The 72,089-nt window shown below is 39.5% G+C and overlaps 1 protein-coding gene across 1 annotated transcript; it reads right to left on the reverse strand.

The window, feature by feature from the left end:
- Positions 1-13,832: 13,832 nt before the first annotated feature.
- On the reverse strand, positions 13,833-50,694 carry slc25a36a (solute carrier family 25 member 36a). Its single transcript, XM_079818801.1, has 7 exons — positions 50,261-50,694; positions 46,635-46,799; positions 43,279-43,356; positions 33,720-33,820; positions 26,125-26,191; positions 23,194-23,483; positions 13,833-16,791 (listed from the first exon to the last, which is right to left on the reverse strand). The coding sequence occupies exons 1-7, from the start codon at positions 50,299-50,301 to the stop codon at positions 16,598-16,600; spliced, it is 936 nt and encodes a 311-aa protein (XP_079674927.1). The 5' UTR covers positions 50,302-50,694; the 3' UTR covers positions 13,833-16,597.
- Positions 50,695-72,089: the final 21,395 nt, after the last annotated feature.

Genomic DNA, 72,089 nt, shown 5'->3' on the forward strand with positions numbered 1-72,089 from the left:
AGCCATCTGTTATAATCGCGTTGCGCATTATAACCACTTACATGTGTTTCTATTGAGTTTATGAAAGCGATGTCGTCTCATAATCAGAGGCGTTCAGATTAGCCCGAGTTTTGTTCGGAGCGCGCGCCACTCTCACTCGCTGAAATCTCTCAAAGCGGAGATAAAAGTGCGATGTATGCAGGAGATTCACTCATCATACAGTGATCGACTGTTTTTGTTCCATTTCAGCAGCGAACATGGTTTCAAACAAACACAGCAGACCCACAGCGCATCTGATATGACAGGCATAACGCTGGCGAATTTAGGGACCGTCTCTAAAGTTACATACAACATTGGTAACGTTATACACGTTTCTGACTTCAATAGCATTTGAAGGGAATGACAGTCATAAAACTGACTGTAAAGTGTTCATCTAGGTGTACAGGTATGATGCACACCTTTTGATATTTAATAAAATAAACTGTCAAATCATATGGAAATATGGATATGCATTATTTCACTAGGATACTGTTTGGGCTCTTACACAAAATATGCTAGATTAAAATGCATCATTGCTGAACACTGATGAGAATTTTGCTTGAATATATTTACAGAGATAATATTAGAGATTATATTTACGACAAATTGTTATTATTTATGCGTTATGCGTTGCTATTGACGACGGCCATTATAAGGAAGGAAATCCCACAGAATAGAATCTATCTTAAAAAAGTGCATAGAGCTGCTTGATTTATTTGTTGTTTGTTGATTTTCAAATATAAAACTTGTTTAAATGTTTTAAGTGTGTGCATCTGTTCTTTTTGAAAACTTTCATCTCATTTGAACAAAACCGTGATAATATTGATAACCGTGATAATGTGGGTTACTATAATCGTGATGTTCAATTTCCATACCGTTTCATCCCTAGATCAGGCCAATCACAGCGTGTGTAGAGTCAGTGGGCGGGCTTAACATAATGACGGCACGTCACGGCAGAGTTGCGGAGGTTCCGCGTGCTACTCGTAAACAAAGAAGCTGACAAACAGTGGTCTTTTGAATGGGCTTTGGCCGTGACTCTGGAAGACTTGGGGTTAAGCTTTTCTTTGAGAAATGTGTGTGTGTGTGTGTTACATGTGTGTGTGTGTTACAATGCAGCACACATTTAGAACGGTGATTAACTGACCTGTACAATAAGCATGCATTCTCCCGATCAATTTTGAGCTTCCAGATGGTATAATCAAATATGTCTTGTGGAGAGCTCTCTGAGTATGTATTTATTTGTCATTTTTAACTGCTGGAAATGGAGCCTAGCAGCCTGCATGTCAGGAAATGGCTTATCCTGTCGTGCCCTCTATAGGCCAGCGACTAGTCGACGTCAAGCTTAAAGCGTCATGGGGTGCAACCCCTACACTGAAGTCATTCTTAAGAAAAGAAGATATGTTCGAAGTTTTGCCGACCGGATATGGCGAAAGTCTATCAACTAACGTTAGCTCGGCTTCATCTTCTTCTTTGCTTTGGTTGGTTGTGGCTCTCATGGCGCTATCAAATTGCCTGCAGAGGGAATTTGAAAGACAACCGTTTATCCCGCCCCTCGGATTGAGCCCTGTCAATGGTGAGTTTCAGACCCAACATCTTGATGTGGGTCTGGCTTGTCAGGCTAGGGTTTCTACTGATACAAAGCTTAATGCTAAATCACTGAAGTTACCCTTCAAGTACACAGAATAGTATAAGTGGATTTTTTTTTTAAATTGTGATTACATTTTAATGAACGATTACATAATTGTGGCATCCGTAATTGTAATCATGATTACAAATTCGATTAATTGTGCAGCCCTAGTTGTCCCTATTATCTTAATGAGCCATGGATGTGTTTTGGGCGTAACATACAATAAACCAGTCTCATCTCCCATTGCCTTTAAAAGCCAGTTGCGCTTGCACCATTAGCTGTTTACATGGAGGAATTTGCGAGCAGAAAAACTGAACGCTTCTCCTTAGAGGAATCCTTTTATTTTTAATATTTAAAATGTTTGTGTGCTGCTGCGCGTCCCTGTGTGTGTAATAAGCAGAGTGTGCACCCGCCTAAAGGCGCATATTACTAACGCGCCCTTTAAATTACAATGTGGCGCAGGACGTGAAAATGATAACTGCGTTGGGCTGAAATCGGGCTGAAATTAGCAAAAAACAATTGGGTCGCACCTGGCGCTGCATTGCGCCGGGTGTGTTATAGGGCCCCTCAAATTCAGAGAGAAAAATGTATATTTATTTTGAGATTTATTAAAGATTACATTTAACAGTGCTATTAAAATTATGAGTGTTAACTTTAAAGGACTTGTCGAGACTGTTTTCCAAGATGGCTCCTGTCTGTATACGTGTAATGTACTGTCTTTATCAAGTATCTTCTTATTAATAATAATATTATTAATGATAATATTAAAGGCAAACTGTTTGTACACTTACAAAGTTCTCAATGCTTCGGTTTGCATGTAGGGACCCTCATTATGCTACCGTGTTAGTATGAGGCTATTTTGAGCCTTGTTAGTGGTATTAACTAGCGATTTAATTTTACTTATTCTATGCCCCATATACTAGCCATACCCAAGAACGATCTACTCGGTAACCATGTGTTAATTACCCCAGGTTCATTTTTCACCGGAGTTGTCCTTTAAGTGAGAAAATGGGGGAAATTAACATGCACAATTAAATATCCGAAAAGCTAAAACATACTGTATCCAATACTGACCGATACCAATAAATGAAAAAACTAACAAAAAACAGCTGATAACCCATATGGTACCAATATATTGTGCATCTCCAAAAGATACAGTAGCAAAAATGGCACATTACATAGAGGATGGAAATAATGGCAGACATCCAGACAATCCTGAGTCTAATATGGCTCGTGCATGGTGGAAGTACTATAAAACTAAACCAAACATTTTTTTGGTACGAGAAACCTTGACTAACTTTAAAGTGGACTTCGGGGATTTAAAAAAAAGTAACATGATCATTTAAAGCTCAGAAAGGTATTACACAATGATTAGGCACATTGACTATGTAGTTTACAGCATGTAAATCAAATGTTATTACGAAGATAAATAACCTCACCAACATGAAATAACAACAGAACAAATCAGATCTATTCCTGAGGCGACTTTCTCCCTTTGGGGCATGACGCAGTGATTTAAATATAGTTCAGGTGAGTCTGTGCCATGTCGCGGTGGATGTGGACAGGTTTTGTCAGGCGTGGTGTGTTATGTGCTTGGTACTTTTCAAGTGTCAGAGCCACAATGTATGTCAGCATTCGGCTCCCAGGGGGTGAGCCAGCAGAATGCTGAATGGCGTTGTTTGTGAGACTGGATGGGTGGGATTGGAGGGCGAATGTGTGTGTGCTGAAGGCTGTGTGGTGCCGTGGACTCTTGCTGAGTCTGCATCCCCCACTGTGCCTGACAGCGGTAGCTCAAACTATACGTGCTTGATGAGTGAAAACAGAGAGCTAGAAATAAACCAGAGGGAGAAAGACTGAAGCAAATCTAGCCCTTTTGGCTGGCATGGTTGAATGTTTCATAAAGAGAGCCTGCTGCATTGTTATGTACGACATAAGCACCTATGTAAAACACACGTGCAACAATGCTGTAACACACAATCTGAGAAGCGCAGAACAGGCAAGCGATCGTTTTGTTTTCATCACAAAGACCAGCCATCCTCTCACCCATCCTGTTCTGCCGTTACGCCTCAAACATATTTAGCGCTGCCGGAAGGAAAGAAGAGCCAGCAGTATCATTTTCCAACCAGTGTGTAATTCAGAGACCCTTTTATGCATTCTGCTTTGCTTTACTCTACTATAGAGAGAGAGAGAGAGAGAGAGAGAGAGAGAGAGAGAGAGAGAGAGAGAGAGAGAGAGAGAGAGAGAGAGAGAGACAGAAAGGGAGAGACTTTATATTGAGAGCCCATCTGTCAGTCTCTTTTCTGAATATGTCCATATAATTCTATTTTATTACTCCCAAAGGGAAAAAAGGATGAAAGAGAAAAAAGAGAGTGCAAGCATGAAGGAAAAAGGACTGAAAGGAAATCAGCGCAAGTGTGAAACCTTAATGAAAGAATGAGATGAAAAGAGGAATGTTCGCTAATAAGTACATGGATAACTGACAACCTACACTTCAGGGACTGGAAGAAAAAAAGAGAATAAAAGGAACAGTGTATAGACGTAGATTAAAAGGAACAGGTAAGTTGTCTAGCACAATTGGAAATGATCTTTGAAGTCATGGGCCACAGTTGTTCGCGCACATCATTGTTAAAGAAAACTAAAACTAGACGCAAATGTTTTTGATACCTGAAATCATGGGCGTCGGAACCATTTTATGTGGGTGGGACAAGAAACACCCACTTTTTACGATCAATGACATTGGACACACTAGGGCTGTACGATTAATCGAAAAATAACCGAAACCGACATTCAGAACCTCTAACCGACATATTTTTCCCATGTCGGTTATTTCGGTTTTCACGTGACTCCGCCCTGTCAGTCACATCATCAAGTGCAGTTTGCAGGCACACAGACAGATGCAGGAGCAGTTATCTGTGTTTATTAGGGGTGTAACGATTCATCTACTACATCGATGTATCGATTTATTTTCCTATGATCTAACTACATCGATCTGTGCTCGGCAAGATGGCCTTCCGGACGACATATATCGATCTAACATCGTTTTAAAAGGTAATCAATCGATTGTATCGATCATGGGAAATAACGCATTGGATTTAAGCACGTCAGACTTTATATGGATATATGATAATGATAAAGCCGTTAAACGTTACTCGATTAAGTCTGCCTATCTGTGACATCATCGCAACGCACGCACCAGCAGCAGCGCAAAGAAAACAAAACAGCATGGCGGATGACAGAGAAGCCAACGTGCGAGAAATTATCAAGCCACCAGGAGAAAGAGCTAAGTTAGTAACGTTTTACCTGTACTTTCAAACCTGTGAATTCCTGACACCAGTGTGCCTGCAGAGCGAGTTTTAGTACTGCTGGTGACATAGTGAACGCACAGAGAAGTGTTCTGCGGTCAGATCATGGTGATATTTTTGAAAAAGAAATCTGTAGAGTCATTGAAGAGTAGTTGGTTACATTTTATCTTTGTTAAATATTGTTTGTTTATTAAACTGAGAGTAGTAGCAGGTTCAGCCAGTTTATTCAACCTGAAGAAATGTTGGTTGCACTTTATTTTTGATATTAATATTGTATTTGTATTATTTTAATGTTGTAAAACAACAGCAAAAGTAGCAGGTAAACCTACTATTAATTAAACCTGAAGAGTAGTTAGTTGCACTTTATTTTTTATACTAATATTGTAATATTTTTATGTTGGAAAACAAAAGCAGAAGTAGCAGGTTAACCTACTGTTGAAATGTTGGTTGCACTTACTGTGCTTTTATTGAAAATGTATTGAAAATTGAAAATGAGAGCAGAAAAGGTTAACTTCCTGTTAATTCAACCTAAACTGTTGGTTGCACTTTATTCAAATAAAATTTGAATGCATTTGCCATTAATTGTTGTTTACTTGTTTGTTTATATCCATAATTAATTGATACCTGATTCCCTTACAAGAAACAACAGGAATCTAGGAAACTTCACCTGCACTGACCAGTATCCAGATATTTATTTCAGTCACACAATTTTTGGCTAAAAAGTTACTGAATCGATTTCAAGTCACTGAATCGTTTCGGATCGTATCGTTCTAAATTAACCAATATCGTCCTTGAATCGTATCGACAACCTCAAATCGTGATACGAATCGAATCGTTGTTAAAACGAATCGTTACACCCCTAGTGTTTATAGATGCCCAGAATCACTATAGTAGCTGCATGTTTTACACAGTTTATACAGGTCAGTTAATTGCTGTTCTTATAGCCTATACGCGCTGCCACCGACACACACACACACACACACACACAGACGGCGCGCGCAAGCCCCGAAGCCGCTTTCACTTTCGTGCTCATAAAGTTTGTCAAGTATGCGTTTAAGGCTTGCCAGTTTCAACATTTAAAGCGATTGTGTACTATTCAAAAACAACAATACGTATCCGTTCAGTGTTCAGCTTCTTTCTGTGACACAGAGAGCCGAGCCGCGTCTCTGACAACACGCGCGCACGCCCTGACGGTAGATCTTTCACCTGCGTCACGTGAAGATCGCGCGCAGAGGAGCAGCAGAAACGCAGTGTAAACGCTGTCCAGTGACTAAAGTAAAGTCACTAAAGTAGCTTAGAAACTCAACCGTTATAGGCATACATTTGAATACCTTTGCAGTAAGTACACACCACAGCTTAATAATGAATAGAGACGGTATGAGTAATTCACACACACACCATCACTCTCTCATTGATGCATTCAGATAAATGTAATGTAGGCCTACAGTGTTAATTTATCTGCCTATCTGATGTACAACAAACAGAAATCTGCCCAATAGTCAATAACTGCTGAAAGTGAACCGTTTCCTTCAAGTTTTTTAAAATCACAAAGAAATGCACTTTTTCATTAGGAAAAAAAATTTCCACCTTTAATAGTAGAAAATATTTACAGTACAAACCTTATCAGGAACTTACTCAAAAACCTTATGAGGGCAAAAAAAAAAAGAGCAAAATAATCGTTCATTAATCGTAATCGAGGTCAGATGTTCAATTAATCAAGGTTTTTATTTTTGGTCAAATCGTTACAGCCCTAGGACCCACTCACTTTTATCGTCTCTAATTCAGCACGTCTGTTTACCTACCTTTAACCGATAAACACTTGTTAGATGCTTTATTTCCACTTTTCTAATATTTTCTTCATTTTTATTGAAAATAAATGCCTTTCCGATCTGATATGTGATGGGAAGGGAGTAGAGTGAGTTCGGCAAAAGGCGGATTCGAACCGAGGTTCGATTTGCGTCAAAACTTGATGTCATGCGTCTTACCCCTACACTATTGTCACTCTCAAAGATATGGGGATTTCCGTGATTTTGTCTTGCCCAACCAGACGTTTAGCAAACAAGGCATCTACTGCAGTAAAAAAAAAATTCTGAGAGAGGACCCACCCACATTTTTTTTGCCTATGCCTGAAATAAAAATGAAACTAACGGAAACTAAAAGACATTTCCATTAAAGTAAAATTCCAACAAAATAAATCATATATATTTATATAGTCAAACAAAAAAGCATTCAGACACCAGATTTTTTTTTTTTTACTAGTGGGCGCAGCACACTATAGTTAATTTATGTAAGTGAGGATAGCAAAATAAAGTAAACTGTGACATATTATAGCCCAAAATTCTTCATAAAGTGGACTACCAGTAAAATTGATTAAAAACAAATATGGGACCAAAATTATCCAGACACTTTGACCTGACCGTGTTTTCCTTAAAGGTTTAGTTCACCCAAAAATGAAAATAATGTAATTTATTACTCACCCTCATGCCGTTCCACACCCGTAAGACCTCCGTTCATCTTCGGAACTCAAATTAAGATATTTTTGTTGAAATCTGATGGCACAGTGAGGCCTGCAAAGAGATCAATGACATTTCCTCTCTCAAGATCCATTAATGTACTAAAAACATATTTAAATCAGTTCATGTGAGTACAGTGGTTCAATATAAATATTATAAAGCGGCGAGAATATTTTTGGTGCGCCAAAAAAACCCGAAATAACGACTTATAGTGATGGCCGATTTCAAAACACATTATTTCGTTTTTTTGCCACACCAAAAATATTCTCATTGCTTTATAATATTAATATTGAACCACTGTACTCACATGAACGGATTTAAAGGAACACTCCACTTTTTTTGAAAATAGGCTCATTTTACAAGTCCCCTAGAGTTAAATAGTTGAGTTTTACCGTTTTTGAATCCATTCAGCCGATCTTTGTATCTGGCGGTAGCACTTTTAGCATAGCTTAGCATACATCATTGATTCTGATCAGTCCATTAGCATCTCATTCAAGAAATGACCAAAGACACTTTCAATATTTTTCCTACTTAAAACGTGACTCTTCTACAGTTACATCGTGTGCTAAGACCAACTGAAAATTAAAAGTTGCGATTTTCTACGCCTATAGGGCTAGGTACTACTTTCTCATTCCTGCGTATTAGTCGCGGATCTTCATGGCAGTACCATGGCTGCAGCAGCGCAATGATATTACAGCGCATGAAAGTAGCCCCCAGCTAGGTAACTTTCAATGTGACCTGCACTAAGTTCGTGTAGTTGCAGAGAAAGTTTCAGGCTTGCAGCCGACAAATTGTGTTCTGGATTTACCTGTGTGATTACCCATGGTTCTGTGTGTTGTAAAGGGCTGTGATAGTAAGTTGAAGGTGTGTACTACCACCATGTTTCACAGAATACCAACGAATCATTGCGCCACTGCAGCCATGGATCGGCTGCAAAGATCCGCGATTTTACGCAGGACTGAGAAAGTAGTTCCTAGCCATATAGATGTAGAAAATCGCAACTTTTCATTTTCAGTTTGTCTTAGCACACGATGTAACTGTAGAAGAGTCAAGTTTTAAATAGGAAAAATATTGAAAGTGTCTTTGGTCATTTTTTGAATGAGATGCTAATGGACTGATCAGAATCAATGATGTATGCTAAGCTATGCTAAAAGTGCTACCGCCAGATACAAAGATCGGCTGAATGGATTCAAAAACGGTAAAACTCAACTATTTAACTCCAGGGGACTAGTAAAATGAGCCTATTTTCAAAAAAAGTGGAGTGTTCCTTTAAATATGTTTTTAGTACATTAATGGATCTTGAGAGAGGAAATGTCATTGCTGGCTATGCAGGTCTCACTGAGCCATCAGATTTCAACAAAAATATCTTAATATGTGTTCTGAAGATGAATGGAGGTCTTACGGGTGTGGAACGGCATGAGGGTGAGTAATAAATTACATTATTTTTATTTTTGGGTGAACTAACCATTTAAGTGTTGTTTTCTTTAATTGCTAATGTGACCTTTTACACCACAGACTGAACTAAATGAAGCATTGCTTGATCATTAGTTCACCTAAATTGGTATTATCTAATTGTGTACTTAAATTTTACAGCTGACAGCTGATTGGTTGATTGTAATCCATGACATACCTTTCTATCAAAGCATTATCAAGATGAATTCGTTCTGACACAGTTGAACTGAGTTCTTGTCATATTCTATTACCATTTTCTAAACTATAGTGAATAAACTGTGATAATGTGCTCTACCTTAATAAACACTCCAAAAGGCCAAGATGAGAAATGTAAAAAAACAAATGAAAGATAAGAGAAACACTGCATTGTCACCAGATGCCCTAATATAACCGGACTCTAGTAGTGACTACTCTGTCTGTTCAGGCAGACAGATAAATGGGCACTGTCACAAATGGTGCAGCTTGCCTCCACCCCGTATGACAGTGCATCCGTCAGTCTCACAGAGGCCGACATCAAATTATCCAAATTAAAACAGGCTTAGCGTGGCATCTGGCCTCATCCCTAAGGACCCCAGAACAGCTGAGCTCAAAGCAGACCTTCAAAAAGACGCCATGTCCCCCTCCTAAAGCTATGGCCACATCACATTAAACTCTGATGCCCAGATCAATCAGGGTTACAGGTCAAAAGTCAAATTAGTTCACAAGGCTCATTCAGATCAGTTTGTATATCTTATGATGGTCTATATCAGGGATTTGCAAGGTGTATTTGATCCAAGATACAACATATGTGCAGGAAAAGGTTTTTTTTGTTACATAATAAGCCATTGCCTATTTGTGCTCACTTTCATCCCCGGTATGTGGTAAGTATTTGTACAAAAGTGACAACAGTTATCATGACAATGGGCTGTATTTGGGAAGCCATTTCACAGAACATCAGCTGACCCCTTTTCAAAGAAAGTCCACATAGAGATACACAGACAGACAGACAGACAAATAGACAGACAGACAGACAGACAGATATATAGACAGACAGACAGACAGACAGACAGACAGACAGACAGACAGATAGACAGATAGATAGACAGATAGATAGATAGATAGATAGATAGATAGATAGATAGATAGATAGATAGATAGATAGATAGATAGATAGATAGATAGATGCTCTTACCTCTCACTGAAGCAGCTGGCTCCAAACATAATCGAGTCCTGAATGACAAAAGACGTTTAACAAAGTAAAAAATGAACGCGAGGAATCCCCCTTAATCTCAGTGAAATCCGCCGCGTCACATTCTCCTTGAGGGAAATAGCTACATTTGCATTTTCATAAGAACTCGATAGTCATCCAACTGACACAATTATCTGTAGCCTAAATGGAGAGGGAATGGGAAGCGAAATAGATAACATGACGGGAGGAATGGATATGTTTAAACTCTCCATAAACTTACACAGAGGGACTGCATGCGTGGTAAAGAAGAATTGGGATATGGGAATACGTGGGAGAACAGGAGTAAATTCCAGCAATTTCCGAAAATAACTACAGTGGTTCAAAATAATAAGTAAAATAAGATTTCACAACGACGATGGGAATCGATGCTTAACGCAAACACGATGCAAGGAAGAAAATATTCCATTTCTCTTTGCATGCATCTTGTTCATGAGAAATCACGTGCTCAAACACTGCATCCATCCAACAGTACACTCACAAACCACGTGCACGTGTGAACGAACGCAGGGTCGAAAGATAACTGGCACGCGCTAGAGTGACATACAGACCTTAGCAACTAATATATATATATATATATATATATATATATATATATATATATATATATATATATATATATATATATATATATATATATATATATATATATATATATATATATATATATATATATAATATAACACTAATACTATTTATAAGTTATATGAAGATAAGTTCTTTGAAATTAGCATAAACTGGACAATTGAAACAGTTCTGCTGCATACCACAAACATTGTATAGGCCTATACACACACACACATACACACACACACACACACACACACACACACACACACACACACACACACACACACACACACACACACACACACACACACACACACACACACAGTAGCCTATGGCCTCAAGTAGCTTATGTGATAATCATATCGTAAGTTATGTAATCGGAGATGATACTACTGTATCCTTAAATGAGCAGGGCCATAAAAGACCTGAGACAGTTTCTCACAATATGACTCAAACCAATTGTTTTGCTTCAAACCTTTGCTTTAGTTTTCAATTTTACAGTTTTTTTTTTTACAGTTTTTTTTTTTTAATCTTGTGGGGGAAAAAACAAAAACATGTAAATTATGTACATTTACCCAGAGGTCAGCGGAACTTCTCACAGCATGCCACTTTTAGATAGTGAATTCAGTCACCTTGTCCTTTAGTGACTGTTCTGGTGTATGACCTTGCAAATTAACTTAAAATCGACCTTTCTGTGGAGAAAAGAAAGTGGAAATCAATGAGATTATAATGTTATGAACTAAACTGATGATTTTCAGTGTATTGGCGAATTGAAGAGCTGTCATACTGAATGTTCTCATAAGTGGATTGCGATCATAAACGACATATTCCATTCGACTTTTTGCATATATTATTTTATAGTGACATTTTCTAATAGAAATAATAATTTGTTACATTTATATAGCGCTTTTCTGGGTACTCAAAGCACTTAACATATAGAAGGGGGGAATCTCCTCAACCACCACCAATGTGCAGCATCCACCTGGATGATGCGACGGCAGCCATATTGCGCCAGAACACCCACCACACACCAGCTTATAGGTGGAGAGGAGACAGAGGCCACAGCACAAATTTGGCCAGGATTTTAGGGGTTACACACCTACTCTTTTCTGATGGACATCATGGGATTTTTAATGACCTCGGATCAGGACCTGAGTCAGGACCTCGGTTTAACGTCTCATCCGAAGGATGGTGCTTGTTAGTGTCCCCATCACTAAACTGGGGCGTTAGGACCACACAGACCACAGGGTGAGCTCCCCCTGCTGGCCTCACTAACACCTCTTCCAGCAGCTACCTAGTTTCCCCAGGAGGTCTTTAATCCATGTACTGACCAGGCTCAGTCCTGCTTAGCTTCAGTGGGAAACCAGTCTTGGGCTACAGGGGGGTTTTTCTGGATACATTTTTCTGTGTATTTTAATGATGAATTGTACAGTACACTAATTAGCAACATTCCCCCTGAAGAAACCTGACTTTGAGTGCTTTACACAAATGGCTATAATATTCACTTCCACATGGATTAAAGCCTACACACACACACACACACACACACACACACACACACACACACACACACACACACACACACACACACACACACACACACACACACACACACACACACACACACACACATATATATATATAATGCACACACATATTTTCATGTTTTATGGGGAATTTCCATAATGATTTTTGTACTGTGGACTGTATATTCTATAACCTAACCCTAAACCTACCCATCACAGAAAACGTTCTGCATGTTTAAATATTCAAAAAAACATGCTTTTTAATAAGCTGTTTTCTTCATAGGGACCAATACACATCCCCACAAGGACAAGGATTTCATATATTGCCGTATTGGTGGGTACATTTTGGTCCCCATAACGGAGGGTATACCTGAAACACACACACACACACACACACGCGCGCGAGCCTTTATGTTAAGGTATTCTGCAATCATGTTTGCACAGCTGTTTGCCAGTCTGTTGTGGCAACTCAAGGTTTTTTTTTTGTAGGATATTGCAGTGTTCTCTCATGTAAATCTAATTTCAGTTGACTGAGAAGTTCAACAAGGGCTTTTTTAACTGTGCTGTGAACTGATTTGTAGCAGCTTTGACCAGGGTCATGTGGTTATGGATGGAGGTTGAGTCAACTTCTTTTATATTTAGGCTTTGCTGCCATCCCCTGGTAGCACACAGAAGCACTACAGGCAACATGTTTCTATTTTTACACGTACACTATCATTCTAAAGTTTGGGTCATTTTTTTAAGAACATTATAGGATTTCATTCAGTAAGGATGCAATAAACTGATCAAAAGTTACAGAAAATACATTTTTATTGAACAAATTATTTTTCTATTTCTATCATTTCCTGTTTTAAACATCGACAATAATAATACATGTTTGTTGAGCACCAAATCAGCATATTAGAATTATTTCTGTAGGATCATGTGATACTGAAGATGCAGAATTCAGCTTTGCCATCACATCCTTCACAGGAATACATTGGGCTATATCTAAAAATATTTAAATACGGCATTTCTCTTAAATTGTAATACTTTTAAATACATGTATTTAAATAATCAAGCTGCAAAACTACTTGTTTTGATATTGTGGGATGCGACGTCACACGAGCATACATTAGCATATGACTGACTCCACAGAAAAACATCGGATTCGATGTTTTACATCGCAGCATAGCCCACGTGCATTTGTATATTATATTGCAAACAAATGATTATGATATTCACGGTGATACTGTAATGAGAAATCCATGTTTAGAACAGTTGAGTAAAAAATGTTCAGGATATTTTGATGAATAGAACAGCATTAATCTGAAATAGAACAGCCCACATGTCGTTCGGATCGCTTGACGCTGCGTTCCTCAAGGAACATATTTAAAAAATACATCATGACCAAAATATAGGTGGATATTTACATTAAATTCTGAATTCGTGTTATTTTAAGTCTTCAATTAAACAGACTAGAGAGAGAAAAAATGCTTTAACTACACCGCAAAAGGCCAGTATAAGCCCGTCAGCGGATACCAAAGAGCCTGCCCAACATGTATTTTTATTTTGGTCTATTAAAACTCAGCCTTTAAAAGAGACTAAAGACAACGTGGGTTTTGCATTGTTCTTTTTTTATTGACTGTTTGTACAAAAAAGAGGTATGATAAATCACATAACCAGCAAAGAATAGGCCACATTTACCATAAAAACAACTAGACTTGAAAGAAAAAAAGAAAAGAAAAAGGAAGGTGTTGACATACAATTTGTTAGTGTTGGTCATGTTAGACTGCGCAATACAGACACCACACATGAAATTGCTGAATATGCCACTAAATGTGAAATGAAGATGAAATGATTAATCTAGAGTATCATGTTCAATATTTCTGTCAATCGGTTAGGCCCAGTTAATAGAATGTCCACGTCTGTCCATTCAGTCCAACACTGACGACTGAAAATTCCAACATCACTTTTTTTTTTTTTTTAAATGCCTTTCTGAATATCTTTGTAATGCCATTAAAGTCTCTGTGAGACTGTGTTACAAGAGCATTTGATGAATGCAAACTTAAAGCATCATACATGGATGTTTGACCAATTTCTAACACAAGGGCATTACATCTTTAGATACAACACAACTATGTTACTAACCCATCAACGATAGTCTAACGATTCTAATCACATGAAAACATCACGCCTGAAAAAGCTTTTGTTTTCCAAAAACAAATGCTTTTGGTTCATCAATTAGAACAATATTTAGCAAATCGCTGACTGAGATGATCACATTAGCTGTGACGGGAGTCCAGCGCCAATTGCATAATATTGAATGATGTTGTGTGCATAATAAAAGTGTGGTGATGATCATTACAGAACTCCAGAGCTTCATCAGCAGCAATGCATTACACATATTGATGACTTGAAAATGGACTTGAACTGGACAGAGAAGACACTGAAATGCACGAAAACCCTAGAATGTGAAACTTGATGGAGGCTACCACGTTTTTGCTGTTAAAAAAAAAATACTGTTACTAAGATCCTTACATAAACCCTAGAGGCTCTTTAAGGGATCTACCAACATGAGGCTTAATATAATTACCTTAAATTATAACTTTAAGCCCACGTACTGGTAACAAACTGTCTGGAAATGATGTGGATAATGTCGAAATCACTAACATGGACAGTTTAAGTTCCTTCATATCATGAGGGTGTTAAAGTACAGACAACAGTAATGTAAACAAACAAGCGAGATGAAAACACTTGGGGGAGAAAAAAAAATTGTGACTCCATTTCAAGCAACGAGTACAGGGCCAGAATGAGGAGTGATAAAAAAAATAATAATAATATAAAATGTAAAAAGAAAAAACATTCAACAAAACGAGTTTCACAATATCCTTTTGTGATAGATCTATCAAACAAATGCAGCCATTCAAATAATACTACTGCATAATCAGAGGACTTAAGTTATGAACACTGGATATTTGATATGCATACATACAGTATATACACAAACAAGAATATCCTTCACTACAGTTTAGTACACTGAACTGTACAATAACTTCCAAAGGGAACTGTTCAGTAAAACATTGTCTTGCTTACATAGTAATACTATGCTTTACAATACAAGATTAAAATTGTCCCAAACAGAAAGAAAAAAAAAAAGGTTCGCGCAAGCCCAGACAGGCCACAAAGTGCATATACGCTCAGTTAGAAGCCACTGTTAGAGGAATCCAGAGGGTGGGACGCAATTCTGCAGCTTGAATTCCCACTCAAAAGTGGGAAAATGACTATTGCCTTACGACGAATAATGTCGTCACAACACGGCATGTTGTTTGCAGGCAACATGCTCAGGGTTAGCATTAGCCACTACCATTTAGCCTTCGGCAAATCCATCTCTGGCTCTGGGATTCAAGTAGAGGCTTTGCAGCAGTGAACTGTGGTGATCAATTCGAGAGCGCTCCATCTCAGTTAAAAAAGGCCCAGTGATGCAAGCAGGACAACATCTCCCAATTCAAAAATACCACCCAGAGCATATACTATACTATATTAGGACAACGGTATGATCATTGAAAACACACACACAGTAAGTATGGTTAAACTTAACATGAACCTAACGAAGAAACACTTCAGTTTGAAGCACATGAGGGGGCCACGTATCACGTGACCGTCAATTCAACAACAGCAAATGGACTTTTGTGCGTGGAACACCATCTGCCTGGCAAGCTTGGAAAGAGTGGAAGGTGACATCTAGAGGAGAATGCTTGAAAGGCAAAACGTCATCTTTACGAAATGGTGAACTAAAAAAAGAAAAACACCCTTAACAGTAGTGCTATTGTGCCCACATCTGAAAACTCTTTCTTGTGCTTTTTTTTTTTTTTTTACTTTCCTCAAAGACCTTCAGTCACTTCAGATCTTGACAGGCTTGTTTTTCTTTTCTTTTTTTTATAAAGCAATGGCTCAGATAAAAGGATTTTTGAAATGAAACGGCTGAGAAATGATGATTTCGTTTTTTTCTTGAATGTGAAGGAATTCTGCCAATTCAGGCTTTTGCAGTTTTCTTCAAGCATTCCCCTCTCTGATTGTCCTTTCAGAACGGACTTCTCGCAAAACATTTCAAACGGACAGACTGCTTTGGCATGTCTGTTCGCCATCGGTCTTTCTTTTCTGAAACGCTCTCCAGTCTGACAGGCTCAAAACCTTCTTGTTCTCGGAGACTACAGCCCCCTTTGGGGGTCCGGGTTAACAATGCGTTTCTAGGATTTGTTCTACTTCCTTTGGTGTAAAAGCCAGGGACAATCACTCTCTTGGTCTCCATCTAGCTTTCGCTTTCTCACCCTGTTCGTCTCTCTCTCTCTCTCTCCCTCTCTTTCCTGGTCTCTCGCCATCTGTTAACCATTGAGCAGGTAGACCACCAGCTCATAGGTGCACATCATAATAGCAGTGTTAGGGATCTGTCGGACCAGATGAGTGGTGAGGCCTCTGTACAGTGCTCTGTAACCCTCCTCCTGAAACACCATATTTAGAGTTTGGAAGAACGAACGATACTTGCTGCCCTCCTCGCGTAGTCTGGTACGAATAACCTCTGTTATGAGAGAAAAAGAGACAAAACAAACAGTTATTTGTCAGAGGAAAAAAAGCTTAGGAAAATTACAAAGTGGAGTCAAAGTCTGATACTACAAAAAAATAGGGATGTGCGAGACTATTCGACTAATCGATTAAACTATATGCTGCTGCTAGTCGACTTTGAAATATTAGTTGTTAACCATTTTAATGCACATTTAATGTTTTGCTTTACACCGATCAGGCATAACATTATGCCTAATATTGTATCGGTCCCCCTTTTCCTCTTTTGCAGCCCTGACCCATCAATGCATGGACTCCACTAGACCCCTGAAAGTGTGCTGTGGTATCTGGCACCAAGATGTTAGCAGCAGATCCTTTAAATCCTGTAAGTTGCGAGGTGAGGTCCTCCATGGATCGGACTTGTTTGTTCAGCACATCCCACAGATGCTCGATTGGATTGAGTTCTGGGGAATTCGGAGGCCAAGTCAACACCTCAAACTCGTGCTCCTCAAACCATTCCTGAACCATTTTTACTTTGTGTCAGGGTGCATTATCCTTCTGAAAGAGGACACAGCCACCAGGGAATACCATTTCCATGAAAGGGTGTACATGGTCTGCAGCAATGCTTAGATAGCTGGCACGCGTCAAAGTAACATCCCCATGGATGTTCTGGTCATTCCTAGGATATCTAAGTCCACTAAAGGAGGGAGGGCATTTTCACATTTAGCTCCTAAACTCTGGAATAGTCTTCCTGATATTGTTCGAGGTTCAGACTCGCTGTCCCAGTTTAAAACTAGATTAAAGACGCATCTCTTTAGCCAAGCATTCACATTATAAATACGTTTTATACTACAGTTAAATCGCACCAACAGCATTAATATTCTGAACAGCGGCTATGCTAATTATTTCCCATCTGCTTTTCTGTTGTCATCTCGGGACACTAGTCCCGAGGTAACTAGTTCGTCAGCTCCAGTTTGTATCCAGCCTCTCATGGAGACTTCAGATGCCCCTGTGATGAGACGACTCGACGCCTGTGAAGAGACGACTCAACGCCAGCGTTGTTATGGCCTAAAATAATACATGATTGATTAACTTATCCTAAAATTTTTCTTTAACATTCTCTTTCTAACATTTTTCAATGTACATTTATGAAATGCACTTTCTGTGAAGCTGCTTTGAAACAATGTGTATTGTGAAAAGCGCTATACAAATAAATTTGAATTGAATTGAATTGAATGGATGGCAGGACTAGGGTTGGGAATCGTGAGAAATTTTCCGGTTCCGGTTCCGGTTTCGGTTCCGCCTAACGATTCCGGTTCCGATTCCGGTTCCATTAAAATTATTACACAAATAGTGGTAAAGGAAAAAGGCACAATACGCAACTCAAACAATCCATTTTGTGTTTATTACTTGCTCTAAAATTAATTTACAGGTTGGCAATGTCAAAAAAGTCCTGTACTGTACATATATTACAGTATTAATTAAGCCATTCTTGCAACACATTGTTTTTCAAATGAACACCTCTGAAATTGTCTTATTACATTTTATCTCTCTGTCTCTGAATAAAACCAAGTTATAAATTATATTTATTAGTTATATTTATTAATTAGTTGTATATTAATTTAATAGTAATTCAGTTATTCAGTGAACTTGTAAATAATAAATTGCAATTCAGCATTACAAAGCTAATTGTGCCTAAACGCTTACCTAAACCATGGTGACTCAACGGTTGACATACATATATATATAATATATATATATATATATATATATATATATATATATATATATATATATATATATATATATATATATATATATATATATATATATATATATATATATATATATATATATATATATATATATATATATATATATATAATATATAATATATAATATATAATATATAATATATATATATATATATAGGCCTTACACTATAAATCTGGTATAAGCCCTGAGGCACTTTGTGCTGTAGCAAATGTTTTGTCAAATTGCTAGTGCAGCCTCCTTTGCATGTTATTAACTTTTCACATTTTGCTTCATTATCATTCATTCTTTGGAAATGATAATCCATACTTGTGACTTTCTCTTCGCCATGCTGGTGGTCAACGAGAAAATATCTGACGCAAAACCGTAAATGTGTAGCGCGAGGGCTTTCAGTGCTGAACTGCGTTGCACTCCTGGAAGCGGCAGGCAACGTAATTAATATTCATGATGAGGTGAGCCAGAGTTGCCAGGTTTTCACAACAAAACCCGCACAATTGTGCACAATCGCTTCAACCCGCGGACATGAAACACAGCCCGCGGCAACAGTGGAAAACGGGAAAGCGGGAAAACCACGGACTTGGCAACACTGGCTGTCACTCGCTATGAAAGGATACGCTTCCAGCGCTTCGCACACACATTGCACCAGAACCGTTTTCGGAACCGAAACTTAGGAATTTCGCGCGGTTCTGGTATTTTTCAAAAATCAGTTTCGGTTCTGAATAAGAACCGGTTCTCGGTTCCCAACCCTAGGCAGGACCCAAGGTTTCCCAGCAGAACATTGCCCAAAGCATCACACTGCCTCCGCTGGCTTGCCTTCTTACCATAATGCATCCTGGTGCAATGTTTTCCCCAGGTAAAGTGACACACACATACCCAGCCATCCATGTGATGTAAAAGAAAACGTGATTCATCAGACCAGGCCACATTCTTCCATTGCTCCTTGGTCCATTTCTGATGCTCACATGCACACTGTTGGTGCTTTCGGCAGTGGACAGGGGTCAGCATGGGCAGCCTGACTGGTCTGCGGCTATGCAGCCCCATACACAACAAACTGCGATGCACTGTGTATTCTGACACCTTTCTATCAGAATTAGCATTAACTTCTTGAGCAATTTGAGCTACAGTAGCTCGTCCATATGATCGGACCACACGGGCCAGCCTTCACTCCCCACGTGCATCAATGAGCCTTTGGCCGCCCATGACCTTGTCGCCGGTTCACCACTGTTCCTTCCTTGGAGCACTTTTGATAGGTACTGACCACCGCAGACCAGGAACACCCCACAAGAGCTGCAGTTTTGGAGCTGCTCGGACCCAGTTGGCCCTTGTAAAACTCACTCAAATCCTTACAGTTGCCAATTTTTCCTGCTTCTAACACATCATCTTTGAGGACAAAATGTTCACTTGCTGCCTAATATATACCACCCACTAACAGGTGCCGTGATGAAGAGATAATCAGTGTTATTCACTTCACATCATAATGTTATGCCTGATCGGTGTATATGTTCTATGTCATGTCAAACTAGCATATAACAATTAAGCTTGCGTATAGTCTAGTCTGGTTATACTACCGGTTATGAGGGACAATATGGCATGACATTTTATATCGGATTAAAGGAGAAACATTATGAACGACACTTGACACTTGAAAAGTTACTATATCAACATCCTAACAAAGTGAATATGCTTAAATAATGTATTGTTGTCAGTACACGTCAAGCGTCATGTAAACTGATACTTTTCATACACAAGCACATTGAAAGGACAAGCAAGTGGTTGCTGCGATAGCGAACAACAATACCTTAACGTGCTGACTTATGTGGGCTAACTTTTATTTGATGAAATCTGTTTAAAATATGCCATTAGGTTTGGGCCTGTGCTGCCTACTGATTAATTTGATTTGAATAAATGTCTATAATGGCTAACATTGCTTAAGTGAACGCTTAAGTTTAATATACAATGATCATAATGGAAGGCACATACCATGTATCTGACCTATATTTAGTAGCATTTAGACTAGTTGGTTGCAAAACGAAAATGTTTAAACATTTATGAAATTAGTCGTTGCGCACATCCCTAACAAAAAAGTGCTCTGCATTTTTATTTAATACAAACTTTCATTATAAATTATATCATACAAAAATATATTAAAGGGTTAGTTCACCCAAAAATTTAAATTCAGTCATCATTTACTCACCCTCAATCGCTCAGAATTGATTAAACATTTTCTTTATTAGTGTTACGAAGATGAACGAAAGTCTTACGGATTTGGAACAACATTAGGGTGAGTAAATTATGACAGAATTATTCATATTTAAGTGAACTAACCCTTTAAGTTGTATCATACAAATAAATTAATTGGAAACTTTAACTGAAAATGAATACATTTATTTTCTTATCTGATCAGCTATACAGAATACCATTTCTTCATTTTACAACATTTTTCATTTTTTGTGTGTTCATTTTCTGGTTTAAATGGGAAAAAGTCCCAAATCTTAGATTATTGGATTATTGCTACATTTTAAAATGTAAAAAAATAAACAAGAGAAAAAAAAGTGGACTGATGGAGATAAATAGGTTCAGGGTATATACAGAACTTCTTAAGTTGAATTTAATACCTTTTTAATACCTTCAAAATATTTTTTAAAACCAGCGTGACTTCAAGCTGCAACTATAGTAGCGTAAAATAAATATCTTTCCAAATGGAATAACAAATTGCATCACAATGTAACGAGGTCATTATAACTTAACATCAACTGCACACAGAGATGAGAATAGAAATAAAGACAGAAGAGGAAGGAGACATCTTCATCATAGTTCATGCAGTGTACAGAGGGAAACGAGAGCAATTTTCACGGCACAATACAGATTTTTTTTCTTTTTCGTTTTAAATCATGAAGGCGAGTCAGTGGATATCACACAAAAACGCAATGTGCGCGAGAGTCGGTGAAGTCTCAAACCTAGTCAATTATTCACTACAGAAAGTGAAAGTAAAATCTGACAAGCTTTCGGCGCATATTCTCACAGAGACAAGAGATATCTCGTTATTTATATAAATCTGCTTTAACATTTGCTGATAACGTATAGCCTATAACTGTCTGAATTTATATTCTTAATATTTCTCGTGGCCCATATTGTGAAACAAATTAGAAGAGAAGTATAGGCCCATTTCGTGTTAAACAAGTTGTTTCTGAAATAAAGCTGCTCTTACTTTCTGATAATACTGATATTATTGTAGTGTTCTGACATATTATAGACTGATAATCATTTTAATTATAGGCCTATAAAAATCCTTGTTTAATTGTGCAAAATGTTTTTAAATAATGAGGAGTAAGCCAATCTATCTATTCTTTTATTATGAAGTGTCGGTTATGCATTGATGCATTATGAAATTATCACGGGGGCAAATTAAATGTAATATCAATTTAATAATAAAAGTAGGCCTACCCTAATAATAATAATAATCATTTATATACATAAATTGTAAATGCTAAATCCTCTTGATATCGATAGCTGATGCATTTGATAGGCTATCTCTCTGTTATAAGTTTTTCGTGCATATTTCACTCGTACAGTGAGCAGACAAGTCGCGCTCGACGATCCGCACAGTGTGAGCCATGGTGTGAGCACATAAACCGTGAGCTTTGGCTTTACATCGCATGCGATCTACTCGTACAGTGCAAGTAGATAACCTTGCTGAAATCACACAGTGTATGCCCAGCTTTAAGCAATTTGCATATATCGAAACAGCTCTTCAATGCCATCGCTCAAATATAAAGAGTGGTGTTTAGTTGCAAGGTCTAAACACCACAGCACCTCAGCTCGCACTGTAGCGATGGTGATAGGGCATAGCGTCTGCTGTCTGTCACGCACCTGTTGATGATGCTGCTAGGACTAACGTTAGGCTACTGCTGACTGCAGTGGTTTGAATCGGGAGAGCAGTCGGGGTTTAGGGCAAAGCAGTGGAGGTTGAGGTTGTTGATGCATCCGTAGCGCAGAACATTGATATGGGAAGCTGCTCGCTACGTCCGCGCATCCTAGCTTGGTGGCTGCTATATGATTACATATGCGATTTGACGCCATTCACCCCCACCCAGGTTATATTAATTGTCTTCTTACAAACGTGGCAATAAGCCTCGCGGCTGTTGCAAACCACTGGCCTAAGCCAGTCTTTAAATCGTGAGTCCTCCAGCCAGAGGTCCGAAAACTTGCATTTCCCCATGTTTTACTTACTGAATGGAAGCGAGCTCGCGTACATGTTTGGCAGCAAGCCAGCCGGGTAGTACCCAGTTTGTTTCAGCGCGCGCGCGACCGAACATCACCTCACATGATATCGCGCAGGTCCTACTCTCAACATATAAATAAATCAACGCAAATTTTTGAAAAAAAAAAAGGCCTGTACTTAACACAAATTGAAAATTTATCTAAACAAAATTGGGCTCGAAAATTTAATACCTCGTCAGATGACGTTTACTACTTTTTAATGCCTTTAATTTTGGCTAATTTCATTTACTACCTTTTACTACCTTTTACAACCCCGCGGACACCCTGAGGTTGCAAGTCAGGCTTTCAAGGACATTAATGGATTATTACGACAACAACAACAAAAAAAGACCAAGATTAAAATAAAAAAATTTAAATCATTACTCACCATGAGGATATGCAATTGAAGTGGCACAGGTCTTGGATGTGGCAGCGGCCAGCATCATTCCAACAAAGTCTGAAGCGTCTTTTACAGATTCATCTTCATCATCCATGTTAGCGTTGGCCTTAGACTCACTGAGTTTGCGTTTAATGCTTTCATAGATGACAAAGTGGATGACAGTCTCTGATATGCCAGCATAAGAAGCGGACATGCCCCTGTAGAATCCCCGTAACCCATCTGACTGATAGACACGCCGGACACACTCAAATGCACTCATGCGGCGTTCTCCACGGTTCCTAAAGAAAGACAAACATTTGATAAATGTCAGAAATCTGGTTATAACATTCCCTCCTTCAGTGTCCCCGAACATATCCGTTTCAATGAGTGACGTTCCGAAATACAAAAATGCAAGAAATCAAGCATGCTAGCTAGAAACTCACATATTAAGGCGACACTACAGGTGAATAGGGAATTTTTTTAAAATTACAAGATATTACTGTGAAACTTATCCAGTTTATTACTGGCATAAACATACAAAAATAATGTATTACAAGTTTTGTGTAAATTCATGTTTTAATATGCAAATGAGGCCTTATATACTTAAATCTATGCTCATTTGAATACATTTCAAAAAACAAAATCTGGAAATTGGAAAGGACCAGGTTTAAAATTCTTGGTTCTATTTGTTGACATATTAGATGGGAAGCCTTTTACAGAGGGGATTCTGGATATCTTATTTTGTGCTTTAGTAAATTAGAGAATACTGACAATAGCCTTAAAAAAATAAATTTTCGCCATGTTTTTTGGAGTAAAAGGACCTACACCTCAGGATAGGAATGATATATCAACAAATCCCTCGGTAACAGCCTTCAGAATATACTTCAGTATAAGACTGGAAAAAGTTGGTGCTTGTAGGTGCTACTAAAGAGGATCTATCTGACTCTGAGTGTGAGAAAAAAACTCATTTTGAGAAAACGGCCTTTAAAGTTTTAGATTATATAATTGCATACATTTCTATGAAACCCCCAACCTACAAACAAAATATATATATTTAGTTAATTAATATCAGTAGTGTGGAAATTGATAAATAAATAAAATTATTAATAGCAATAGCCTTAAAGCTACACTGTGTAACTTTTTTAGTCTATTCTTAGCTAAAAACACTTAGTTCTTTCAAAAATATATGTGCTCATTAATGTATATTTACTTCTTTCAAGTAATAAAGTATTCTCGTAAGTTTATAATATGCCATTGAAAATACATAAGGTAATGGGATCTAACGGTGGTCGCCATGTTGCCCCTCCATCTTGAAAGTACATTAGCCAAAGAGGGACATACCCGTAAATTCAAGCTTCGTCTTTCGCGTTTTAACCGGTTTTAACACTGTGCGCGTCAACTTGTTCAGACTTGTCTGGTGCATGTGCAGAGAGTTTTCATCTCAGCAGCTCCAGTAACAGAGTTATACAGAGTTTTCCTGGCTTGTTTATTCCTCAAAAGTCTGTTTTTCCTTGTGTGGTATTTCTGTGCGTTAATAACTCCGTAAGTAATAATAGTTATTGTCATTGTGGATGTGTTTCAGAGTGTGTCATCGCGTAATTCAGTTGATGTCACCTCAGAAGTATTTTTGTGTCAACATACAATAGCGTAATGCTCACCTATTTGAATAGTCATTCAGTTATTAACAATGTTTATTCGTTTATAGAAAATATTTGCTTGTAATGTATGTTGATGGAAATATGTATCAGGTCTGATCGGCATATTAACACTTGTTATACAGGGCGCACTGCAGTGCTAAAGCTGCTCACACAATTTTGTAATCCGACACCGCTTGTTAGCAGCAGCGGCAGCTCCGCTCCTTTTAATGCAGCTGCATTTAGCGCCTATATATGGTACAATAAGCTCTGGTTTACGGTTACATTATACAAATGTAACTTATAAGTATAGTTATACAGTTCTTAACTGTGTATATTCTGTCATGTCATTATCATGTATATTTACCATTCTAATTTGTTCTCTCACAGAAACCACATTTATGTACATATCCATGCAAACCTGTTTATGCCTTGCAATTGGATGACTGAATAAACATTACTATCATCAAAGTTCACTCTGGATTAGCTGCAGTTCTTTCTAGCCGAATAATTAGGCCAGTTGAGTTCCAACCATCCCACTGCGCGTGCGCACAGAATATCAGGCACCGTGTCGAATGTGGACGAGGTCGAACTGGAAGCCATATTAATCTTGGACTAAATCGGCCACCGTAGGAGTTAAAACGAAATCGGAATTTAACAGAACAGAAACTAAAATTCACTGGATGGTCATATACAAGTTCACCACTAGATGGGGGAAAATATCACACAGTGTAGCTTTAAGCTGAAGAGAACAACCTTAACAAACACACAACAACAGTCACAAAAACTGCAAAAGAACTGTCCCTGTTTGTTGTATGTCCATCTATAACTATTTGAATCTAATTCTGATGGGGTTTCATCGTCTAATCTGTTGTTGTTTACATTCTTTTTACTACCTCTTGCTACTTGGTCTTTTCTGTGAACGTTTATGAGCCGATTTCGGCGTTGTCTGCATTTTCACAAGAATACACAAGGAAGCGGCAGCGCGTATCACGTAGTGAGAAATTCACATCGACCAATCAGATGTGGTTTTCGGCTGAAAACTTTCTCGGTTGGTTAGTTCCACGAAGGAAATGCCCATATTTGGATTAGACAGCGCTGTGCATGAGACTGAGAGCTTTATAATTATACTGTATTACAGTGATGTCTGAAGGATCCTGTGACACTAAAGACTGGAGTAATGAAATATTGCACAATATTACTGTATTTTTTAATCAAATAAATGCAGCCTTGGTGAGCATAAGAGACTTCTAATTAACCTCAAACTTTTGAATATAACTTTTTTTTAACAAATAGTATTACTTACCTGGCATCAAGCTGCAATCGAGTCTTTATAAGCCAGATCGGGTTGGTTGCTGTGATGGCAGTGAACCCTGTGAAAAAGAGGTGTTCCAGATTAGGATTGGAAGTGATATTGCCAAAGTAACTCAGAGCACAGGACATTCAGCAGGTCTAATGACTCTAGAACAACAAACTTTCCCTAAAGAAACTCCACACTTCAAAGAAGTGCTGTGGACCTCTGTAAAATATGCTTATGGCCGGTTTGTTTTGGTTTAAAATGTAGAACATTAATCTTGTTAGCCTATTGTTTCATCATATCAGGACGTCACACCAATCTCAAACACCAGCACTGTGATATGAACTACATCCCCTTAGGAATGCCCAGCATCATTAACAGCGATTACTATCTGATGTCAGGAAAACCATTACAGATCCACTAGGCACTTATTTAATATTTTAGGTAAAAGAGCCATAAGCACATCTTAAAGTGGCCACAGTAGTAAATAAGGCCTTTTAGCTAAAGCATTAAGCAGTTTTTCCATCTATAAAAGGACTCTAAAACCAATGTAGCTTTACTTCTTGAATATTTAGCCCTATCCTCACAGAATTAAACTGTATTTTATGGATCGAGTGGAAGCTAAATGAGATAAACTTGAGAAAAGAGTTTTAAGATAAAAAGAACCACTATCCAGTTACATAACTGCAGCCAAACGACAAAAACTGTTATTTACGTTAGATAAATGACTGTTTTTCACAGCATGGGCAGTGAATTATACCACCGCTGTGATGTAGTTGAAAGGCATGTCATGCGAGTACTATGCCGGCAAGATTGACAAAATATTAGTAAATGAGATTAGCACAACAGTGACTACGTTTACATGTGCACCAATAATGCGATTTTTTTTCAATAATCAGATGCATTGAGATGTTTACACAACAAGAGCAAAACTCTTCACTCCAGTTTACTTGCAATTCTCATTATTCTGATTATTCCCTAAGATGTGTGGTTATTTTACCGCCATTCTTCACATACCCCAATGTATAGCACCAGCGCTTGACATTAACACCCACCAAATGGGGGTGGATTTCAGCAGTCACTCCTACTAGCCACTTTGGCGAGTTGAATGGTATATATAATATATAAATATTTTAAATGTAAACTTTTAAAAAGGCATCTGAAATAATAAACTAAGTGTAATGTAGTGTTGCCAAAAAAATATAATTTTTAGATACATTTTTCCATCCAACCCTCTACGCACACCTTGGCAATTGAATCGCCTTTGGCTATTAAATAGTTTTAGTTTAGTCGCCAAACTGATATACTTATATATATATATATAAATATTCCACCAAATTTACCAATATCTTTGTAAAATTAACATCAGTCAATCAAGCATTAGACTATATTATGATATGATAATCAAGCACTATTCAATGATAGAACTTTAGTTATTAGAAAACTAAAACTTGGTAACCATGTATGAATGCATATTTGTCATTTAACTGAACTTAGGACTGGTGGCTGTGCTTAAGATATTGTTGGTCATTCAGTGTTTCTGTAAATTTGAATAATTATTAATAATAATTATAATACTAATTCTACTACTAATAACAATATACAATGCACTAAGGATTGATGAGCAGCTGGGTTCATGAATATTAATCACGTTGTAAGCATTCGCTCAAACTGATTTGATGAAATCAAAACAGGGACAGGAAAAGATGAGCGCCAACCAATGAGATTGCCGTTTGCGCATCAGTACACCACCCACTACCGGAAAAAAACGGCATATATTCCGCTTGTTCTTAAAAGCTGAACAATTCTAAATGAACTCTGGTATTTTGACAGGAAAATACAACAAAGAATATTGTTAACATGTAGCATGTCGATTTTGCGTGGTATGTAAGACTCTCGTGTTGTGTGCCTTCACACTAGAGTTTACAGCACGTCAGATGAGCTGATTTGAAATCGTATAAATCACTTGACGAGAACGAAACTCAAGCGCTCAGTCAGAGTGTTCAGCGAGTGAAAATATATCGATGCTAAATGTATACTTAGCATCGAACACACACACTGGCGAGTCAAATCTGAGAATTTTTTAGCCAACGGCTAATGATAGATATTATTTAGTCGCCCAGAGGGAAGATTTACTTGCATATGCGAGTGATTTATTCGCATTGTAGAGGGTTGATATCAATGCTGAAACATCTGAAACGTTTCCAATACTCTTTTTCTGCAGAATAGATACACAATACCAGCTGCGTTTTCTCACTCTTTCATCTCTCCGACAGCGAGTTGACACACAAGTCATTTAATTTTCTCCGGATGAATATTGTTGGTGTTAGAGGGCTTGAATTTCGGCCTGGGATTGCCTGTATTTGGTATAATTTTACTCATTCCTGCAGATTTTGTGCTCACACCCAAAATGAGTGGATATAAAGCTGCGTCTCAGTACTAAATTGAGTTCATTTTCATTGCTTATTTATCTTAAATTGTCAAATACACACAAAATAATGCCAATATGTCGGTCTTGGCAAGTATTCACGTAAACACAGTCAGTTATATATTTTAAAAGAATGTAAACAGTTGAGAAAGCAAAAAAATGCATGTGTAACGGATCTGTGCGTCAGGTCTTAAAGTGACGGCAGCCTATGTATTATCTACAGGTATTCCATGGTATTGATGTTAAAATTGTGGTTAGTGAAAATGCTGAGTGGCTAGTAACTTTGGAAAACCACTAGACACAGTAGCTGGTGAGCAAAAAAGTTAATGTCAAGCCCTGCATAGCACAAAAGAGGAACTCACGTTACAGTAGGTGTGTTATTCGCCACTGTTTTAATGTAATTGTGTCAAATTTAAAACCCATTTCAATGAACGCATTGGATATTATTTGGCATCGTGATGAACATAGTAATGCCGCTGTATCTGGGGTTGCCTACATTGCCGTCTCTGGATAAGGATAAGGAGCAGAGACTGTGTTGACATAATTCATCGATTCAGAGTGGCGGAAAAACTTCAGGATAAATGTCCATGAGTCCATTCATGAAGTTGTGTGAACAACACACACCATCCGTATATGTCCGAGCACATGAACACTTTCGTCAGAGCGGTGATAATGCGATTAAGGTGTTTAAATGCCTGTTTATTGCGATTAAAATCGGTGTACGGAACATTAGTTTAAAGCAATTGAGGTTCCAACGATTATGAGTTTAATTGCATTTGTTTTATCGAAGTTAAAATCGCAATATTGCCATTATAATTTCATTATGATGGTGCATGTAAACGTAGTCAATGTCCAAATTTATTCCTGTTTGCCGTTAAGGTATGTGTATGCAAATTAAGGTTACGTGCATCTTAAAAAATTTAAGTGTGCTAGCATTGTATTAACAGCATTAAAAGCAACAGCAAAATATTCTGTCTGATGTTGGTGGGAACTGCAAAATGAAGCACAAAGCCTGTGCTTGGTGTTGTGGGTGCTCAAAATATCCCCGAACAAAAAAACAAGAGAGCATAAGACAATGGCAACTGGAGATGAAGGTATTCATGTGCATTTCTAACAGTACAGTGTAAAACATCAGTGTTTTCTTAGGCTAAACAAACCAAAAGAAGTCTATTGAGCTAGAGTAGAAGCTCTAGAGAGGGTAAGAGGCCTAAGGCAACTGACTGGTGAAGGGGAGGGGGATGACAGATCGGTACAAGAGAGTAAGAGAGAGAGAGTGTGTCTCTGACGAGTACTCACAGGGGAGGGGCAAAGCTCCTCTCCTCACAGCTGCAGGACGAAGCCTGCAGATATGGGGGGCAGAGCAGGCTGGCTCACAGACCCTCACGCAGGGTGAAAGCTACAGTAAAGGCCTAAAATAGACACAGGCTTTTCTGTACCACAGTCACAAGCAGCAGTCCACATGCCCCTCAGAGTCAAGTCAAACCCATGAGGGAGTGGAACACGTCAATAAACCCTGCCCACCTCCCATTAAGCCCCACCCACCTCCCCATCCCAGCCCCGCCCATCAATAACATCAAACAATGACCATTCCATCCTGCCCACCACCCATTTAAACAATTAAGAGTGCTTTCATTTTCCTTTCCTTTTTTATGGATAGAGACAGAAAGATGGTTAGAGAGAGAGAGAGAGAGAGAGAGAGAGAGAGAGAGAGAGAGAGAGAGAGAGAGAGAGAGAGATGCGCTGCGTCCCAATTCGCATACTATCCGTACTAAATAGTATTCGAAAAAATAATTTGTATGTCCCAAATCGTAGTATGTTGAAAAGAGTATTCCAAAGATACTCGGATGGTCTACTATTTCCGCTCAGAATTCGAAGTGCAGATCGATGGGCACTCGAACGGCTGATATTGCCCACAACCCATTGCGAGATGGACGAGGATTCGATCAGAACTACAAAGGCGGATAAAAAGTGTTAAAAAACTGCAAACATGGCGGTTACGCGAGTCCGACGTTTAAGTAGAGACGGTTAGATAAAGGGGTTTGAGTGAGCAATTATCAGTATTTAACCTGACAAAAAGAAATGTATTATATTTATACATTATACATTATATTTCACCTGCAGCAGCATTGTGAACTTTTGTACTGATACGTTTAGACATTAACTTTTAAATGCATCATTATATTTAAACTGCAAACACGAGAGGAGTCTCTGCATTAAAGACCCACAAATGGCAGATCAACGTTTGTCTACATTTCTCTCCGATATGGTAGGAAATCAAATTGAATGTGGAGGATTTGAACTGTGAAGATGGTTGACAGGGCAGTTTAAACGGTGACAGGATGCACTTAACTAAGCAACAGAGTCCGTTAAAGATGACGAAGTAGTATGTCCCAAAGCTTGCATATTCTTCTGCTACACACTCAAAAGTATGTACTTTTTCTTCACAAAAAGAGTAGGTAGTATAAGTAGGCGAATTGGGACGCAGCAAGAGAGAGAGAGAGAGAGAGAGAGAGAGAGAGAGAGAGAGAGAGAGAGAGAGAGAGAGAGAGAGAGAGAGAGAGAGAGAGAGAGAGAGAGAGAGAGAATTTTTGAGTTTTAAAGGACATCATTATACCAGTGTTTTTCCACTTTAAAAGTAAAGGTACAGAACAGAGTTGATCTTGCTGCAATAACACTATTTATCTTGATCATATATGAGCTTTATCAATGCTGGGTCATATAAACAGCTACAAAATCAAACTAGGATCAAAGTTTATATAAACAATAACTTTAAGGTGGGTCAGAAGCAGTGCATGTAAAAGTCCAATGCTAACCTTGTCATTCCTGCTGGCAAAATCATTGCCAAACGAAATTTTGAATCCGATATTCTATTGCGATTAAATTGAGGTTCTGCTGTTTGGAAAATATTTATTGCGCAAAAATTAAATGCTGAATATGTTAGTTCATATAGAGAGGGGTTAATTTTTTTTTTTTCAACAATAAAAATATCTTTATATTATAGGGTCTGACAATTTTCTAATGAATTTTATTAATTACAAATTATACTAAGTTAAACTGAAAAATGAAGAAAAGCTTCAATGGAAGAAAAAAAAAAGATGTTTAGTAGAAAGGAGGTGAAATCCTTAATCTGATTAAGGTTAGAAATTCCCATTCAAACATTTGGGGACAGTATGATTTCTTAATGTTTTTGAAGTAGGAAATGTTTTCTATTTTAATATCTTTTTATGATGGCAAAGATGAATTTTGAGCAGCCATTACTCCTGAGAAATCATTCTAAAATGCTTATTTGGAGCTCAAGACAATTTATTATTATCAATGTTGAAAACAGTACTGCTTCATATTTGTCTGGAAACCATGATACTTTTTTTCAGGATTCTTTGATAAATATAAAGTTCAAAAGAACAACATTTTATTTGAAATATTAAAAATGTAACATTAAAAATGCTTTTACTGTGTTTTGATCAATTTAATGCATCCTTACTGAATAGCAGTAATAATTTCATTAAAACGAAAACATACTGACTAACATTTTACAAAATGTTAAAGTTCAAACTAGATTAATTTTCACAGTTTGGATTCATCTTTATGTATGCACCATTTAATTTTTTAGCGGTCTGAAACTGTTGATCTTAGAGGCCTTGCTGTGACTTTTAAGGCTGTTTAATCACAGCCATGAATTTATCTAGCTCTATATGACTTAGTCATAACCTAACCACGATGATGAACAATGTGTGGCCCATACGTGACATGCATCAGGTTGCAAGAACTGAGCTAGCGGCAACTGTAAACTGATGCCAATAGAAAGAGCCATTAAGAGAGGAAAAAAGCTATGCTTTTGAGAAGAGAGAGCGGCACATGTAATGAATATTTCATTGGCCTGTCCCTAATCGGATGCCAATTTTCCATTGCAGGCCTTCAGGGACCTATATTTAACCACTTTTGTAATGCAACGGCTATCTGTAGGGTTTATCAGGCCGTGTGGCCCCCTCTTATCAACAATGAACAGACAGAACATGCTAGGAATGTTTACGTTATCGCGCAAAATAAGGCATGGCCTACACACTGCAATCGAATGACAAGGTTAGCATTCAGTATTGAAATTAAATGACAAAAAAAGAAAGAAATGCAAGTAGTTTTTCACTGAATTTACCTTTATAGGGAGTTACAGGCTGGCAAGGGGGCCATGTGTCAAAACTGTATAATCACAAGGAAGTAAAAAAAAAAGAAAAAAAAAAAAGAACTGCAAGCCAGCTACAGTGGCTACATTAAATTAAATAACCATCATTATTATTAATCATCATTATTCATTAGGAGAATCATGATCATACCGGTGAGTAGAGACGTGACTACCTGAGGCGTCCCGATCCCGCCCGTGTCAGTCGCGAGGACCGCTGCCCACCGCGCATGGCACTCTACATGTTAGCGTAGCGCCCTGCTAGCGGCCGCTACTACACACAGCACAGACAGCGTGTGAAGCCAGACTTTTTAGTAGCACACTGGCATGTAATGACTTATGTCCTCCAGCCCTCAAAAGGTAGAAGAAAACAAAAAAAGGAAAAAAAAAGAAACTGGGAAAGGAAAGCACAATCCAAACTTTGAGGATCTTTTTATGCAATATTGCTAGCAAGCTTTCAAGTAGCTATAACATGCTTGAAAGTTAGCCTATGCGTTTTAGAAATGCTCTAAAAATACTATTTATATTTTTCTAGATTATTTCAGTGTTGCTTACATTCTGTAAATTAATATTTTAATTGATCAAACTGAGACTAAGAGAGTCGACAAAGAGAGAAAACAAATATATATTTCTTTAAATGATTAGCTTTACATATGTCTGTATTTTGATCCTGAAAGTCTTTAATTGTGCTTTCGGTCTAGATGCTGTCATACCTTGAAAAAGGTAATCCAAAACACGAGGCAAATACCATGGCTAAATTCCCCTAGTTGTACTAGATGGTCACTAGGATAAAACATGTTATCGTAATAAGGCTGTAATTGCTAAAAACAAAAGCGTCTGACAAACATCGGTTATAAACACCCCAATGATGCATTCTCTTGTTTGTGCACACTAAGAGGTGAGTATTATTTTAGTTCAGTGTGTGAAATACAACCAAAAGAGCCAATGCAAACTTAAGTCAAAAAAATGCATCTACGTGAAAGATGTTGCTGGGACTCTTACCTGCTAAACCAGCGGACAGCATGTGCACCTGTGTGGAGTCAGGATCAAGCACATTGTTCAGCTTCTCTTTTGCTGTGGAGTACGCAGCAAAATATATTGCTCTGTGGACAAAACAGAAATGAACAGAAATTGCTATTGAGGATTTCAATATTTCAGTGGTTATTAGAAGTGGAAGGACAAAAATCTTTCTTTCTTTATTCAAAGAAGAAATATTTTTAGCTGTTTTCACATTAATATTTGTGGGAAGTGTTGTCTGCACACTGTCCATGTGACGTCTGCGGACATCTGCCTAGGCGGTGTGCGTACAACGGCGCATTCGCGAGGTGAATGTTGAGACAGAAGAGTCCACTAGGTGTTAAAACGCACAGTTGTGATGTACTGTGCAGTAGTCAAAGAAGAGTGGGGAAAGAGTGATACAAAACAGTAAAACAATGTAGCATTTCCTTCGCTTTTGTTTTGGTTCTTGTCAATGGCGGTGTAGTGACAAATTGGGTCCCGCCCGACATCGAGTCTCCTTTAGGAACCCAAGCGATCCCATTGGTTCAAATTGCTTTTAATAGGTACTCTCTTTAGCGCCTGATTACAATTCCTACTAGGGCTGGGCGATATGGCCTAAAAAAAAAAATCCCCAAATTTCTATTTACGATTTAAATCGATTTTTCCGCTCATACTTAAAAAGAAATTGTTAAAAACAAGTTAACTTTATTTTGTATTTGTAAAATATTTGCGGCGCTGGTAGCACATCCTTGGAGTCCAAAACGTTCAGCATGTGAATAAACTAGTCAAAGGTTTATGAATTGATATGCAGATAAAATTAACTTTTATTAACAACAGTTAATTGTAATGTGCCAAAAATTATAGGGGAAATTTTTAAAGGAAATGTATGTAAGATTGTGGCCAAAACTGGTACAGCAATCACTTTCAAATTACTGTAGAGCAGTGTATCCCCTCTCCCCCTCCCCCTGACTCGAGGTTGCCAGATAGGCTGCAGGATCCAGCAGGAACGTAGGCTGCTACGAGGAGCTTCCAATGGCTAGTGACGAGTCCTACACAGCAAGTTCTTTTTTTTTTCACTGTCACAACGTTTTTCTGATTCATAACGAGGTCTTTTAGGTTTCGTAAAGTTTAATTTTTATCCATAAAGTTTGTAGCTGCAGCTGTGGTAACTAGAGCAGAGCTGGCAACCCGGATGCCGAGACACATACTGACTTCGTGATTGGTAGATAGTTGTAGGGTGGCGCTTAAGGCCAAAACACAACATGTCAACATCAACATCAGTTGAGGGCTGCAACTTCACTTTTAAATGTTAATATCCTGGCCGGACTACTGTTGTCAGCGATAAAAATATTTGAAATTAACATGATTTCTTAATGTCTAGTTACATATCAGGGCGATTTTATGATTAATTGAAATACATTTCTTACATACAGTTCCTTTAATATTCTGCTCTTATTAAATATAGGTTACCATTGTTCTTTTATAGTAATCACACTGAGCTGACCGACAGCTTCAGTGCCTATTAAAGAAGCGCTCTTTACTTGGTTTCTGAGTAATTTAGTGACTTCCTACTTTTGTCCATGTATAAGAGAGTGGAAATGGCTAATAAGTCAATAAGTGCTCCTATGCCGCCATCTACTGGTTATAGTGGTAATTTCATGTCTTTTTTTAAATAAAAGTGCTTGTTTGCCACAAAGTGGTCCACACCTTTAACATTTCTTCCACAATACCATGTGGTGTTGTTACTACATTAAATCCATGATGAATGTTTATGATTTGTGGACTGAAACCCCTAAACTTCATTCATGGCTCAATGGTTTCTCCTGGTCTCCACGTCAGCTCTGTTTGATCTGATATCTGTGGTTTATAACAGAGAATTCTGCGCTGAACAGGGTATTGTTTGTTCTGCTACTGACTCTGAAAAAACGAACCAATTACGAATAACACTGTATGTTGTAAGATGACACTGTCCTTGTTGTTTGTGTATCTCTATGGCAAATACGCGGGGGCAGGACTGAGCCCATTCGGAACTACGGGAGCCCAGAGGGGAGCGTCGGCAGATGTTGAAGAGAAAACCGATTTTCCTACAATTTTCAGCCCTAATTCCTACAAAATCACGTTATGATAAATGCCGTTTCAACAACTAAATCCCAAATGGCACTCTAAACCCTCACAGTCTTCCTCTGAGTCCGCACTTTTGTGACGTAACGCTGCTTTGACTGTCGGGTAAAATCCTCTGCGTAGCTCGCAAACTTGTGGGCTCAGCTGAAGTACGCATCTAGGGCGCATAACGGCCGCAAAGTGGGGTGCTCGTAAGCACACTTCTGAAGCCTAAAATGCTGAATGGGACACCCTACGGTCTCATGGACTTAACGGACACGTGCTAATTAATACAGGCATAAATTGGAAGTCCACAAGACCAAAATTGCATAGAAGTGTGCCATTTGGGATTCAGCCTATGTTATAATGACCAGTTATGCCAGTATTAGTTAGCTTATATACTAGCATAGCATACAGATAAGCGATTAGCCTGATAGCTTAGTTTATACACACATTTGCACTTACCCTACATATATTCTCAATCATCTTTAATGTAATTATGTGTTAAATTAAGTGATAAAGATCCAAATATTTCAGCTATAAATAAAACAAACGAACGATGTTCAATTACTCACTTAATACTTAATTACGCTCAATTTGTTTTATTATGCTTTTGTACGCATTATATAGTAAGCTATGTGTATTTTAAATTAATATAATTTGTATATAATTTTTATATATTTGTATAATAGAATTTCTATATACTCATTAACTGACAGTTTGGGGAGACCTGATTTCAAGGGAGGAACCGATTTGTCAGGATAGTGTTATGCTGCTTTTCTTCTTCTATCCTTCTGAGCGAATGTCCTGTAAATGACACGACTCAGTGCTGCCCTCTGTCGTCTGATAGGGTATAAAAAAGCAATTGTACTGCGTATGTGTCAAACTCATCCATTCCTGGTCGAGTATACTTTGAAAGCTGTCCGGACGCAACTGTGTGAGACGGAACGGAACATCCTGTAGGGGTATTTTCTGAGAATGACTGGCTGACCGTACATCCCCCTTACAACACAGCTTCAAACAAAACAAAATGACTGATGTGCATATGCTCTATACTGCTCTACTTTGCATATGACAAAGCTAATGGGGGTGATGTGGCAGAGGTATGTCATGCTCATCAGATCAAATGTCCTGTATTAGCTGCCAGATTTATTTTCTTAGACAGGGCAAATGCTGAAACAAAAAAATCCACGGATTATGAAAATGAAAATATCCGATGTAGGATTTAAGCCTTCCTCAGTGGGAAGGTTTTTTTTCCCCTTGCTTTAATCTAGGTTACATAATTCACTCACACACAGTGCATTTTAAGGCCTCACTGAGTGACCTGCCAACAAGCCAAGCAGCCATTTGTTTCCTGATGAGATGCTTATAGCACATGCTTCTTCCCGCCTCTTCAAAAAGACAGCCGATCAGCGTCCTTCTACGTTTGACTGACAGCCAATCAGATCCCAGTCTAAACATCTGCCAATCATGTGCGAGTAATAATGATGTATTTTGGTGCATGGCTTAATTTGGCCATCTGAATAAAATAACGTGACCTTCACGGGAGGAAATTACATAACCTCAAATTGGATTTTGGTTAAAAAAGCTGGAATTAATAATGGTTTAAAAACTATTACATGAACATAAGCACATACCAAGCCAACCGAGTTATTTCTACCTACGCGTGCATTTAATCTTTATGTAACGCAAATGGTCACGAGGCAGCCATTCCAGCTGTGATGGCAGAGGACACACAGGACAGGAATGCTGAGAAACACATGCACAGATGGGGAGAAACACACACACACACACACAAACACACACACACACACACACACACACACACACACACACACCTTGTACAGCATGAAAAGGGTGCAAACACTGAAATCCAGATATTTTAAGTGGTTTAGTTGCAACACCATCTCCCACATACCAATATAAATGCGATTAAACTGCACAGACATGCACATAAAGCTCAAGTGAATGAGGGCATGAGAGCAGCTAGTCTGTAGCATAATGATGACACTGCAGTCAATGAACAAACTGATTCATAAGGGAGAGAGGGAATATTTACTGGAGTTAAAGAGTCGATACACTCATCCAAAGCAGAGAACGCAAACACTTCCACAGACACTACTGAACATAGTAGCTATTTTCGAAAACAGTAAAATGTAGCATCCATGGGCAGCTCACTAGGTTTTGGAACAGATCTAGTAAGCGCTATAGATTTTGTAATCCACTCACTACACAAACTACAGTTGAGTTACAAACTCATAACTGTCAGAGTGAGTAACTAAGTGAGCAGTGTGACAGCAGAGTACCCATAGCCAGTTTAGTCTGTTATAAGACAGTGACATGCTCCCCTGGTGATGATACACTGAGATTAGAGCAATGAGACATGATCATCAGGCCCTTATGTAACAGTTTGACGGGAAAAAAAACAGTATTGTTTCTCTTCCATCTTGACTGCAATGAGGAAATAAAGCAAATCCCAACAGGAAACAGTGAGGAACACAAACCCAAAAACAAACACTAGGGATGCTCCGATCAGGATTTTTGCAGCCGATACCGAGTACCGATTTCTTGTCATGGTGATCGGCCGATACCGATCCCGATTCCAATGCTTCACTGATTTGTAAGCTCACTGATCACCGTTAACCTTTTTTCAGATAAAAAAAATAAATACTATAGATGTTGCCTTTATTATATTTTTGTTACATTTTTATTAGGGGTGTAACGGTTCGTGTATTCGTACCGAACGGTTCACGGGGTGAGTTCCAAATGGAATCAGTATTCCCTATTTGATCATCCCTATGTGAGCAGGACACACGTGTACCGTATGTAGCAGTTTGGAATGCACTTGGCAAAGGTAGCGGCGTAAATTCCTCATTATCTTCAGCTGGGATGTTCCGGTGACAACGCAGCACAGTGTCCGTCAGCAGATCAGGGTTGCCAGATATTCACAACAAAACCCGCCCAATCGCTACTCAAAACTAGCCCAAAACAAGCCCAGTCTCATTTCAGTGGGGTTTTTTTGGTAAAAATCTCTTATGGGGGGTAAAATATATGTCTTTTTGGCAGGGTTTCCTGCTGAAATACGCATTCCCGGTGCTAAATATCACACAATTGGGGTCGCTTCAACCTGCGGACATGTATGAACTTGGCAACACTGCAGCAGATGTCGCAGTTTTATCTGCATCATTTTCTTTTTTTTAGCCTAACTGTTGCAAATAAAAATAAAAATTTTTTATTTTAAAATGTTTATAAAAATATGCTTTGTAATACTGTATATAAAAAGTAATATAACTCTTAAAAATATGAATTGTATATTTATTTATGCCGGCGCTGCGTTGTCACGGGAACATCCCAGCTGAAGATAATGAGGAATTTACGCCGCTCCCTTTGCCAAGTGCATTCCAAACTGCTACATACGGCACACGCGTGTCCTGCTCACATAGGGATGATCAAATAGGGAATACTGATTCCCGTGTCCTGCTCACATAGGGATGATCAAATAGGGAATACTGATTCCATTTGGAACTCACCCCGTGAACCGTTCGGTACGAATACGCGAACCGTTACACCCCTAATTTTTATAGTAATTATGTAATGTAACTATTGTTTTAACAGGGTACTAAATAATCACAAAAAGTATGCATTATACAGTGAACATTGTAATATGCCTTTAAAATGAGGTTTCTGCATAACACTATGCATATCAGGATACTTAATATAAAAATAAAAAAAAATGGAGCAGTCTGATGCAGCCCACAATGTTTGTTTAAACATTGTCCAATAGTAAAATGTTGAGGACAAAATAAACATTTAAATCTCCTAAAATGGAGAAGTCTGATGTAACTTGTCCAATACAATGCTCCTCCACACGAGATTTCTTTGGAACATAGGCCTAGTACACAGCATATAGCAAATTATTCATGGTTTCTCGAAACGTCATAGTAATTCCACAACCGTGCGGCGCCAAATCATTTAAAGGGCACCTATTATGCCCCTTTTTACAAGATGTCATATTGGTCTTGGGTGTCCCCAAAATGTGTCTGTGAAGTTTCAGCACAAAATACCCCACAGATAAGTTATTATAACGTGTTGAAAATGTCATTTTGAGGCCTGTCTATAAAAAGCGCTGTTTTGGTTTGTACCGCTTTAAATGTAAATGAGCTGCATGGCAGTGTCAGTCAAACCTTGCGGGCGGGCCTTTGCAGTGTGATTTCACACCGCAGAGAATCTGAGAACAGCTTGTTCTGAAACACTGCTTATGATTTTTGGGGATTAAAAAAAAATACTGGGTGGATTTTTATCGTTAGGGTGGTTGTTTACACACACTGTCAACACACATTTATGTTCAAACATCATGTAAAAGTGGATTTTGCATAATAGGTGCCCTTTAAGTCCCCATGCGTCATGGGCCGACGAGAGCTCACCGGACGCCACAGGAACCGTGGCGCTTTTTCAGGGCACAGGCCCCTCTCTCTGGGCGAACCCATTCCAGGGCGCCCTGCCCTTCACAAAGAAAAGAGAACTCTTCCCGGGGCTCTCGCCAGCTTCTCCAGGTTTGTTTGCATTACCGCACTGGGCGCCTCGCGGCGCCCGTCTCCGACGCTCCGGGTTCAGGGATCTGAAGCCAACTCCCTTCCGAACGGCGTTCGCCCATCCCTTAAAGGGTTAGTTCACCCAAAAATAAAAATTCTGTCATTAATTACTTACCTTCATGTCGTTCGACACCCGTAAGACCTCCATTCATCTTCGGAACACAAATTAAGATATTTTAGTTGAAATCTGATGGCTCTGAAAGGCCTCCATTGGCACAATGGCATGGTACACTCTCAAGACCCTTAAAAGGTACTAAAGACGTCATTACAAAGTCCATCTCACTACAGTGGTTCTACAATAACTTTATGGAGTGACGAGAATAGTTTGTGTGCAAAAAAACCCTAAATAACGACTTATATAGTGATGACGATTTCAAAACACGGCATCATGAAGCTTCGAAGCGTTATGAATCAGTGAGTCGATTCAGCAGTTTGGATAGCCAAATTTCAGCGGTTTGACACGCGATCCGAATCATGATTCGACTCACTGATTCATAACGCTTCGAAGCTTCATGATGCCGTGTTTTGAAATCCTCATCACTATATAAGTCGTTATTTAGGGGTTTTTTTGCGCACAAAAACTATTCTCGTCACTCCATAAAGTTATTGTAGAACCACTGTAGTGAGATGGACTTTGTAACGACGTCTTTAGTACCTTTTAAGGGTCTTGAGAGTGTACCGTGCATTGTGCCAATGGAGGCCTTTCAGAGCCATCAGATTTCAACTAAAATATCTTCATTTGTGTTCTGAAGATGAACAGAGGTCTTACGGGTGTCGAACGACATGAGGGTAAGTAATTAATGACAGAATTTTCATTTTTGGGTGAACTAACCCTTTAAGACCGACTGACCCATGTTCAACTACTGTTCACATGGACCCCTTCTCCACTTCGGCCTTCAAAGCTCTCGTTTGAATATTTGCTCCTATCCCACGCGTCATGTACGTCCCCAAGCATCATGTAGGTCCTCACGCGCGGATGTCATCAAATTGCGATCGGTTTCGTGAGATTGGCCAAGTTTAGTGAGTACCGATCGAGTCGTAAAATATGATTATCGGCCGATACCGATCTCCGGCCGATCCCTAACAAACACTTATTATTCCAAGGCTGAAATGAAACATTTTATGATTCAAACACATACGTTTGCAACAGAAAATGAGAGTTACAGCTAATATTTTCTGATGGACTTACTTGCAAACTCAGATTTCCATTAATCTATAGTATCACACGTTGATATTAAGGTTTCTTACAAAACGAAGATCCTTTTAAGCATATCAAGATTAATAGGCAGAAGCAAAATTCACAGACACATGCACACACAGACACACAATAAAACAGTTATAAATAAAAATCCCATTCATTTTCTCCATAGGGAAATACGAAAAACGAAAACTTACAGCTAAACCTTTAAAGACAGACTTACTTTGAAATACAAGGTTGTAACATGCTTTTCTTTAAGGCATCAACCCACATTATTTAAACTTATTTTTTCAATATTCATGTGGAATTTCAGGCGAAAAGCTACATTTACCGTGATTCTGTAAATCGGTATATAGATATCGTTGTACACGCTAATATTTTGTTGAACCGCCTTAAGCTTTGATAAGTGAGTGCATTCACAGGGTTCCCACTCTTTTTCAGCAACCATTATCCAGAACATTTCCAGGATATTTTCAATTTTTCTACGGCGGGAATAAAAGACAAGAATCATGCCAAATATTGCTTTCTAAGTCTTTAAAAGCCGTCCAGTTTATTGCCATTACTTAACAATCCAGCATTTTTCAATATCACAATTTAAATTTTATCTCGCTACTCTGACCTTCTCGCAATTGCGAGTTTACATATTTGTGATACATACGCGAAAATTATCGCAATTCTTTTTTCCTCAGAATTGGACTTTATAACTTGCAATTGCAGTTTAGATCTCACAATTCTGAGAAAAGAAGTCAGAATTGCAAGATATAAACTCGCAACTGCGCAAAAAAGTCAATTGTGAAGAAAAGACTTGCGAGTTTATATCACGCAATTCTGACTATATAACACAAATGTGACTTTATATCAAAATGATGTGATTAGGGAGCAGCTTACGAGTTAACATTCACTGCATACATTTGAGCAGTTATAGCATTAGCATTAGCTAACCGCTGCAAGTGGCAACAAGACTAAACATCATTTTTCAAAATACTACTCACACGCATCAAACTCAGCATTCCTGAACATGTGCTTTCTGCAACTAGTGCTAATTGTTTGGGCCAGCGATAAACTCTTTATACTCGGCTAAAGAAATAACTTTTTTTTAAAGAATTTTCCCAGACAGCAACAAGATTTTCCAGGACATTTTACATTTTCTCTAATTTTCCATATGTTTTCCAGGACTGGAAAATTTGTCATCAATTTTCCAGGTTTTCAAGGTTTTCCAGGACGAGTGGGAACCCTGATTCATCATGGCATTGTTTCAACAACATTATGCAACATCACAACATTTATTTCCATCAAGAGGTTAGGGTGATCTTGTGATGACAATGGGAGAATGGGACCACTCTGTAAAGTCTACTCCAGCAAATGATTCCTCATGCTCCCTGAACCATTCTTTCACAATTTGAGCCAGATGAATCTTGGCCATGGAATACAGCCATGGGATATGTTTTCCGAAATGGGTGTTTAAGAAATAAAAAGCTATACACTGCATCAGTAATGTTGTGATTCACCTAGTAGCTAGACATTTTTGTTCATGGCTTATAACTCTTTAAGAGAAAGACAATATTGTTGGGAAGAATGAATGGGAAAAATACTTCCAGAACCAGGGCAGCTGAAAAAGTGGACGGCCATTGTTGCACTCTATAACATTTGTGTTTTTGTATACGGGTCATACCTGGATGGAGCCACTCCCACCAAGTTGGGCCCCAGGCCCCTAAAGAGTGAGCGAGGACCTTCTTTCTCCAGTATTAACCTGAGAAAGATACAGAGAGTGTTAAAACAGGATACATAACCGTGTAGCAACCTTGCCACTATGGTAATCATTAAAAATGAAAGATTTAACAATGTAACATGTTGTTGCAATGACATTTAACACTTGCTGCACCATCTTCAATAAGTTATGCAGACCAACCAAAGGGTTTGAGATGAAGTAGGTAATTGGGAGAACCAATGCAAAGCTGTACCTTAATCAGTGCTATCTGCTGTGTGTAACTGCATATGTGACTGTTTAAACTATACAGTACAGACAGCAGTCAAATAAGGTCTCTGAGAACGTTCAATAAATCCGGAGGCGGGGTCGTGCTGATCAGCATTATACAAACTAGGTGATAAGTCAATGTTTTGCTTTTGGAATTGCATGTTCAATTGTCATGTTCAGACTCTTCTAGAATTCTTCTTTCAAAAGTATTTTAAAAAACACTGCATCTGTAACTCGTTTTCTTCTGACCTACTTATTCCCTCTAATTCTGGAGTAATACAATAGGCCTGTATACTACTGCTTGCCAGAGGCCAAGAAAAGTGATTCCAACCCTGGAAAAGACAGCAAGGCTACACCCAGAAACCCTAGCATTGCAACATTTCGCCAAAATACTACCAAATGTGGCTTGTAGAGCACTCATAAAAACTACCAAGACTACTCTCAGAGAGCCAAATAATAGAAACAGAATGTACTCTCAGTCTATAAAATGTATGAATTTAGTATACAACTTCATCTATTAATTTAATAGCCATATGCCAATGTGAATGACTGTACAAAGACTTTTGTAAAATGTTTTGCAACATAAGGGTCAATAACAGTTATGAAAGCAATTCAACTGCCCTTCATGGTAGGCCAGCAACCATTTTAATAGAACATGGGTATGTTCTAAAGCTATTAAGGAATGACGCTGGCATTGAGAAACATTCTCCATTTTTCTCTCTTCATTCTGACACTCTTGCCTCTACGGTAACTACAGAATAGATGTTGACTGATATATCGCTTTTGCATATTCATTGGCAATAAGCCACACCAATAGTTTTTCCTAGTTGCGTATGTCGCGGGAGCAAATGAGAAAGGTCCGCTGTCATTACACAGTACGAAAGCGGCCTCTAGAAATGAAATAAAAACTATCATGCCTTGTGGTGTTTGTTTTGACAGCGGAATACATCAGATGCCGATTTAACATTTTGGACAATGAAAAGGTATGTATACAGAACATGTTGTCATATTTTAAATTGATTAATTTGTTGACTAGATGCTGCATTAGTAGAGAACAGCAGTATGTTTGTCGACAAGGCTGAGAGGATGTTAACATTAGTAGCTCAAGCGATTGGAACAATATGAAAAAAATACTCACAAAATCTGAAACTAATGTTTAAATGTCATGATTGTTAAGATCTATTTGTATTTTTATATCCAGCTAGGCAGGACTACGCATTTGTAAGCCATTTAAGTTGCCTATTTAAAGCTAGTGATGTGAGAATGCTGGCTCTACTGGGGTTCTAGAGGGGTTCAATCGAAAGCAAGGGCACCCTCAGTTAAAAAATGTATAATATCATATTGGCGAAACAGATTTGGCAAACCTTCCAGTGCGAATTTGTGCTCTGGAGAGCATCAAAGGTTTCTATTTATGTGTTTTTGCAGCGTTGAGTAATGTAGCAAATCACAGACATGTCTGTTGATCCCTTGAATGCAACGGCCAATCAGAGGTGTTTAATTTGGTCAGAATTCACTCAATCCTCAAAACAGCAAAATATTTGTTCAATGCCAAGTTCTGCATGCTCTCAAATGCTCTTATCATAACAAACGAAGTACAGAAATGATGCAAATAAGAGATTTATTGTGCAGTCTGTGTAGACCGCTTCATTGATTATAACAGAACTTTGTAAGATTGTGATGAACTGAGATGAGTGACTGTTTTTTAGTGATTATAAAAGGAGCACTTTGTGTGTTTTATATATAATCTATTCAGAATTTGAATAAAAGTTTTGTTTTTCATGGCCAACAGCCATGTGTAAAGTAAAGTTTCAGAAATTACATCCACTAGGGATGCTCATATTGACCGTTTACGAAAACGGTCCGTTAACCGAAAGTACGAATTTTGGCCAATTAATACTATCAGTTAAACGGCTTAAACATTTTTTTTTGGTTAAAGAAAAATATGCTGTATTTGTTAACTCATGGGGCGCGTCGACACGTGCAACCACACGTGTCTACACAGACATATTTCGCAAAATGAAGCGATGGAAAACTAGGTCTACTGTGTGGGACACTTTAGACGGAAAGGGCGACGAAAGTTACTTGCAAAATATGCTACGCGGTATTTAAATACAGCAGTAGTACAAGCTCTAGACTGGTGGAAAGCAAATGAAAGGCACTTCCCAAGGCTGGCCACTCTAGCGAGGCGTTCTCTCTGTATTCCTGGGGCAATAGTGCCATCTGAAGCCTTATTTAAGGCTTTTCGTAGTGTGGTTTTGGTAAAGTTTACTAAAGTAAACATTGTCACAAATGTTCTTCTCGCCCCCGTTTCTTGATGGTTTATAGAACAATTACTCTGAGTCGCCCTCTGTCGTTTCAAAGAATAGCACAACGGCGAGCGTGTCGAGTATAAACACGTCCCCAAAAGGACAAGGCACGCGCGCAGTCATCGGAGGCTCGTGCTGTGGAGCCAGACCAAAGTATAAACAAGGCTTGAGAGGGTGTTTTCTGCCGCGGGTCTAACTGTCAACTCCAGACTTACCCACATCACTTAGACAGTTCATTTAAAAAAAAAAAAAAACCATCCAAGGTGTGGATTGAGGTAGGCCTGCTATTTTTATTTGACGAAAACTAAAACGAAAATGTTTGAACATTTGGCGGAAAAAACTATTCCGGTTCTTCAAAGCTTCAAACGGATTCAGTGTATTTTCATTTTGTCAATATTTTTTTTTTGTAAGTTATATTGTGCTTTGTTTGTATAATGTGTACTGGAATGCTAAAAATGTTCAGTGTTAAATAAATATTTTTAAATTGTTGTTTTGTAAAAGACAAAATAGTAAAAAAGCTAATTTATGCAATGGAGAAAAAATTGCCTTTTTTTTTTTTAAATAATCAAATTTTGCTTCGGCCTTCGGCCAAGTGTTTTATTATTATTCAGCTTCGGCCAAGAAGTTTCATTTCAGTGCATCCCAATTTGCTAGTTTTCACAGTTTTTGATACATTCACAACACTGGTTTAAATGCCCTGCAGCATGATAAGCCAGGTTTTGCGAGGTTGGGTTTTGAAGTACTCACTTGAGACAGTGCAGAGGCCCTGGCGGGGCCACACGGGCCACACTGGCCCCATTCACAGTGCTGAGCTGAACCTCAGAGATGTAAAAAGTCACCGAAGAAGATTGCAGCCTCGTCTTCACCACCTCCAATGGACATGTCAATATTGCACCTACAGTGCCACCACAGCTAGAGAGAGAGAGAGAGGAAAATTATTTATTATCCACTTCTATTTAAGCAATATAATTTGTACTGAAAAACTAGTTAATTGCCACTGTGGGGGAAAAAAAAAATCACATTTTTAAACCATTTTGAAATGTTTAGTCCAAGAATTAAAATACAGTTTGCTTCTGTCAAAAAAACACAACTGGATCTAAAAAGGCAAAAGCTGCTGGCATAAACTGTGCTGCATTTTAAGTGTCAGAGCATTTTTCCTTTCGCTGACTAGCACAATGATTAGACTTGTTAGTCGAGGCTGCATTTACATCAGTATGTGGGTCAAGTTTAACATGTATTTGCTTGTGTGCATATACACAGCAGGGGAAGCAGAAAAAAGGTTGACCCCATATGCAACAAATCAGGAGGTTAGGCCCAGACAAGACCAACAAACAAGACCTAAAACAATTTACATGCAGCAGTGTATAAACCGCAGACACTTCTCAGTAGATGGGTTTTCCCTAATTGACTTTATAAAGCATCAAATTGACTACAAACAAGATGCCTACAATTATGTAACTAAATGTCAAGGTCTGACAAGACACCGGTCAATAAAACTAATAGGGCAATCCTCAAACACATTCCCAGCTTTTATGTGTGCATGAAGTTGACAAAGGGAGCACTTAATGTCGATGACATGCTAAACCTGCTGACCTCAAAACTGAATTCTTGTGTTCTAAACCTCTGAAGGTCTATTTTTTGTGCCGCCTTCCAAAAGATACACATACAGGGAAGCAGCTGTGAACTTTGTCCCAGATATGCAGCCCTCTGGTTTGTTGCTGCTAAGGTTTACACACTGACTCTCTCACTCACTCTCTCTCTGGCTGGCCAATGAACAGAACGATCATGCCGACTTCATGAGCAAAACCCATTTGCCACTCCTACTAAAAAGCTCTGCAGAGGCCTATTAGAAAAATTCCACTAGATTTTTTTTTATTATTCACAGTTACTTATGGAATTCTACACTATTACATAAAGAGCTTTGTTTTTGAAAAAAAAAGGGGAAGTCGTCCGGGAAAAGAGAAAAGAAACTGCCTTTAATTTCTTGTTCTTGGTGCAAGACGTGCGTTAATGCGAACGTGGCCACCAAAGTTAAGTCCCCTGGTCAATGATTAGTTTAGTTTTGAAGCCAAAAAAAACAAAAAAAAAGTTTGAACTTGAGGTTTACTCAGCGGTGTTCAAAGGGCTGAAACTCGCAGGTGTAAACTAACAAGTCTTGCTAAAGTAACCAGACCCACATAAACGGGACCTGAACCAAATTGAAACTCAATCCCACTGAAAAGATCGAAAAGATAGTCATCTGACCAAACTGGCCTAATGGGTCCCACACAAGAATCACTTGTGATGTTATTCATAGACAAAATGTGTACATTTTGTAATGTCACTGGTCAATTATAATGAATTTGTGTACATTTAAAGTCGGAAGTTGCGATCATATTTTCTTCCCTATTGAGATGAATTAAACAAATAAATAAATAATGATGTTCACACATACGTCATTTATAATAAAGTAGCCAATATTCCATAAAATATGTTTATTTTAATTTTATTGTGACTTTAAGAATGACCTGATTTGTTTTTAACAGCTTGATAATTATTTTCATACACATCCAGAAGCAAATACTACCATGAGCAGTACAAGAACCTAAGATACATTGTCAAAAACTAATATAAATTGTTTGTATGACACAAATAAAAGTGACGGAAGTCTGAAATCTGATATATGAAAAAATAGTGTCTGAATAGGGTTTTTTGCACCGGGTAGTTATAAGAATTAACTTATAGGAACTAGCCACTAGGGCAGTCCCCAGAGAACTAAATGTTCCCCTAGGACCATTTTTGGTTGCATTCGCAACCACATTATTGTGTGGTTGCTGTCCAGTGTCGCTAGCTGAGCAGAAATACATAATCATGTTTTGCTTGGTCCCTTCAAAGTCGCGTTGAATTCCCTTCTTAGTGTAAAGGTAGAGAAGTGCCTGGACTTTAGCGTCGGTCCATCTATCGCTGTTTTCCATGTTTGTGAAGTAAATATATAGGCTATAAACTGTGTTTACACTACTTTTTTTTTTAATGGGTGGCCTGGTCCAATCAACTTACATTTGCGTTACTTGAAGTTCCTATTTTGCTGGGATAGCTATGAAAATAATGTAAAAAAAAAAAGTAGTCTTCATCTATCACTGCCAAGTTAGTGCTAAAATAACTTTAAAATAGGGGAGTTCAATTAAATAACCAGTATTTCACGACAAATAGCCAGTATTTGATGACAAATAAATAGCCAATACTGACTGATAACAAAAAAAATATGCTGTCAAATCACGCCACCTAAAATATGCTTTCCCTAGATTTTTTTTTTTACCAATTAAAGTCAATGTTATTGGGTTATTTTTTATAAAAACTGTCATTGCTATGCACTGACAAGGTATTTACATTTGCACTGCTGAGTAATGATCTATATCACAGAACCATCGATTTGTTTATCACAGTTTCAGTGGCAGGTGATCTATCCATTTATACTTATAGATACAGCTCATCACCAGTTATACTGACATGCCACAGACAATATATTAATGACCTAAACAAAAAACATTCCCATTAATACTATAGGCAACGAAATGCTTTAAACTCATCGTAGGAATATGATCACAGATAGCACGTTACGCTGTTATTAGAAGCTTCTTGTTGGATCTCTTATCACCCTCCCGGGTCGAAGTCATAAAATGACCTTCAGAGATATAAGCTTGTTAAAGAGCAATATACTCCCCTCATATCTCTGTTAGATTTCTGATAATGAAAATTGGCGAGGTAGCAACCTTTGATTCAAAGACAATTGTGTTTCTACGGGCCTCGCAGAGTGCAAAAGAGCAGCCAGGGACATGCAGGAATGAGAATGGAGTCAAAAATAGCTGTACTACTAGAGAGATCCCTGTCAAACATCCAGCATCAAGCTGACAGTTGAAACCCCGGGCCTACAACAAAGCCTCTGATTTGCTACAGGAAACGGTGATATGCTTCAGGTTCACATTCATGCAGCCTCGAGTTTTTCCTCTCTCTAATCTCGTTCTGCAAGGCAAAAAGCATGAGTGAAAAGCATCAGAGCAAAAGCACTTCCTGCTAAACATAAAACGGCCATGTCTGGAGAGTTCCAGAGGATTCTGTGACAACACCAGAAGAGATTATGCATCTGTTGCATGACCTTGCATTCACAAATAAAGCATCGCTCATCTGTAGCATGAAGACAGCTAACGTTAGCTAGATTGTTTACAGCAATGTTCAATGAACATCTATCTGACATTTTATAATGGTCGACCTGTGATGAATGTGTCTCATGCTATATTTTAAGGACAATCAAGCCTAACTATAACGGAAAAACGTCAAAGAGACAGGTTGACAGCAGTGATAGATCGGTCTGTATCAGGCTCGCTAACGTTACTCACCCTCCAGCAAAGAGATGAACCAGTGTGTCCCTCTGACTCATCCTTTAGCATTCTCCGCACCCACACCCAGGCCTGCAGAGCGAGCAAGAGCTGGACAGCTCCGCCGAACCCGCTGCGATTCTGCTGTACAGTCTCAGTTTAATGGATGTGGATGCGCGTTATAATGCACACAGTTATTAAGCCCGACGTCTAGCGGGCGAGATGCGTCGCGCGATGCTGCTAGCTCAACCCGCTAACGGCTGCCGATGTGCGCAGATTCCTCTTTTTTTTTTTGCCTCTGGCGGGTTCGCTTTTAATTTATCGCGTTCTGTTCTTTTAAACAACGCAGACAGCTATCTGATTTCGAGGTTGTGGTTGCAGGGGACGCGTTTTTTGTGGAGCTATATCCGTGTAGAATCGGTAGTGCCAGTGATTCAGAGGCAGAAGAGCTGACTGAGATGGACACCAGAGTCGCTATTTACGAGCCAATCAGAAACCGCAAAACAGAGACTGCGATTGGTCGCTTTGCGGCGTGACGCATTTTCCCCCGCCCCATCATGCTCCTTTCACATGATCTCTTGGAATTGATAAATCGTAAATATTGATTTATCCCGTTTTTAGAGGTTAAGACACATATATTTGCACGTTTGTTTAAAGGGCGAATTTATCTATGCTGCTATTAGTTGCCCCGAAACGTTAAATGAGATTAGTTTAACAGCACAGCGTCATATTTACATCCGAGAATGAATGAGGACATTCATAGTGGGCTATTCAGAATTTTTTTTGCTGTATTGTGATGATAGACATCACTGTCAGTTTATGCACAGAGGGTTTGCAAGCACTTGGTTCCCCTCACATGGAAAATATTGCATGTCCTCCCATTCAAATCGAACAATTTTTTTTTTCACTTTTGTATCTGTTAGACACAAAACCTACTTCCTTTTTTAAAAAAAATATGAGTAGACCTATTGACATCAGGTCTGAAAAACTAGATATACCAGGGAATTATCAAAATGTGATTAAAATCGGGTTAATCGGATTAAAATCTTTAAAGTTCATGTTAATATTTAAATTGCATACACTCAAAAAAAAAAAAAGGTTCTATATGGCACCAAAAATGGTTCTTGGCTCGTAATCATAATTTTGGTGCTCCAGTGGTTCTTCAGCGGTTCTTCAGGGGTTCTTCACCGGTTCTTTGACTAAGATACCGCTAACTTAGGTGCTAACTGGTGCTATATAGCACCACTACCATACACTCTAAAAAAAAGGCTCGTAATCATAGGGGAACCTTTTTTTGTGTTATATAACACCAATTTTGGTGCTTCAGTGGTTCTTCAGCGGTTCTTCAGAGGTGCTATATAGCACCTTAGTCAAAGAACCGGTGAAGAACCTCTGAAGAACCGCTGAAGAACCACTGAAGCACCAAAATTGGTGCTATATAGCACTAAAAAAGGTTCCCCTATGATTACGAGCCAAGAACCATTTTTGGTGCCATATAGAACCATTTTTTTTTAGAGTGTACACAGAACATGTTAAGATATGGTGCTATATAGCACCAAAAGTGGTTCCTCTATGATTACGACGAAGAACCTTTTTTTTGTGTGTGTATTTTCTAGGCTGTTTTTTTCCTATATGCTCAGTTCTACAAAATGTATTTGACTAGAAATGTCTCTTATGTGAGTGCAATCTCTAAAAAATTATTATTTTTTAAATAACCCTTATCTAGTACATCACAAATGCATGAAAAAAGTTATAGAATGCATGTGTCAAAAGGAATGGGAACACTATTATGTAAATGAATGAAGACCCGTGTCCGTCAGCTGACAAGAGTTACAGCATCCCTTATAAGAAAATCTGGTTTCCTTACTAAATAGCTGAATAAAATGCACACGCCTCTTGGTTTCAAGATTAGAGCTACAATTGTACACGCTCAGATCATGTGCATGGACAATCTAATTTCTCTTGGCATGCCAACCTAATGAAATACAATGAAAAAGTGGTTCAGACAGGGTCTCCGATCCCTTTATAGAGTTAAAATAGTTTAGATGGCTGACTTAGTTTAGATGCAACTGCGAGAACAATGACCTCAAATTAGGATGTCCTGATAAGGTCATCAATCAATGATCTCATACCAGAATGAGCGACTGTGACTTTAGTGAGGTTCAATTGTGCAATTGAACTGATATGTGTCTCTCTTTATTTAGATTTTGTTTTGGGCTTTCTGCATTTCAGCTAAAATGACAGAGATGATAATAGAGAAAACATGGCGAGGAAAGCACCAGTAAATGGAACAGGCTGGACTCAAACTGTCTTTCGCGCCAACTAGCAAAATTGTCCTATTAGTCAAATAAATATGTTATCAGGTTCATGTCATTTCCATCTCATGCCATGAGTAGGGTCACAAGAAAGCTGCAATAAAATTAAAGTTTGATGCGCAGCACCTTGGAATCCATTAGAACTTACATAACTACTCTCATTCAATGGGCCTAAACTGGTGCTGGAAAGAACAGGTCCATGAATAACTGTGCAGCACATTATTCCAACCCATCTATTGCCAAAGGGAACAAAGTTCACCATCAAACATCAAACAGTACAGTATGTGCAGTTCATTTCCATTCCCTTACTAGCTATTTTCATACACACTGTGAAGTTGTTTTGAAATGCTGTGTCAAAATCTTTATTGTATTGTGTTTAACTACATCGTGACTTAAATCAGTTTAATATTAAACCATGATAGAAACACCTGGAGAGCAATGGTCAGCAGAAGAACTTTGTTTAACATAGATAAGAATTCTAAAATTAGATTGATCTGTAGGTTCAGTTACTCCAAACAACACAAGAAGAAAACTTGTGTGACCTAGTCTGAGCATGTTTCTTTAATTATTTTATTTTAATGTTTTTTATTTTTATTTTTTATAACTAAACGTATTCTTGTTAAACTGTATTTAACTTTTGTTTTGTATTACAATAAAGCAAATAAATAACACATAATTTCACAATTCAATGTTTTTTCCATGCATGGTCTAATTTGTATTATTATTATTATGTGTATCTATCTTTCCACCTAGTGATCTATCTATCTATCTATCTATCTATCTATCTATCTATCTATCTATCTATCTATCTATCTATCTATCTATCTATCTATCTATCTATCTATCTATCTATCTATCTATCTATCTATCTATCTATCTATCTATCTATCTATCTATCTATCTATCTATCTATCTATCTATCTATCTATCTATCTATCTATCTATCTATCTATCTATCTATCTATCTATCTATCTATCTATCTATCTATCTATCTATCTATCTATCTATCTATCTATCTATCTATCTATCATCTATCTATCTAATTGAAGAATTGTATTATTAGATCAGGTAAGCATTAGCATGTAAGCATGATGCCACCTGACAGGTTATATTTCACACAACTTTTTTGTATTTGCTTTAATATTGTTTTCACAAGTGTAAACTATTAGTATTCAAAAATCCAAACACTTGTACCACAGTCATTCTTTCAAAACCTGATCCCATGCTTTCATTACAGCTATACACATTTTCAGTCCACATAATCATTGTGCAATATACATGTTTCAATCACCATTGTTGCTGAAATAATTACAGTAACGGCTACAGATGCCACATTAGAAAGTACACTTACATTACCTAACTTACAGTAACATAAAATCCACAATGTTTGTAATAGCATCTATCTACCGTGTTATCAAAAGTTGTGTGGAAGTTATGAAACTGCCATAAGATTTTGTTAGTTTGCTGCCAATACAATAAATGCTCTCACTGTACCATATGACTAAATCTATACTGTAGTTGACTTTTATAAGGGTGAGTTACAGTAACGTGGCTGTCTCTAATTACATCTTCATGTATTAGTTAGAATATGTAATCTGTTTACAGTATCACATGGCATACTGTAATCTAAAATGCTGTATTTGATGCCATCTGTCTCCCTTTTACAGATGCATCTCTGGTCAGTCTGATGTTGTTGTCGTTTCCTCTCTTTTGTATATGTTCACAAATTGAAAATCTTTCTGTCACGCACGCACTCACACCCACACCCGCACCCGCACACGCACACGCACACGCACACGCACACGCACACGCACACACACACACACACACACACACACACACACACACACACACACACACACACACACACACACACACACACACACGTTGGGTATTCATGTTTTATGGGGACTTTACATAGGCGTAATGGTTTTTATACCATACATACAGTATATTCTATCCCCCTTCACTGCCCCTGCCCCTAAACCTACCCATCACAGGAGACATTCTGCATTTTTACATTTTCAAAAAACATCACATAGTCTGATTTATAACATGTTTTCCTCATGGGGACCAAAAAATGTCCCCACAAGGATGAGGATTTCGGATATTGCCATCTTTGTGGGGACATTTTGTCCCCATAACGTATGGATTACCAGTCCACACACACACACACACACACACACACACACACACACACACACACACACACACACACACACACACACACACACACACACACACACACACACACACACACACACACACACACACACACACACACACACACACACACACACACACACACACACACACACACACACACACACACACACACACACTGTGTTTTCAGGTTTTATGGGTACATTCCATAGACATGATTTTTTATACTGTATACAGACTGTATATTCTATCCCTCTACACTAACCCTACCCATCACAGAAAACTTTCTGCATTTTTACATTGTAAAAAAAAATTGGTATGATTTATAAGCTGTTTTCCTCATGGGGACCAAAAAATGTCCCCACAAGGACAAGGATTTGGGATATTGCTATAGGGTTTACCAGGACATACACATTATTTTTTATACTGTACAAACTGTATTCTATCCCGCTACACTAACCATATACCCAGGCCCGGCTCCAGCTTTGAGATGCAGGGTGGGCCACATGAAATTCTTGGTGGGCCCAGACTTAAAAAAAAAAATATATATATTATATATATATATATATATATATATATATATATATATATATATATATATATATATATATATATATATATATATATATATATATATATATATATATATATATATATATATATATATATATATATATATATATATATATATATATATATATATATATATATAATATATATATATATTTTTTTATATATATATATATATATATTATTCCAGTAACAAAACTATTTTATAACAAAAGAGGCAGGTCTTGAAAGGAACTCTCTATATTTACAGGGCTAAATGCAAAATGCAAAGATTTTTACTTGTCCTGCAAAATATTTCACTGGCCCCACCACAAAAAAAAAAATTATTAAAGGGGTGGTAAACCACGATTTCACTATTCTAACTTTAGCTAACGTGTAATGTTGCTGCTTGAGCATAAACAACATCTGCAAAGTTACAACGTTCAAAGTTTAAAGCAAAGGGAGATATTTGCTTTTAAAGAAATCAGTTTCTAAGAACTACAGCAAACGGCCAGTAGGCGACTACACACATTCCTCCAGGGTTGGTGACATCAACAGGCTCAATATTTACATAAACCCCTCCTCCGAGAATATTAAATAAGGGGGGGTGAGGCCATTTTGTATCGCGGCGCTGTTGTGGTATAGTAGGCTGGAGTGTTGTTGCCGCGATGCCGAGGAAACGCTGTTATTTTCATCCGTATTGCAGGTCTGGGGTACTTGCTCTGTTCAGCCTTCCTTGGGACGGGGGTGCGTTGCAGAGTGTTTAACATACAGCATGTTATATGCACGTGTGTTTGAGTCAGCGGGGAATCAGGCACGCGCAGGGCTCTCTGCAGCACATCTAACAGAGGAAAACATCCACCGTCTTCGCGATTTCAATGCCAGATTTGCACAACGTCAGCTGCGTGAAAAAAACACTGCCGGTGCGTGGATGCACGACGCACGCGCTGCACATTTCACGGAGGACAACACAAACTTCCACAAACTTCGCGAGTTCAATACAGGATATGCACAACGGCTTGTCCTGAAAGCTGGATTTACAAACAGAAGCTGTTTACGGGCCACAACCTGTAAGTCTGATTTATATTTCATCGATGTGTTTTCCTGTAATAGGTTGTAGCAAGGAAGTAAACAGATGACAACACTGTTCTGCAAACCAGTCTGTTAAATGCTCATTCATACTTAACGTTATCCGACGAACACCTAACGTTACAAACACTAACGTTAAAATCTCAACAGCAAACCTGACATTAGTGTAAATGATTCTTTGATTAGAGCTTTTATGTATTGTTTATCTACAGGCATGCTAAACATGGTTCTGTGTGTGATTTGGCTAACTTACTAGTTAAAGCCAGTGCTTAGTGTTCGTTTTGGGTTTGTTCTTGCGACAGATATTTGGCTATAATCGTTCTAAAAATACAAAAGTTAAAGTGCCATTCAGTAGCGATCATTATAGATCCGCAGTCTTTACTCTTGAGGACTGAGCAGGTTCTGCTCGATCATCTTCACTCAAATGTTCTGGGTCTGATTCGAGCTCATATGGTTTTATTGACGCCGTTGTTTCTAATACTGAACAGCCTCCGGTAAGGGGCGTGACGTTTCCGACGTGCACTAGGCGTTTAGCGAATCACAACACACTGGGCCAGCTAACCAATCTGAGCCCATCGCGTATTTTTGAGGGACTGGCTTCATACAACCCGGAAAGCATCAGACCGTTTTACAAGGAGGGACAGAGCAGTGTAGAATAAAGGTCAAATATATGAAAAATAAGGCAATTTTTTTTAAAACGAAGCATGAACACATGTTACAGTGCACCCCACAAACACAGTCAAGCCTTCAAAATAATGTGTTTTACCAACCCTTTAAGTATTTTAATAAATAGTAAGACAAGTCAACAGTCAGTAAGAACAAATTACAAGCAATAGCACAAATGAATGGAATCAGGGCTGAGGAGTCTGGGGGCCCTATGGGCTTGAGTTTATGTTCAGCTCTGCCTACGCTACAAATGACCTCAACTACATCATTATATAGTAACAAAAAATACACAAAAATTCCTAGAACAATTACAGTTTTTTAAGATTGCTTAAGCACAATTTTAAAAACAAGGCTTGTTTTGTCAAAACACTACACACAATTCACACATCTACACACACAAGTAGTAGAACACCCCAGATCTTTTGCAAAATGAAACACTTCTTTCAAAATGTTACTATAATTTAACAAAATCCAATTTTGACTCCGTATGACACACACATGGTTCATACAATCTGATTCTGTTTGATTCATTTACACACTGCTGTTCTCAATCTTAAACACATGTATTTCTACTTTTCTAATGATATAATTTTGGTTTGATTTTTTTCAGAAATATTGTTAAAGTAAAGTATATGAATGTATTGACCAAACAGTACACACAAGACCAGTACTGCATATTAATGAAAATATTTATTTATAATGTTTACAATATTTACACATTGTAAAATCATTCGATTCATTAACGGATTTTCAAACGTTTGTTTTTTATATCTGCTGAGGTTGGGCTGAACTCTCTGTCCAGCCTCTCTCAATGTCAACCCATAGGTACTCAGTAGTACCCATGGGTACTAAGGTTGCCCGAATCGCATCTGATAAATTTGGTCCCCGTCTTCTTTGGCCACATCATACTCCACAGGGTCGGCCCAAGCCCTTATGGGGCCCTAAGCAGAATTTTATTTGGGGGCCCCTCTGTGCCACCGATACGATTGACTATTGTCAATTCTTGATAATTCGCACACCCAGTATCAATTTTATTAGTTGTAGCTGTGTTGCTTTCATCATGTCTGCCTGTCATGTTTTTACCCTTATACGGTTTTTAATTGTAACAGTAGCAAACCCACAGGAGTGCTCAGGCGTTAATATTCAAAGTCTTAAGGCTGATTTATTCTTCTGCGTCGGACCTACGCCATTAGTTACGCGTTGGTTTTGATTTATACTTCTGCGTTTTTGTCCGCGTCAATATGCAATTAACCATGCAGACCGCTAGGAGGCAGTGTCCACGCACTCTTGATGTTTTCGAGATTCACCCCTTCACTGTCGAGTCCTTTTTTTCTGCATCCTGGCTGTTTTGAAGATTGTATGCACAAAAACACTAATTTCCCATTAATTTCCTATGGGGGTCATTTTTGACCCGAAGGTCCTGAGTGTGACTTTTTTTTTCACGACCACTTAGACTTTTCAAATCCTGTCCCCAATTTTTTGGGGTGTTCATATACCAAGTACCAATAAAGTCACGAAGTTTCGGACCATTCCGATGAAGCTATGATTTTTTAAATTTTTTTATAAAACGCAAGATCCACTATAGTGGTAAAAATGTGCTATTGCGTGATAAAAAGGCTCAATGTGTCCACCGGATGGCACCGATCTCATTACTGTAAAAAAATTGCTTTCATGAGGCCTAGGTTTGACTCTAAAATGAAATACAGCTTTAATAAAACATTAAAAAAAATTATATATATATATATATATATATATATATATATATATATATATATATATATATATATATATACATACACATTTTGTATTATATTCAATGGGAAAAAATGGGTCATAATTATTGCATAAATATTAATTATAAATCATAAAATTATCTCAAAATACCAAAAAAGAAAAGAAAAAATATTATTGAACAAAAATATATTTCATTGATTTTACTCAAATCTTTTTTATCTTAATCCCGCCCTCCGGGTCATGAAGGTCCTGAGTGTGACCCATAAATGAAGAACCACAGAGGGTTAAGGCCATTTCACGATTTCAATCATCATAAAATAACTTTGCCGGAGAGTAATTTCTTGTGCTCTTGGGGGCCCTCTGGTGGCCAAGGGGGCCCTAAGCAGCCGCTTAGTTCGCTTATGCCTTGGGCTGGCTCTGCTACTCCAGGTCTACCTCTTCCTACCCCCCTCTTCCCCTCTCTACCCCCTTCCCGTCTCTTTCCCTCTCTCCCTCTCTCTACCCCTCTCTACCCCTTCCCCTCTCTTTCCCTCTCTTTCCCTCTCTACCCCTCTCTACCCCTTTTCCCTCTCGTTCCCTCTTTCCCCCTCTCTACCCCTCTTTACCCTCTTCCCCTCTCTACCCTCTTCACCTCTCCCCCTCTCTTCCCCTCTCTACCCCTCTTCCTCCACTGGCTCCCCCTCTCATCCTCACTCTTCCTCTTACTGCGACGTTCCCTTCCATTTTTGTTGAAGACAGGTGAACTCACCTGTTGCCTTTTTATAGTGCTTAAACCTGATTGGTGTGTCTACAATTAAGCACCAGTGTGTGTGCACAACTGGTGGCTGTGTTTAACCAATTGGTTCATCGGTGTGTTCATTTGAAAGCCTTTGCTTTGAAATTGCAAGGAAATGACATCATGATACATTTCTAAATTTCTAAGTGTGTTTAGTGTTTGGCAAATCACTGTGTGTAATGTTTTGCAGAAAGTGTGAATCTATCAATGTGCTTACAGCTCTGCAAATCTAGGTCGGTGTTTTGCTCCTTGAGTGTAAGGTTTTGCTAATAGTGGGAAAGCTATAATTTTAATTATAATTTTAGTGTGTAAGCAATTGAAAAAAACTGTAATATGCAACATGCCTAGCCTAGTCAAAGTTTAGAGGTATATTATAATACAATAAATTACAGGATGTGTCTCTCAGTCAAGAGAAGATTAAAACCGTGAAATAACACTGAGCAATAAAGCCAGAGATAAACAGTATTTTTAAATGTCATATCTGTGTCCTCTTATGTCAGATTCTTACATCAAATCAATCAATTCATTCAGAATAAAAAGTCACTGTAAGTCTATTACCAATCAAATAAAGTCAGTATCAACAAAATCCATCAATGTATTTACAATGCAACTCAGATGCGGCATGAATGGATTTACACTGCAGTTTCAAAATCAGTGTTGGCGTAATGCATTATAACTAATTAATTATTTCAATTTCAAAGTAAAGTAAGGAATTACTCTTAATTTCTTTGTAATTTATAGTTACTTCTGATGTTCCCTTTCGTTCAGTCACTACGACGTAACGTTAGTGACTAACGAATGGGGGTTTCGCTTAGAAGCCTATCATCTTCGAGCTTAGAGAAAACGCCCAATGGTGTACCAATGCCATGGGGCATGCGGAATTTGCATACGTAACTCCGCCTCACCGCGCGAGTATAAAAGGAAGTACGTGGCAATATCGCATTATGTTTCTGCTTTCAGAGCCAAGAGAACCTACCTCTTCACTCCTACAGCCTTCTGAGACTCTGTCAGCTTCTTCGAGACAAGCAGCTTTCCAGTCGGTGTTGGTGTTACGGCGTGTTCCAGTGATCGCATACTTCCTGCCTGCTGATCTGCGCAGTGGTCCATTTGACAGCTGGTGTGTGTTTCCCTGGGCGCTTCGGCATCGACTGCGAGGCTTCCTCTCATAAAAGAGCTTGCGTGTGGCACGTCCTTTTCAGGATGTCTCGCCCGTGCACTTCTGGGTACGGTAGATCTTTGCAGCCTTTCGGCGGGCACGAGCGCCGCTTGAGCATGCTGAAAGCCCAAACACGTCAAACAGTGCTCGTGCCCACCGAAAGGCTGCAAAGATCTACCGCACACAGAAGTGCACGGGCGAGACATCCTGAAAAGGACGTGCCATGCACAAGCTCTTTTATGAGAGGTGCGGGAACATGGCCATCTCGGTGTTACGGTCGAGACTCCGTGAACTCCGTGCGGATGCCGGAGCGAGAGTCCCCTCTGCCACACCCCAATCTGCAGTCTCCACTGGAGGCTGCACTTTGGCTGGTGGCCAGGGTGACCTGAGGGTGACGGTGTGGAATAAAGCTCCGACGCTTATGCCTCGGCCCACACCCCCCTCTCATGCACCTGACCCGGTCCGTGTCCAGGCGTCTACATCGGGGCCGGCTCCTGTTTTCGTCATCCCTAGTGGCGAAGACCTATAGAGCTGCGGGGCAGGCCGCCGCTTCTTTGCATGCCATGGCAACTCTTCAGGCTTACCAAGCCAAGTTGCTGTGTGACCTGCACGAGGGTGGGGCTGATCCAGGACTCAGCAATGAGTTGCGTGCCGCCACCGACCTCGCTCTCCGGGCGACGAAGGTGACTGCACGCTCCCTGGGTCAGGTGATGTCCACAAATGTGGTCCAGGAGAGACACCTATGGCTCACCCTGGCCGATATGTGTGACAGCGAGCAAACCCGGTTCCTCGACGCTCCCATATCCCAGGATGGGCTATTCGGTGGGGCGGTCGAGAGCTTCACCCAACATTTCTCGGCCGCTCAGAAGCAGACTGAGGCCATAAAACGCATACTGCCCCGGCGGTCAGCTGCTGCCTCCACCCCACCGCCCGCGCAGTTGCCTCATCCTGCTCGCCGCCGAGGGCACCCTCCTGCGGCTCCCTCAACCTCTGCGCCACCCAAGCAGCAGCCTCCACCCGGGCCGCGCAGAGGTAGCCGCAGGAAGGCATCCCAGTCTGCTCCAGCCCCGCAGCCCACGAAAAAACGCCAGGCTAAGCGGCGCTCCTGACGTGGACAGCTCAGGAATGGGCAGTTCTTTCCAGGAGACGGCAGCAGGGCCGCTTCTTCCCCCAGCGCGGGGGAGAATATTTTGTTCAGCTGCTGGCCCCCGGGTCAGCAGCACCCTAATGTGGTTAAAGAAAGAACTGACACCCCCATCCCTGAGCACGTCTGTCGTCCGTATGACCCCGCTGGTGCAGTTCCTGGGAGCCTGGCTTCAGCTTCCGGGGCTGTCCCGCTGGGTCGCACGGACCGTCAGGCTCGGCTACGCGATTCAGTTTGCGCAGGCTCCTCCGTTACAGGGGAGTCCGCCAGACCGTGATCGGGGCCAACTCCCCTGTCATGCGTGCGGAGATTGCCACCCTGCTGGTGAAGGGTGCGATCGAGCCTGTCCCTCCAGCCGAAATGAAGTCAGGGTTCTACAGCCCCTACTTCATTGTACCCAAGAAAACCGGTGGGTTACGACCAATCCTGGACCTTCGCATCTTGAACCGATCCCTTCACCGGCTTCCGTTCAAGATGTTGACTGCGAAACGCCTTTTCGAATGCGTTCGTCCTCACGATTGTTTTGCAGCGATCGAGCTGAAGGACGCCTACTTCCATGTCTCCATCCTTCCTCGACACAGACCGTTCCTACGGTTTGCTTTCGAGGGGCGGGCATATCAGTACGCGGTCCTACCATTCGGGCTATCTATGTCCCCTCGCGTCTTTACGAAGGTTGCCGAGGCAGCCCTTGCGCCCCTACGGCAGCACGGGGTTCGCATCCTGAACTATCTCGACGACTGGCTCATACTGGGCCACTCTCGAGAGCAGGTTTGCGGACACAGAGATCGGGTGCTCCAACACCTAGCCCGTCTGGGCTTTCGGGTCAACTGGGAGAAGAGCAAACTCTGCCCAGTGCAGAGGATCTCTTCTCTCTGTATGGACATCGACTCGGTCGCCATGTGCGCGCAGCTTTCGAGCGAGCGCGCGCAGTCTCTGCTGACTTGCCTCTGTCAAATCGAGTGCAAGAGTGTGGTTCCACTGAAACTATTTCAGAGGCTCCTGGGGCATATGGCATCTGCAGCCGCGGTGACGCCGCTCAGAATGCTTCATATGAGACCGCTTCAGCATTGGCTTCGCGATCGAGTCCCGAGATGGGCATGGCAGTCTGGCATGCTCCGGGTCCAAGTGACTCGGGCCTGCTTACAGACGCTCACCCCGTGGTCGAACCTCAGTTTTCTACAGGCCGATGTGCCCTTAGAACGAGTTTCCAGGCATGTTGTCGTATCGACGGATGCCTCTGCCACGGGCTGGGGTGGCATGTGCAATGGACAAGCAGCCGCGGGCTCCTGGACAGGACCCCAGCGCCTTCTGCATGTCAATTGCCTCGAGTTGCTGGCAGTACAGTTCGCCCTGCACCGCTTCCTAGCGTTGCTGAAGGGTCAACATGTGCTTGTCCGGACAGACAACACGGCTGTAGTAGCGTACATCAACCACCAGGGCGGTCTACCCTCCCGCCGTATGTCTCAACTCGCCCACCATCTCGTTTTATGGAGTCAGAAGCGCCTGAGGTCCCTTCGTGCTGTCCATATTGCGGGAGTCCTGAACCTCGCAGCCGACGAGCTCTCGCGGTTTCAGCCTCTCCCGAGAGAATGGAGACTCCATCCCCAGACGGTCCAGCTGATTCGGGAACAGTTCGGGGACGCGCAGGTAGATCTGTTTGCCTGCCACGACTCTTTCCACTGCAGCCTGTACTATTCCCTGACCGAGGGCACGCTCGGCACAGATGCACTGGCGCACAGCTGGCCGCGGGGCCTACGCAAATATGCGTTCCCCCCAGTGAGCCTACTTGCACAGCTCTTGTGCAGGATCAGGGAGGACAAGGAGCAGGTCCATCTGGTCGCCCCGTACTGGCACGGCCGGACCTCGTTCCCCAAACTCGTACTCCTTGCAACAGCCCCTCCCTGGCCTATTCCTCTGAGACCAGACCTCCTCGCTCAGAGACGGGGCACCCTATGGCCACCTACGGTGGTCGCCAACATCACTTCCGCCAGGGCAGAGTCCACTCGGCATGCCTATGCTTGGCGTTCTCGCCAAGAAGACCCCTGGAATTGCCCGATCGGGTCCGTGCTCTCGTTTCTCCAAGAGGGGTTGGAGCGAAGGCTGTCTCCCTCCACCCTCAAAGTTTATGTGGCCGCAATATCTGCCCACCACGATCTTTTGGAGAACAAAAAGGTAAGTCAGCACAACCTGATCATCAGGTTCCTGAGGGGGGCGAGGAGACTGAATCCTCCTCGATCTCCTCTCGTACCCTCTTGGGACCTCTCAGTAGTTTTAAGTGCTCTGTAGAGGCCTCCCTTTGAGCCTTTGCGGTCGGTTGATATTAAGTTCCTGTCGATGAAGACGGCTCTGCTGACCGCATTGACCTCCGTTAAGAGGGTCGGGGGCCTGCCGGCATTTTCGGTTGACGACGCGTGCCTGGAGTTCGGGCCGGCTAACTCTCACGTGATCCTGAGACCTGGAAACGTGACCCGGCCTGGATATGTGCCCAAGGTTCCCACCACTCCGTTCAAAGACCAGGTGGTGAACCTGCAAGCGCTGCCCGTGGAGGGGGCAGACCCAGCCTTGGCATTGCTCTGTCCAGTACGCATGCTCCGCGCCTACGTAGACATGACGCAGTGTTTCAGGACCTCAGACCAGCTCTTTGTCTATTATGGTGGAGAGCGGAAGGGAAGTGCTCTCTCAAAGCAAAGGCTGTCTCACTGGATAGTGGACACCATTGTTTTGGCTTACCAGCAGTAAGGTAGACCATGTCCCCTTGGGGTTCGGGCTCACTCCACTCGGAGTGTCGCCTCCTCTTGGGCTTTAGCGCATGGCGCCTCGCTAACAGACATCTGCAGAGCTGCAGGCTGGGCGACACCTAACACATTCGCCAGATTCTATAATCTCAGAGTGGAGCCAGTGTCTGACTATGTACTCGCCCCCCCTAGGGGCCGGTAATGGGCCAGGCTCAGGTGTCTTCGCTTGCTCGCCATTCCACTCCTCGGACTGGATACGTGCGATATCTTCCTCAGGTGAGCTCCCCGAGAGCCCTGAGGCCCTCCAGCACTGCTTACGCCGATACCTGTGTGTCTGCCCTCTAGCGAGCCCAGACCCTCGTGTCCGGCCAGGTGCCCCGTGTGCATGGTTCCCCTCCGGCGACCCCCACACATGTATTTCCTCCGTAAGCCTCCGCAGTGAGCAGGTGTCTTCCCTTGGCAAGTCCCTGCCACCCCTAGGGTTAAAAATCCACCTTCGGCTGGTACCCTAGAGTTTCCCATATGCAGCCCGTAGCGGGTCATATGTGTACTCTCTAAGTCCTCCCCACGGGTAGGCATCTTGGCATTTCCTCACTGGAATATGCTTCCCAGTGTACCTTGGTATTCCTGTGATAAGTGGGAGTCCTTCGTCCGTACTAGTCTTACAACAGGGCACTCGCATTTACGCAGGGCACTGGAAGACAGCTGAGTGGCGGGATTATATTGGGACCCCCATTCGTTAGTCACTAACGTTACGTCGTAGTGACTGAACGAAAGGGAGGGGGTAACGTCCCGTTGCCACATCAGCTGTGCTACCTGGAACGCAGGAGTTCAGTCTTGGCTCCTTAAGCAGGTAACATAATGCGATATTGCCACGTACTTCCTTTTATACTCACGCGGTGAGGCGGAGTTACGTATGCAAATTCCGCATGCCCCATGGCATTGGCACGCCATTGGGCGTTTACTCTTAGCTCGAAGATGATAGGCTTCTAAGCGAAACCCCCATTCGTTAGTCACTAACGTTACGTCTCCGTTCCCTCCTCAGGGAACGAGGGTTACATCCGTAACCGAGACGTTAGTCAAATACTGTATAGACTACAGGAAATATTCTATATTAAACAATAGTGGATTTAACATCAAAATTTTACATCTAATGTTAAACTGTAATGTAACCTTCTCCCTTTAAATATTTTGGTCAGTTCAAGAATAATGTATGCAATTTTATATTATTTATTTGAAAGAATTAAAAGAGCAGTTTCATGTCTATCTTTGTTCATCTGGTCGACATTGATATGGGATTTAGAAAGTAATTGGTAATAAGTAATGGAATATTTTTTAGAGAGAGAACAATTGGTTAAGTAATACAATTATACTGTTGAAGATGTAATTAAATAATAGCCTACTTTTTAAATATGAAACTAAAACTGCCAGTAAGTTAGCTACTATAGCTAACTGTATTAATGGGGTTGTTGAATTCAACTGATTCGTTCAAAGTGCTTATTTATTTAACTTGGCAAACGACTGTATTTATGAATGGGTAGCTTACGTAAATCATTTACTCATCTGATTTGTTCAAATGCGTTTATTCTATGAGGAATAAAACACAGTGTTGCTCGGAGATGCAGCGGTTGTTCTGTTTGTTCTGTTTGTTCTGTTTTCTTTGATAGAGCAAAAACAGAATGTGTCTATGGAAGTTAGCTACTCGGTAACTTCTTTTTTTTGTCACAGTGCAGATGATCGGAAAGACAGCACTATTGCTTGTGCATATATCATAGATTTATGTTATAAATACAAAGAAAATGAACTCATTAAATAAATTTTTTTGTTCACATATTTTTATGACATTTCTGCCCCGCTATAGCAGTGAGATCGGAGAGAGCGCTCAAAACCATTCAGATCGCATAGTTTAGTAGACTGGTTAAACCCAGTCTGATCTGCCAACGATTTGATTTCGCCCTGCAACTCAGTCTGGAAACCTGTAAATTAATTCCTACTGCTTCTGTTACACTTTTGCGGGAACCAATCACAGACTGACTTATCCACCTGGCGCGCTATTGGCGGGTTTAACACGATGACGGATAGAGAAGCGATGGGTCGTTGCCCGTTGATCACACCTCTTGTGCAGTAGAAAATACATAGCAGACTCCCCAGACTACACTGTAAAAAAGGATTTGAGGCTTTTGCTACCTCAACTAATTTTCATAAGTCAGTTCAACTAAAATGTTGAGTATACTTAAGATATTAAGTTTAGCAGTGCCCAACTACTCCGTTTAATCAGAGTAGTTCAGGCAACATAGATTTCTAAGTTGTTTGAGCGGCCCCTGCATAAATACGTCGGGAAACCCCGCCGATCTCTCCTATGAGCCCTCCACAGCATGCGCCAGAAACTGCCATTTTGAATCAAGAGTTGCTGAGGTAAGAGCTAACTTTCTTATTTTATGAAAATGATTGTTAAACTGAGTGTAAACTAGATAAATATTACACAGGGTTGTTGGTGGCCACAATAAATATACTTTTGTCTGCATGTCACAGTGTTTTACACATGACCACGGATGCATAACTCGTTCTACGAATTCGTTCCTCGTTATAATTAAATTGTGTCAACAAATTAACAAATTAAGAATTAATTCACTTAACTTATTATATTCTCATTTTATTAAATTGTGGCTGCATTGTAATTCGTTCCCTCATTTATAATTAAAACGAGTTAACAAACAATGCAGCCACTATTTTCCTAAAAGGAGGGAATTCGTTTTTAATTTGTGACCACAATTGAATCACGGGGCAACGAATTAATGTCGTAGGATTGAATGTAGAATAATGTCTCGTGTAAGCACTGTTTCAGCCCTTGGATATCATTAAAACAGCTTGTAAACAGTCACAAAATGTTAAATTTACCTCAGAAAGCCATGAAATGACCATAACCTATATTGTATGCAATACAAATGTCTTATGCCACTATGTCTTATTTTTATAAAGCATAAAGAAAATTCTACCTCTAATTCTATTTGGGAATAATAATTTTCGGACTATTTGCAAATAACGTGTAGTTTGCGTCAGATATATCATTAGTCTCGTCTCGGGATTCTTCCTGTTAGTGAATAAATGCATCCGCTTTAAACATGTTTCGTAGTGGTCTTGTGGTAGTGCTCATAGTGTCAAAGGTTTCAGGTTCTAATCCGCCCTCAAATTTAATTTTTTCTTCATTAAAATCAAAGATGTTCAATGAATGTATATTAAGAGCATGGACACGTTTGTGGGCCTTTTGTTTAGTGATTTCACCGGAAAGAATAGAGTCCCCATCATGGCATTAAGTGATATATTTAAGTGCTTTGTCTGTGTGAAGGCTGCACGAGACAAGAGAACGAAAACCCCGCCTGCTTTGATTTGATTGGCCATCTCAGTCATTTTTGATATCGACGAGCGCCGAGGCAGAACACACAGAACATGTTTTTGCAGCGAGAGCCTTTTTTGAATAGATGTCGGTTTGCAGAGAGCGTTATGCGCGCTGCTTTTGCGCGCCTAGAGCTTCGCGTTCTAAACACAGATGTAGAAGGAGCGCTCTGAGTGCTGAAGTTCCAATGAAATGAATCGAGAGGCGGGTCTTGCGTTGTGGCGACCGTTACCTTGATTAGACTGACAGGACAGCGGTTGCCTAGAGACATTAAGACTGCCTCAATCAGCTCCCTAGTTCAGTAGTCAGGGCACTGATCAGGGAGTCAGGCCATTGACTTATGTCCTGATCAGTGCCCTGACTACTGAACCAGGGAACTGATTGAGACGCACCCTTCAAAAACTGAGCACACTGCTATTTTCTAAAGGAAAAAAAAACAAAAAACAAGTCAACCAAAAAAGGCAGTGCAGTGGGGAAATTCTAAAACGCTTAACGTGAAAAACGCGAATAATGAAGCATACTAAAGGCGGATCCCAACAGTTTAATCCGTGTCTGTGAGGTGCGTGAATTGATTGAGTTTATGACATTGTTAACTGTTGTCACAGTAAAAAAAAAACATTTATCAAAGGGTTAGTTCACCCAAAAATGTCAATTCTATTATTAATGACTTGCCCTCATATCGTTCCACACCCGTAAGTTTATCTTCAGAACACAAATAAAGATATTTTAGTTGAAATCTGATGGCTCAGTGAGGCCTCCATTGGCACAATGTAATTTGCAATCTCAAGACCCATAAAAGCTAGTAAAGATGTTACAAAGTCCATCTCACTACAGTGGTTCTACAATAACTTTCAAAACATTACATCATGAAGCTTCGAAGGATTCATAACGCATCGAAGCTTCATGATGTAGTGTTTTGAAATCGATCATCACTATATAAGTCGTTATTTAGGGGGTTTTTTTGCGCACAGAAACTAATTCTCGTCGCTTCATAAAGTTATTGTAGAACCACTGTAGTGAGATGGACTTTGTAACGACGTCTTTAGTACCTTTTATGGGTCTTGAGAGTGTAATGTACATTGTGCCAATGGAGGCCTTTCTGAGCCATCGGATTTACACTAAAATATCTTCATTTGTGTTCAGAAGATGAACTTCTGGAAGTAGAAACTGGTTCTAAGAAGATGTCTTACGGGTGTCGAACGATATGAGGGTAAGTCATTAATGACAGAATTAACCCTAACCCTTTAAAGGTTTTGGTAAATTTGCTATTAACTTACTCAGCTACAGTTCATCAAAGAAGTAGGTATTTTTTTAACAGTGGTCCTTGGTGATACCAGCTACCGTCACTTCAGAGTGAAAAAAAAAAAACGCATACAGATAAAACAAAACTAATACCTATGATGACAGTAGCCATTGTTTTGAATGATATGAATCACCAAGGACCATGATTTCAAATAAAAATCTTTACTGTTTGTAAACCTGTAAGACCTTCGCTCATCTTCAGAACACAAATTAAGATATTTTGATGAAATTGGAAAAAGAAATTACTGAACAAAGTTTTTATTTTGTTTTTTTTCCCCCACAAAGTATTCTCGTCACTTCATAACATTAAAGGATTAGTTGACTTTTAAATAAACTTTTGCTGATAATTTACTCACCCCCATGTCATAATTTAATTACTAAATACTTAATTATGTTCTTTAGACTACAGGTTCCGAACAAGAGGCAATAACAGAAGTTGACGTTGGTCTTCTCATCTTCTCGACTGAGGAAGGCAGAAGCAGCCAAGCACTACTGGCAAAGGAGATACTTTTGTCTACTATAACTAGTTTGCATATTGCATATTTTTTTAAGATAAATGTTAAATGTACATGTTATGTAATGTCAATTTCCAGCTGCTTACTGTTATCAAAACATTTCAATTTAACTACATCTCTTTTAAAGGGATAGTTCACCCAAAAATGAACATTTGATGTTTTTCTGCTTACCCCCAGGCCATCCAAGATGTAGGTGTGTTTGTTTCTTCAGTAGAACACAAATGAAGATTTTTAACACCAACCGTTGCAGTATCCAGTTGTATAATGCATGTCACTGGGGCCTGTTTAGAATATGACAACTATGAGAGTAAAACACATAGATATACGAATCCATATTAAACCCTGCGACTTGTGACGACACATGTCTTAAGACACAAAACGATCGGTTTCTGTAAGAAACTGAGCAGTATTTATGCTATTATTTTACCTCTGAGATGAATGTCTGGTCTGGTCTGAAGAGCACCATTACTTCCAGCGAATAAGGTCAAAATACTGCGTGATCATAGATATATACATAGATTCTTCATTTGACCGCTCCACGCAGGCACTAATGAAGAATATATATATATCTATGATCACGGCAGTATTTTGACCTTATTCGCTGGAAGTAATGGCGGTCTGGAGACCTGATGACATTTGTCTGGTCAGAGGTAAAATGATAACAAGTACAGTTCGGTCTCTCACAGAAACCGATGGTTTCGTGTTTTAAGACATCAATGTGTCATCACGAGTCGCAGGGTTTAATATGGATTCGTATGTCTATGTGTTTTTTACTCTCATAGCTCTTATACTCTACTGACACCATTGACATGCATTATACAACTGGATACTGCAACGGTTGGAGTTAAAAATCATCATTTGTGTTCTCCTAAAGAAACAAAGACACCTACGTCTTGGATGGCCTGGGGGTAAGCAGAAAAAAACCCCATCACATTTTCATTTTTGGGTGAACTATCCCTTTAAGGCAGTAAGCTGTTCTACTTTAAGGAAGAAATACTTTTTATTTCTATATTTACAGTTCTTTTGTATACTGAAGCTCATTTGCATACTTTTTTTAGGTAAATGTTCATGTAACGTTATGAAATGGCAATTTTCAGCAGTTTAAACTTTAGCTTTTATATTTCACAACAACAGAAATGTGAATATGAAATGTAATTTTGTAGCTATTTTGTCGATTTTTAAATGAAAATAAAAGTAAAATAGCATTCTGCTATTATTCTACAAAGTCTTCTATGTCAATGAATCATTTTTATGTAGTAGTATTAGAAAACAGAAACTTGAGTTGTGTGGGCAAATTACGCAGTTCAGTCTGTTGTATGAACTTAACATTCCAACTACAACTAACTATTCTTGAAAAAGTAACCTGGCTGCCTTAAAAAAACGAGTTGATTCAACAAAATGCGTAGTTAAGCCAATTTTTACATTGTTGGCACAACTATTAATTATAAATTGACTCAACAAGATACTTAGTTTAAACAACTTAAGATGGGAGAAAAAGTTTGTTGGTGTAACTCATTGTATGTTGCCTCAACTGGGATTTAAGTTTATTGAACTTTTAATGTCTTGTTGGAGTAACTAAAAAACTTTTTCATTAAACTTTTAAATTAAAGTTGCTCAGACTATTTTGTCAGCTTCATCTTTGTTATCCCAACGATTAATTTTATGTTTAAGGAACTCCAATATATGTGCAAACAACTTAAGTTTCTTAGCTAGCTTAACACAAAATTTCAAGGCAGCCAGGTTACAAATTATTTCAAGTTGAATGAGCTTGTTCGTTTTTACAGTGTAATGTTCAATCTTAAATTGATAGCCAGTCAAATAGTTTAGAGAAAAATAACAAAAATGATCATTCTCTGTAAAGAAATGACGTGTGACCATGAGACGCAAAAGAGAACAGTCTAGACGCGGCTCTCAGCGCTTTGGGTGTAGGTTATGAGCGTGTGGGGAAGTCTTTTTGCGAAATGAGTTAAAATCGTTTGAATGCCTAAACTGAAAGGAGACTTAAATCAGGCTTTCTAGTTTCTAAATAACAAGTAGATTTTTTGATGGCAAGCGAAAACCACGATCTGACTCTCAAAATCTGGAGCTGAAATATTGAAATCGGTTATTATATGGGGCCAAGGTGGGCCAAGCTTCTGATTCAGAACAATTGCCACCAATGATCTCTATATACGATCAACTTAGGCTAATTATGTTTTTGGGAAAAGCAGCTCTGGATGATTTATAAGCTTAATTGTTTCCTCGTGGAGACCAAAAAATGTCCTCACAAGGTCAAGATTTACTGGTATTGGCATTACTAGGCCTTACATAAA

Source organism: Gobio gobio, assembly GCF_949357685.1.
Source record: "Gobio gobio genome assembly, chromosome: 6".
Taxonomy (NCBI): domain Eukaryota; kingdom Metazoa; phylum Chordata; class Actinopteri; order Cypriniformes; family Gobionidae; genus Gobio; species Gobio gobio.

Excerpts from the sequence above, each read along its gene's own strand:
- slc25a36a (XM_079818801.1), bottom strand. The coding sequence starts at position 50,301 with ATGAGTCAGAGGGACACACTGGTTCATCTCTTTGCTGGAGG. Across the intron at positions 46,800-50,260 it reads GTTCATCTCTTTGCTGGAGG|CTGTGGTGGCACTGTAGGTG; the intron begins GTGAGTAACGTT and ends CTCTCTCTCTAG. Across the intron at positions 26,192-33,719 it reads GCTGTCCGCTGGTTTAGCAG|GGTTCACTGCCATCACAGCA; the intron begins GTAAGAGTCCCA and ends TCTTTTTCACAG.